This window comes from Callorhinchus milii, unplaced genomic scaffold (genome assembly GCF_018977255.1).
Source record: "Callorhinchus milii isolate IMCB2004 unplaced genomic scaffold, IMCB_Cmil_1.0 Scaffold3, whole genome shotgun sequence".
Taxonomy (NCBI): Eukaryota; Metazoa; Chordata; class Chondrichthyes; order Chimaeriformes; family Callorhinchidae; genus Callorhinchus; species Callorhinchus milii.
Genome location: NW_024704744.1, coordinates 69973257 through 70029420, shown reverse-complemented (window position 1 = coordinate 70029420; position 56164 = coordinate 69973257). Strand labels below are relative to the sequence as shown.

At 43.2% G+C, this 56164-nt stretch overlaps 1 non-coding gene and 1 pseudogene across 1 annotated transcript; both read right to left on the bottom strand.

The window, feature by feature from the left end:
• Positions 1 to 12327: 12327 nt before the first annotated feature.
• On the bottom strand, positions 12328 to 32563 carry LOC103179309 (annotated as a pseudogene).
• trnav-uac lies at positions 22405 to 22476 on the bottom strand. Its single transcript has one exon. It is a non-coding gene; the product is annotated as a tRNA-Val (tRNA).
• Positions 32564 to 56164: the final 23601 nt, after the last annotated feature.

Sequence of the window (56164 nt, the reverse complement as noted above, 5' to 3'; positions counted from 1 at the left end):
AACAGAATAACGTGATGTTCAGCATCATTCCTGCTTGGACACCCGCTTTGGGGTTTCAAACATTCAGTAACACCATTGGAACCATGTCCGTCAGTGAAATAGGGGTCAGTGGCAATGAGATGTCCTGGATATCAATTTGGAGATACCTGCAAGTTGGAAATTCAGTCCACTCTGACCTTGTCAACACTACTTGCTGGACTGCCAGTTGACGGCTATTTATTGCATCCATGGAAGAGAGTGAATACACAACTGTCCTTTAGACAAGACTTTAATCTAAGGCCCTGTTCTACTTGTTCAGATAAACTTTTAAAGATCCCACAACACTATTCCAAAAGACAGTTTCCCTGTGTCCGGATCACCCTGATAAAATTGGTCATACATTTCATTGCTTTTTGTGGGACATTTCTATGTGCAAATCCAGTGTCACATTTACCTACAAAATACGTAGTCAATATTTACCTACATAAATTACAGTAACTTCTGAGAAAAGCTTTGAGACATTTCAACAATTTGATAAGGTGCTATGATCAAACACAAGGATTATTATGATATTAGTATGTGCAATAGTTTGAGACAGGTAACGTGGGCACTTTCTGGAGGTAATTGACGACAAAGATGTGTGAATGTGAGATAGTATTTGAAAATGAAATTGGACAAATGGACTGTAATGGCCTTTTCTGGTTCTGTACATTCTACTGTTCCTAAGGAGCTTCGTTGCTATATTATCCAAAGATTTGTCTTCACATAAATATATGGTGTTCTGAATCATTGTATCTTTTATTCACAGCGTCCTGTTTACTTCAGCATTGGCAATTGCACTAATGAAGGGTACAACCTTGCCACAATGTAAGAGTCTGACGAGTGGCATTGCGGCCTCCTGTTTCTCGCGGCACACTTCACCCAGTACGTGACCAGCAAACGCTGAAACAGGCTGAAAAAAAAACCAGAAAAGCGAAAAAAGATTCTTACCTTGGTTTCAAGCAGCCCATCACTCATTATGCAAGAAAGAATGGGAGAAGCCACGTGAATAAAATCAGTAGAGATGCTGCAGCGCGACATGTCAGGAGTTAGTGACACACACACACACACACGGGGTTGTGGCATCACTGTCAATCGCCAGCTCTACTACATTCCAGTTTTTTTTGCCCAACCAGGGATTGCCTCACGCAGATCCCAGACCTAGATCCTAGAGAGAATCACGGCCTCAGTTGGCTGGCTTGGCAGAGAACTGGGTGCATGTGTTGGTGCTCGATACAATGAAAGGGAAAACTAAGAAGAAGATCAATATCTAAAACAAAACAGTGACCAATAAGCACAGTATTCTGTCTGTGGCTTGTAATTAAAGAAGGCACTACTTGGCAGTGAACAGTGACGAGCTTCTTTCCTGGACACACGTGTGCCGTTACTAGGATGTCAACAGAAGAGGGCAGCAGCACATCGCAGCACTGCACAACAATAACACAGTTTGCATTAAGCCACTTACTCTGTAAAAAAATTAAAATTACGAAAAAATCTGTTTCTTGAGTAAAAACTAAATGCTCCAGCATTGCAATCTGAAACCGTTTCAATTTCTGTAAATATAAATAACCTATAAAAGGATAAAACAAACCACAAGAACACTTTATTGGCCATCGGGATCTGAAATGTCCACCTGAACAGGCAGTCAGGGACCTAAGTTTAACAACTCACCCAAAGGATGGCACCTCTGTACGTTTTATTCTCATCAAAGCTACACGTTAGTTGGTGGCATTCTTGCCTCGGACTCAGAGGTGGTGAGTTTATGGCCGACGGCAGGATTTTGAACTCACAATCTAGGCTGAGACTCCACAGTCAGTACACTTACAATAAATCCTGTAAAGCACTTTGAGACATCTGCCGTTCATGAAAGGCACAATATTCAATACAAGGACCATTATTAGAATTAAACAGACATAGTTCTCACACACAAATATGCACAGGGTACCCATCTTTCCTCAGCTCCCTCTCTCTCTAACATCTCATCTCGAAGGAAAGCACCTTCTAGAGCGCTCTCCAGAATGGTATTTGAGTGTCAGCCACCCTCTCTCCCCTCAATCACTCTTTCCCTTTCCCTCTTTCTCACTCTCTCCCTCCTCCTTAATCACTCTCTCCCTTTCCCTCATTCTCGCTCCTTCTCCCTCTTCCCACCCCATCCCCTTCCCATCCCCATGGAGTCCTGTAGCTCAGTGGTTAGAGCACTCACTTTGCAAGCAAGAGACCTGAGTTTGATTCCTGGCAGGGCAAAACCTTGGGCAAGTTTCTTTACTCCACTCGCTTGTTAATAATCCCTCAAAAAAAAACAATAATAGATTGGTCATTTCAATCCACGACTGTTTGTGGGACACTGCTGTGTGCAATTAGCTGGTATGTTTTGCCCACAAATATACAGTCAATTCAATTTACAGTCTATTCTGTGAAGCGCTTTGAGACGTCTCAATGACATGATAAGGCTCTTTATCAAATGTAAAGATTATATTTATTATTATAAACAGCGAGGAGGATAGTAGCGGACTGCAGGAGGACATAGGCAGACTGGTGAAATGGGCAAACACATGGCAGATCTAATTTAATGCGGGGAAGTGAGAAGTGATGCATTTTGAGAGGAGGAATGAGGAGAGGCAATATAAGATAAATTATTCAGATACAAAAATCTTTGAAGGTGGCAGGACAAGTTGACAAAGCTTTTAAGAAAAAGCCAATGAAATCCTTGGCTGTTATCAATAGAGGCATACAGTATAAGAGCAAGGAAGTTATGTTGAACCTTTACAAATCCCTGGTTAGGCCTCAGCTGGAGTATTACATCCAAATTTTAGGAAGGATGTCAGGGCCTTGGAGAGGGTGCAGAAAAGATTTCCAAGAATGATACCAGAGATGAGGGAATACAATTATTTGGAGAGATTAGAGGGCTGGGAGTATTCTCCTTAGCAGAGAAGGTTGATGGGGAGATTTAATTGAAGTGTTCAAAATTATGAGAGGTTTTGATAGAGTAGATAGGGAGAAACTGTTTCCTCTGGTGGGTGGGTCGGTAACCAGAGGATACAGATTTAAAATAACTGGTAAAAGAACTAGAGGGGAGACAAGGAGAATTTGTTTTAACCAAGAGAGTTGTTACAGTCTGGAATGCATTGCCTGAAAGGATGGTGGAAGCATATTCAACAATAGCTTTCAAAAGGGAATTAGATAGGTACTAAAAGGAAAAAAAATGCAAGCTATGGGGTAAGAGTGAGGGAATGGGACTAGTTGGTAGCTCTTTCAGAGAGCCAGCACAGGCATGATGGGCCAAATGGCCTCCTTCTGTGCTATAAAATTCTATGATAATTTCAAATCACAAATAGACAGAGCGAGTCCCACATCATGGTCAGAAATCGAATGTTACTTGACTATGTGAGGCAGTGAGCTCAGATACACAGCCCGGAACAAGTATCCCAAATGGTTGATGTGATCAGGGAAGTCGACACATTGGAGTGAGGATGGTTCAAGGGAATCAAATCAGTTTAGTTTTACAACCATTACAACATGAGAGGGTGCTGTAGAGGGACCCGAAATATGAAAATTAGGTTCCCATACACCTCTGACTGCAACCTCAGCACCGGGATACCAAAAGTGCTTGACGTGGAAATTTATAATCACAATCTAGGTGTACTGGGGAATTATAACAACAGTCCGGGATGTACTGACACTTGAGTGTGCTGGATTTAAACCAGCAGGGTCCTGCTCTGTAAACTGTAGCTCTATCCACTACATCATCAGGGCTACCACTTCCCATCTGGACCACCTAATCTCGTCCCACTCCTCTGCTCACTCCCCACGCTCCTCAATATTCCTCTTTAAGCATCTGATTACATTTTTAAATAATTTATGGTCGAAGTCCTGCTCCTTGTTACAAACTGTCACTAGCAAAACTAAATCAGAATTAACACGAGACTCCTGAGAAAGGAGCCTGAACCTCGAATTTCATTTTGTACCGGCAAGCTTTTTAATAAAACAATGTGCATATTTTTCTACACTTTTAGAAATAACTTAAAGAAAGAACAGAAGAACTATGAGTGATGTTACCTTCGTTCATCCACAAAATCAATTCACTTTATGGCACATCTTCTTTAGCGCTTTGAGACGTCTCGACTATGTGATAAGGTGCTATATCAAATGCAAGTACTATTATTATCAAAGCAGCTCTTCTTATTTAAATGATTGAATGTAAGGGTCATGGGTGGGTTACAGAGGACTGGCATTTCACCATTGAAACCTGGATTTGCAAAGCATAAATATTTCCTCTATCAATTGTAAGGAACTCAACCCAATGTGAAATTGCTGAATCTCCCATACTAACATATTATCTGGTCAATACCTCCATAACACAAACTACAACAACAACAACAAGATTCCATTTATAAAGCGCCTTTCACGTCAGGAGGACGTCCCAAGGCGCTGCACACTGAAACTACACACTGAAATTAGATTTATTATTTATTATTCTTTATTATTCTGTTACTTGGTAACAAAAATCCTTTTTGCCCCTCTTATTTCCTTTTTCAAACCTCTTCTGCGCTTCCTATATTCTATTTGGTTGTCTTCTGTATCTTGGGTTTGACATTTGGCATACGCCTCCTTTTTCTGCTTCATTCTAGATACAATTACCTTCATGATTCAGGGAGGTTTGGAAGCCCTACTTTTCCCTTTTGTGGGAATGTATTTATTCTGTCCCTGAGCTATCTCATCCTTTAAGACTTCCCACTGCTCTTTAGTTGTTTTACCTGCCAATCTTTCTTTCCAGTCCACCTTGGCTAGGTCCCTTTTTAACTCATTGAAATTTGTTCTCTTCCAGTTGAATATCTTCACCTTAGATGATTCCTTGTCTCTTTCCAGATGCACTTTGAATCTAATGATGTTATAATCACTATTGCCCAGATGCTCTCCCACTGAAACCTACTCCACTTGCCCGACTTCATTCCCCAGAACTAGATCTAGCACTGTTGGGCTGGAAATGTACTGATCAAGAAAGTTGTCCTGTATGCATTTTAGGAATATTTCCCCCTCCTTGCCCTTTGTGCTGTTGTTTTGCCAGTCTATGTTGGGATAAATGTTTAGGTGCAACCCATCCACATGATACAGGTCCCACCTGCCCCAGAACTGGTCCCAATGATCCAGAAACCTGAAGCCCTCTTTTCTGGACCATTTTTCCAGCCAAGCATTCATATGCTTGATCCTGCCATTATGGTACTTATTTGCCCGAGGCACAAGGAGTAATCCAGAGATCACCACCTTGGATGTTCGATTCTTTAGTATCTTCACCAGCTTTTGATATTGACCCTGTAGAGTCTCAGCCCTTTTTTTTACCAATATCATGGATCCTCACCTGGACCACCACTTCTGGATGTTCTCCTTCCCCCTGAAGAATTTTATCCACCCTTTCTGCGATGTCTAAGACTGTTGCACCAGGGAGGCAACATACCATCCTTGACTCCCGTCTTCTGTTACAGAAATGTCGGTCTATACCTCTCACTGTTGTATCCCCTATGACAAAGCATTGCTCCTGTTACCTATGTCCCCCTGTTCAACCAATCGGTTTATACTGTCCTCCCTGGAGATATCAACACTCTCAATGTTCAGTACAGAGTACCGGTTTGAGAGAGCTACACTATTGGGGGCATTCTGCCCAGCCTGTCCCCTCTTCCTACCATGCCGGACAGTCACCCAGTCATTTTCCGTCTGAACCCTCGGTGTATGGGGTGGGGTGACCACCTCTTGAGGTGTCTGGTCCATCAAATACTCACATCCGTTGAATAAGTTTGAAGTCCAAGGCTCCATCACCCCTCTCACAGGGGTCCCATTATCTGCAGGACTGATGAAACCATCCTGTCCCTGAGCATTAACCAGATGCAAGCATCTCCCGAGCCTCAGGGGAGTGATGGTTTCCTCCATCATAATGTCAAGGAACCTCTCACTGTCCCTGATGGAGCGCAGTGTCTGCACCTCGGCTTCCAGCTCAGCTACTCTCAGCTGGAGCTTCCTGAGTTGCAGACACTTGCTGCAGATGAAGTCGCCCGGGCTCAGGGGGCCCTCCATTAACTCCCACATGTCACAGTTCTCACATTTCACTTGCCACATCATCTTCTCACACAGTGATTTTCCATATCTTTTTTTTTTATTTTTTTAAATTTTAATTTGCTGTCAGTGTTGTAGTTTCTGACAGTTTGTCGATGTTTGTCCTTGGTTCTGCTGTTGAAAAATGACGTCACACCAACATCACATTTTCTTTTTTTCGTTGCTCCGACTGTAGTGAAAAACACGACATAAATGTAAATTATATTCAATCATAAAACGTCTCAAAGCACTTCACAGGTAATTGCTGTCAAGGGTAGTGACTTTTTTTTCCACAGGCAAACATGCCCGTCATTTACACCAGCAAGATCCCAAAGACTGGCATGGGATAAATAGCTAATCTACGTGGGATGGCTGGTAAAACACAACAACAAGCAGTTTTGGGCCCAACATTTTCACAAAATCAGGGGAGGGAGGAGGGGGAGTTTACCTAATGAGCTAATCCACTGGGATATTTCCAGGAGCAGAATATCTGCCAATGTAATAATAATAACCCTTCTAATTACGACACTGAAAATCACATTCCCTCCATATTTCTATTTCTCTTGATTCTTCATACAAAGACACCCCACTCATTAAAAGATCATCTACTTTATTCACTCTGTGGTTGTCTGGGACATTGCTTTGTATAAAATTGTCTGCCCTGTTCACCGACAAAACAGTCACTTTACAGTATATTCTGCAAAGCGCTTTAGGATGTCCTCCCGACTTTAAAGGCGCTAGACCATTTGTAAGGATTAATATTATCTATGTTAGTTAGGATTAACATACTTTAATCCCAATTGAATCTCCAAATTTTTGGTTGTTGGAAGACCTCTATCATGAAATGGTTAAGGCTTATGTTGAGGCAATGGAAAAGATCCAAAAACGATGCCCAGATCCCGCTTCTATTGAAGCCTGTTCTCACCTAAAAACAGAAAATTACCTCCTGTGATGGCACACAACTTTCAATGAAAAAAGTAGACTGTATACATTGCATTATAGCATCCTGTGAAAAGTATAACGCCTTTCACATAAAGCACATCTCGAAATGTTGACAGATATAATGGTGAGCATCAATAATAATAAAAAATAATCCCTGCGTTTGATTTAATATCTATAATGTCAAACTGTAGAAAAAGTGTTTTACAGTAATTAAGTGTAGTGACTGTATATTTGTAGACAGCCACTATCTCCTCCGTGACCCCCCTCAGGCCTCCTCAATCTTCATATCAAATGCCAAGTGCAAGGAGGTCATGGACTTCTTCTCTTCTAAAACACTTAACAACTGCGAGGCACCCTCATCCACCTGCCTCTTGTCACGCCCGAGATAGGGCCCGAGATGGGGCCCGAGTTCGGGCCTGAGATCGCGCCCGAGATTGCTCCCCAAGATTTTTTTGTGGGGGGGTAGTTTAAGGCTAAAATTAGGACTTTGATTTTATAAACTAGGGAGGGATGGCCCCCAAGATGGCCCCCACTGAGGGAGCTCTACTGCATTGCCGGAGGTTCCATCCTTTGGATGGGTTATTAAACCAATGCCCTGCCTGCCAGTTCTGGTGGACGTTAAAAGATCCCATGACACTATTCGAAAGAGAGGGAAATTTTTCCTGAAGTCCTGGCCAACAGTCCCCCAAATAAAATTGGCCTCTTACTTCATGGCCATTATGTATAAATTAGCTGCTGCTTTGCTTACAAATAGAGTCACCAAAAATTCAATTAAATCCTGCAAAGCACGTTGAGCTGTCTCAATGACATGGTAATGCGCTATATCATGTGTAAGGATTATTATAATTATATCTCAGCCAGGGTAGCAGCACTGAAAGCTAAGCAAGGGTTCTTGCACTTGATTGCTTTCTAGTGACTCCTGAAAACGTCTCCCCAAAATCAAGTGATCAAACCTCACAACTATCCTATTCTTTGAAATCAATGTGTTGTTCAAAAGGGTCCCTCTATTGAAATCAGCTGAGAGAAACATTCAAGCTCAATTTTGCTGTGGATCCTTCCCACCCCAGATCAAAAGCCTTTCGAAACACAGTTTCTGAGACATTCAGAATAGCCACCTGGGTAAGGTATTTGAGGGGAATCAGCAGTTATCCAGCAAAGAGTAGTCACAGCTTCAGGAGAGGAGGCCAGAAAATTGGAGGAGTCAAAAAGTACAGCCAAAAGTGCCTCTATTATGTTGTTTGAGGTCCCATTTGCCTGTTCAGGTGGATGTTATAGATCCCATGGCATCACTTGTAAAGAGAAGGGAGTTTTTCTGGGTGTCCTGGCCTACAGAAAAAATAGGACATTTGTGTTTGCAAATTGATTGCTGTATTCGTCTACAAATACATTCAACACACTTCACAATAAAATCCAGTGAAACTCTTTGAGATCTCTTGGCATCATGATAAGGTGCTGTATAAAATACAAGGAATATTACTTTTATTCTTTATTTTGAAGGGCAATTACTGATTTTATGCCGCATATACATACTTTAATATTTATCTTTGAAAGGTCATATGTTCCTGGAATTCTAGTAAGTTTCAACTCCATCACTTCACCATCACTTCCGCATGCCACCAGGTCTGACTTATGTCTTTTTGTTGGCTAGTTTGGTATCTGACATATCTGGAAACCCATCACTGTGCTTAAGAGTATTCAAACCAAACTGAGAGTTCCACATTGGTATGCCACCAACACATCGACAATTCCCTCTGTATAGAATGGAATACATATTCACTCTCTGGAGGGACACACTCTGTGTATCTAATTCTGGGTAGAAGTAGGCTTGGATCCCCAGAGTGTATGTTCAGATACTGCTGGAGTTTAATCAACTTAAGCCACACAGCTTGTCATCAAGAGAACTTTTGGGCGTCTCGTTGCTTACACAACTAGGATCACTGTATTTAGCAAGGCTTTGACTTTCAGGGTCAACAGGAGACGATTGGGAAGGATCTCTGCTCCCAGTGACTGTTCTACCCCTCCAACTCCTGCTCATTATCCAGGCTGGTTGGTCTGTCATCAGCAATACCCTGGAGAGTAGCCACTTCAATCTTAACAGGAGCCACTGGGAAGAATCCCTTTTCCGCTCTTCCAAGCCCTGTCAACAAGCCAGTGTATCAACAGTGACAAGAATACTGCAGACTTGCCTGGTTGAGGAATTGGACTGTCAAGACCACCGCAGAGAATTGACTTGATTCCAATATTGCATTGTCAGGCATGTTACCCTGGAGCCAGCTCAGCCCCAAAGCATGTCTGACTCACAGGAAGCCAGCATTGCTGTGGTCTAAAAAGCATACAGTTTGCCTCTTTAGAGTAATGAGATCTTATTGTTTGATCTAATTGAGATGGCTTATATGTGCTGTGTTTGCACTTGACTTGAGAAATCTGTTTGTTTAACTTCCAGATCACTCCATGGTCAACTCCCAGGAAGTGCACTTTTAACAGATTGAACCAACTATGTCATTTCTTCCTTTACCATAGGGTGGAGCAGTGTTGATGAGCACAGCATCGGGCTCAGCTGTAATGTCTCTTGCAGTTGAATAATCTGCTAACAATCGCTATCTGCAGCCACAAATGAAGCCTAGCCATTTGGATGAGATAATGGAATATGGTCAACACTTATTGAATTATGTTGCTCAATAAGTCAGTCCCATTAGACAAGGGGCCAGAAATAAGAGGGAGAATCAAAGAAAGTCACATAAAAATACAAACATCAGAACAGGACGAGGTCATTCAGCTGCACTGGTGGAGGTAATGGAGTGCAGAGGGGACCTACCCCTCTAGTGGTCTTTAGGTGTATGTATAGCCCCTTTATCTCCCCTCCGCCTCTCTTCCCGTCACTTGCTTGGCCAAGAAACTGGTCATACCACCCATTTCGCCCACAAAATGTATAGTCAATTCACTTTACAGTATATTCTGTGAAGCTCTTTGAGACGTCTTGAAGATGTGATAAGGCATTAGATCAAATGCAAGGAATATTATTATTCCAGCTCTCCAGAGCTTTTCCCTTCGCTCTCCATGCTGCCTCATGGAGGAAGCATGGAGAGGAACAGGAAGGTGCACCACTAATAGCCCAAACCCCCAGGTTGCAAAAAAAAGCCTTTCACGCCTGTGCTGCCATTTTATTATATTATGGCTCCTTTTTTCACAGAGGCAACTCTGTAAAGTGGCTTGAGACATTTCAACTTGATAAGGTACTATTATCAAATGCAAAGATTATTTTCATTACAGATTATCTCAAACTCTTGCAATAGCCCATCTTCTAATGCCACTTCCCTACATTTGCTCCATACTCTGCCTGTTCAAGTGGATATTGAAGAACCCATGGCACTGTTTGAAAAGAGAGTTTCTCCGTTTCCTGGCCAAAAATCCTGCAGATAACAGTGGTCGTTCACAACATGGCTGTTTGTAAGACATTTCTCTGCACAATTTGGCTGTTGCATTCCCCTACAAATACACATTTGCCACATTTTACAAAATTTCCCAGTGAAGCAGTTTGAGCGATAGGGGAATGGGATAAGGTTCAATGGCTATGATTGGGGAGTAAAGGGTTTAGAGTCAGTGCACAGATGACATTTTCTCATCCTTGATCTTTCGTACATTCTTACGTCCATTTCACAACAAAATGTCCCAAGCATGTTTCAATCTGTTGACGATTAGGACAGAAGTATTTAATAATCACAAGCGAGCTCTTGCAGAAGAGCAAAACAACAAGTCTCATCTTGAGCAGCTTCTGGCTGGGGTGAACATTCGCATGATACCAATTGATAAGAATCTGCTGCAGGGCAGTAAACAGGGTTGAGACAAAGCAGTCTGATTGTTTCTCTTAAAGCTTCACTGCCTGCCTTTATTATACACTGTACGTCATCCTGAGGGCAGTGCCCTTTTAAGCGAGAGGTTTTCTTTGGCCTATTTCTCTACCGTTCTAAAAAAACAAGTGATCAAGTAGTAACAGCGCAATCCACGTGATGTAATGGTGCTCTGTATACTGTATTCACAACATGCATTTGATAACATCAGCCAGCAGCCTCTCTTTATGTGTCGTGAACTTTGAAGTCCACCTGGCAAACCAGCTTGCCTGGTCTCTAACATTACGCTGGGAGACTCGATGCATCCTTTCTGCTTTGTGAGCAGCACAAATGCAGCTAGTTGCCCCACATTAAATAAGAGTGACATGCCTGTTTTCTGCATCAACTAGTCCACAGGAGTGATTGAGGCAAACCTGACAAAACCAGTCAAACCCTTTCATGCAGAAGGAAGGGGTGACTGGCTGCCTTGGAAACTGCTCAAAGCATTCAGCTATTTATTCCCCTAAAAACACTTGAGCGTTACTGGGGTGTGGTTCCACAAACACGAGGAGTCCTCCACTGCCTCATTCAGGGGTCTATTCCTCACATTAAAGTTCCGGCACGCTTCCCCTGGTGAATAGCGCTATATAAATGCAAGTTGTTTTTGTTGTTTGATCAGGACTGGGGTGTGGCTGGCTTCACAAGAAGAAGGCTCTTCGATTATCCCTCAAGAACACCCACCCTGCCATTTCCTCATCACTGCATCAAGCTGCTTTTGAAATGAGTCCAGTGTCCTCGTTTCTACCACATTTCCTGGCAACCTGTTCCAGTTGTTGATTACCTTCTGCATAAAGAAAAACTTCCTTGGATCTATAAATAATAATAGTAATCCTTAATTTTGATATAGCGACTTATCACGTCTTCAAGACTTCTCAAAGTGCTTCACAAAATATACTGTAAAGTGAATTCACTATTTTTTGTGGGTGAAACGTAGCAGCCAATTGCACACAGCAGTGTCCCACAAACAGTCGTGGATTGAGTGATCAAATTATTATTTTTTGTATTTTTTTAAGGGATTACTACCCTCTATTTATCTTGTGGGATCTGTTTTTCATAGAACTTACAGCTGTCAGTCAGGGTGAAAACAATCTCTGAATGCAGTCGTTTTAAAAGAGTGAAAATAATAGCTTTTGTCTTTGAACTGTTAACATCAGCGTAACTATTTACTCATATCTCCCATCATATCAAGAGAGCTTCTAGACTGACCCAAGCTCGAACGCCACAATATATTCTTCCTGGGTGACTATCAGAAGACAAATTAACAAATCCCCTCCTTCAATTCACTAAAGAATTCTCAGTTAACAATTGTAACGTGGTCCCAGTATAATTCAAAGATGAGTGACTGAGATTCCGGTTTGGTGGTGACATTCTCTGGAGCAGCAGTAGCAGTAGGGATTTATATCAGTTTCTTCACCTCGAAAAAGCTCTTCCAAGTGTTTCATTGCCACATACTTGTCAGGATGACAATAATCGTCTGGGATATCGACCACCAAAGCACTCGCTGGTTGGTGCTCTCTCTGGTCAAGCGGAATCGCTCCTCTTTATACCGTCTGTTCTTTCTGAATCTGCTCCACCTGATCCAGGAGCTGCCAGATGAGCAGCTGAAGTTCAGTCAACTTGTCCTTGGCTGTGATTTGGGGATAGTTGTTGCCATGTTCTCCACCTGGATATTGAGGTGCACTCGCAGTTTTACCACCTACAAAAAGAGACAAAGTTGAAGTGCAGGCAGATCTGGTGTTCACCTGGAGTGTGCGATGTGAAGATAAAGCACTCTTCAGAGCCATATTTTCAAGATAAAATAATCTTTGTGTCAGGGTACCGGAATTCCACATGCATCCCTAACCCGAGCGAGGAGGGGAGAACTGTCTGTGACTTTTTATGCCATAGCTGAGTCCTGTAATTACCGATCACCACGGATTCATCCGAGATCTCCTCTGTGAAGTACTTCTTCTTGGTTTCGCTGATATGGAAGTAAAGCGGGCACACTCAGCCCCATTCCCCACTGCCACCAGCTCGCAGTGTCCTTCCCCACACCTAAATTTTCCTCTGTCCTGAAACTCTAAACCTAGGTCCTCTTGTTCTACTTGTTCCTAATACATCCTAAAGTAATGATCTGTGTTTACTTTTTCAATCCCATTTAAAATTTTGTACACCTCTCTGAGGTCCTCTCTGAGACTTCTTCTCTCAAGAATGAAGAGCCCTAGCTTGTCCTATTATTGCTCATAGCTCATTCCCCTAAAAGTGGAGCCAGTTGAGCAGAGGGAGGGGATAGTAGTGGAGCCAGTTGAGCAGAGGGAGTGTAGGTAGAGAGCAGGTTGGAGAGATAGGGCTTGCCAGGGTGTGAAGGCATTTAAGTACATGAGTGAGGATCTTGAAATCAATCCTCTCTGTGACAGGGAGCTTTGACAGTGACTAGAGTAATGGAGGTATGGAGTTTAGTGTGGGTGAGAATGTGGACAGCAGAGTTTTGAATTAGTTGAATTTTGTGAATAATGGAGCAGGGGTGACCAGCAAGGAGGGCGTTTGAGTAGTCGAAGCGGAAGGTGACAAAGGTGTGGACAAGGATTTCGACAGCTTTTGGAGTGAGGTTACGGACGGAAGCGAACAATGTGGTGGAAGAAAGCGGTCCTGGCCAGTGACCGGATGTGGGGTACAAAAGATAATAATAATCCTTGCATTTGATTTTTCACGTCGGGAGGATGTCCCAAATCGCTTCACAGAACACACTGTAAAGTGAATTGATTGTATATTTGTGGGTGAACGTGGCAGCCAATTGCGCACAGCAATGTCCCACAAACAGTCGTAGATTGAAAATGACCAATTTATTATTGTTTTTGGTTTTGGAGGGATTATTATTAGGCGTGTGGAGTAAGGAAACTTGCCCAGGGTTTCGCTCTGCCGGGAATTGAACTCAGGTCTCTCACTTGCAAAGCGAGTGCTCTAACCACTGAGCTACAGGACTCCACAATTGCTGGGGAATGAACTTAATGCCTAAGTTCGATGAGTCTCAGGGAGAGATTGGGTAGGGTGAGGAGGTCTGAACTGCAGGAGAGAAGACGTTGACAGGAGCCAAACAGTATGGCTTCCATCTTTCAATGTTCAGCTGTAGAAGATTGCGCTCATCCAGGCCTTGACGTCTGTCAGACAAGCTGACAGATCATCAGAGGACTGGGAGTTGCAGATGGAGGAAGAGAAGGAAATTTGCGTATCGTCCACGTATATGGACGATACGTCTGCCGATGACATCGCTGAGAGGGAGTAATATAGATGAGGAAAAAAAGGGGGCCAAGGATGGAGCCTTGGAGTACCCCGCAGGTTACCAGGCGTGGGCGAGAGGAAAAACTGTTGGCCGAGATGACGTGGTGGCAGTTGGATATTAAAGATCCCACGATACTACTCAAAAAGGAAGTTTCTCATGGTATCCTGACAAATAATCATCCGGATAACTTGGTCATTGACCTCACAGCCTTTGTGGCACCTTGCCGTGTGGAAAACTGGCTGTTGCATTTGCCTACAAATCACTACAATTGACAGTAGGGTACTTAAGGAAAATCCAGTATCTATATATTTTCCTAAATATATATATATATTCCTATTATATATTTTTTCCTATTATATATTGCTTTATCAAAAGCAAGTATTATTAAATTATTGAATGTATTACTATAATAATCCTTGCATTTGATGCAGCATCTTTCATGTCAGGGGGATGTCTCAAAGCACTTCACAGGATTTTACTGTAGAGGTTAGTAACGAGGAGAATTTTGTTGGGAAATATGCACTACGGTCGTTAACTAGAGAAGTGGAGAGGATTGAACAGTTGCTTGTTTTTCCTCAGATCTGAATGTTCTTTCTGTACAATTGAGCTTGAGGATCCTCCTTGTATCTGGCTGCAAGTATTTGCATTTCTGTTTCAGTGAATTCTTCCCTCGTGACTGTATTTCCTGCAAGGCAACCACTGAACCCATCCGGCTACAGGAAGTGACGGTCTGAGGTTTCTGCTTGCTGCTCACTGTCATTTTAGTAACATTTTCAGGAAGGAGGGAGGGAGGGGGGAGGGGTGGGTGGAGATAGAAAAGGTCATATTGATCGTTTTTCAACTGTGAGATTTAAGTCATGCCTCAGTTATCAACCTGAAAAGATAAAGAGTGAACTATGTGATGCGACCTCCTAACCCCCTACCATCCTGCTCGCTCCCTCCACTCAGCGGGCTCCGGCCTGCTTCACGTCCCCCGCCTCACTATTGGCGGGTGGGTCTGTCGCTACTCTGCCCCCACCCTCTGGAACTCCATCCCACAGTCCCTCCACCTCACACCCTCCTTCGCCACCTTCAAGACCTATCTCAAGACCCTCCTCTTTGACCATGCTTTCGATCTCCCAGCTTTCCCCCGCCCTTCACTCTCCCCCGCCCTTCACTCTCCCCCACCCCGACCCCCAGCTCGGGTCTGTAATTCTTTCTGTCCAGCACCTTGGGACATCCTCCCGACGTGAAAGGCGCTTTACAAATGTAATTTCGTTATGTTGTAATTGCAGAACAAGTCTATTTAGTCATTCACAGAGAACTGACTTGTGCCTGCAGTGTACAGAGAATGTCTTTCAGGCAACCATATATAGTCATAGCATGCAGGCATAGATGATAGAACAGCATACATTATACAAGAGAGACTTCTAAGAAATCGTAACAAAAAGTATGCTGGAAAGTTTTATTCCATTGATTATTGTTACTAATTTCCGGATTGTGCTATTAGTTTTAGGTTCCATCTGGTTTGTGATTCAGGTGCATGTGAAGGGATCTCCCTGGTGTTGCTGTTTCAAACCAACGTGCTTTATTTTTTTCAGGTTACCCTGCTTTATATTGGCTTCCTCATCCAAATTTATTCCATATTCAAATTGATTAGCTTCTCATCTTATTGTCTGTGAGATGTTGCTGACACAGATTAGCTGCTGCGTTTGCCAACATAACAGCATGCAATTCATTTCTAAGCAATTATATTTTCTAAAGGACTTGAAGAGTGTTAATTTTTTCCATATAAGGCCCTATATAAGTGCAAATCACCATTATTAGTTTCTAACTCTTCAGGCATTTTACAGCAAACATGTGATCATAAGGTCATAGGCAGAACGATTCTGTTTACACAATGTTCGTACAAGTGGTGCTTTGTTCAAAAAAAGGTGGCTGTCAAATATTACATTAATGTATTTTTTCTATTAAAAAAAAGGCAGAATATTATTTCAAGCTAAACTGGGAAAATGTGTTAACTTATTTTGTCTTTCCTTCACACAGTTTTTACGGAGGAAAAGAATCTTTCACCCCTGGTGGGTCAGCATCAAATGGAATATTCTTACTTTGATCAGCCACCAGAGGACTCTGTCACAGTGGGTTTGTGTGGGTGTTCAAGGCTTTGAGCTGTAAATGTAACTGGGTCCTGTTGAGAGATTGCTCAAAGTTGAAATCAGAAACAGATCAATATAATTCTACAAAGGCTTTGCAATGATTTACTGTTGACGGGCTTGCACTACAATAATAATAATATTCCTTGCATTTGGAACAAAACATCTCAAAGTGTTTTGTAGGAAATTTCTTGACGACACTTGATAGCATTAGAAGGCAAATGCAGCAGTCAACTAGGCCCAACCATCCCACCATCAGCATGATGTGAATCAACAATCTATCTGGAGGACTCTATCTGGCCAGGACACCAGGAAAATACCTATTTCTTTTCAAAAACTTCCATGAGATCTTTAACATCCACCTGAAAAACCAGACAGGACCTGGGTTTAGTGTCTCATCCAAAAGACAGAACTTCCCACAGTGCAGGGCTTCCACCAACACTGCACTGAGACCATTTATAGATTATAAGATGGGCTAATAGATGTGTGCAGCCGCAATTTGTACACACTCCGCTATAAACCCGCTAAAAATGAATTCTCTGGCCCCAGGCCTCTCCCGCTGTTTATCTGCTGCTACTGTGGGCAGAGCTGCTCCAGATGCGCGGTGCTGTGCAAGTGGGAAATGGACTTTGCTCCACTCAGAGGCCCCACTGTTGAGATTGTCTATGTGTGTGTCTCTCTCTGTGTGAGTATCTATGTGAATGTGTATATGGATCTCCCTCCTCTGTCTGTGTGTCCATGACTGTGTATGTGTCTCTCTGTGTCTGTGTTTGTGACTCTCTCTGTGTCTGTGAGAATGTGGGTCTCTCTGTGTCTGTCAGTGTGTGTGTCTCACTGTGTCTGAGTGTGCGTCTCTCTTTGGCTCTATGTATGGTGCTGTGCCCTGAGAGACAGGAGATGGTGAGCTCCTATAGCCCTGTATTCAGGACACTTGTCCTGAGTGTTTTTTTGGCATATCCCCCGTCAAATAAGCAGATAAACAATCCTAAGTTTCTCCTTAGGAGGAGGAAGTTAAGATTGTTTTTGCAACAACCGTGTGAAATGTGTTATTTCCTCATGATTAGTCATTATTAGTAAAGTGGAAAAGTATAGGTTGGCAGTAAAATGTATCTCAATAGCAACTATCACCCCCACTATTTTCCACAAAATTCAACAGATTTCCCTGCAATTTGTTGCAAATATTTCCGCAATTTTCAATTGGCCCTGGTTATGAGCGCAAAGTCCCCAACTTGGGATAACCTTCTGAATCAGAGGTACAAGTGCTACCACCTGTTTCAAACTGACACAACAACATACTCCATATGGAAGAATAATAAGGGCTCGTCATTGAAGCAGAGCATTCTAACATATCAATACAGCGCATCTCTAAAGGAGTCTAAAAATTTTACCTTGGGAAGGTTCAGTGAGTTCAGTTTTATTACATTGAAATATCTCAAAGAGGTTTTTGTAAAGTCTGATGACTGATTAATTGTAGATGAAAGCAGCAGCAATGTTCCATTAACAGCCATCTTACATTTTAAGACAATGGCACCACAGGGTGGAATTTCAAACCTATTGTGTGTGGAGATGTCAGCCCGATGCAGTCCATATAGCAGTCTCTGCTGTGGGTCAGAAGTTTGTGTGTTTCCGCCTCAAATTGGGACTTTAAATTCACAGTCGAGGTTGATGAGGTGCCCCTCAGAAGAGAGAATAAATCGAGGTCCTATCTGCTTATTTGGGTAGATGTTAAAAGATCACAAGAATTCTTATATGATAGATGGCAGATGCCATTTATCTTAAACGGCAGAATGAGGCCTGTCATAAAGTTGTTTTCCTCTCAAAATTAGTGACAGCGCAAACATATCTCCCTCAAGTGAATGACTATCAACAACAACAACAACAAGATTACATTTGTGTTGTGCCTTTCACGTCGGGAGGACGTTCCAAGACCAATGTTATCTTGGGGATTGTTGGCAGGACTCCAGAAGAATCTCCCACCTCGTTTTTTTAAATTGTGCCATGGAATCTTTAAATTCCACCTGAACAGGCACAGATGGGACCTCGGTTTAATAATGATATTAATCCTTGCATTTGATATAGCACCTTATCACATTGTTTCAAAGCACTTCACAGAATATAATAATAATCCTTGCATTTGATATAGCGCTTTTCACGTCTTCTCAACGTCTCAAAGCGCATCACAGAATAGACTGTAAAGTGAATTGACCATATATTTGTGGGCGAATCGCGGCAGCCAATTGTGCACAGCAGTTTCCCACAAACAGTCGTGGATTGAAAATGACTAATTTATTATCGTTTTATTTTGGAGGGATTATTGTTAGGCGTGTGGAGTAAGGAAATTTGCCCAAGGTTTCGCCCTGCCTGGAATTGAACCCAGGTATCTGCCAATTGTGCACACCAGTGTCCCACAAACAGCTGTGGATTAAATGACCAATTTTTTTTAATGGAATTATTACCACCAGAAAAATAATCTGCCAATCGACTAACAACCTGGTTCCTATTTACTGCTAGGTAAACAGAGGCATGCGGAGTAAGGGACCTTGCCCAACGTTTCGCCCTGCCAGGAATCAAACTCAGGTCTTTCGCTTGCGAGGCGAGTGCTCTAATCATTGATGCGTCATCCGAAGGATGGTACCTATGACAATGGAATTAGAGTGTCATCTTAGACTATGAGTTCAAAGTCCCAATGTGGGACTTGCACACACATCTTTCTGACTTAGCGGTGAGATTGCTGTCAACTTCTAGGAACAGCAATCACCCACAAATATATGGTCAATTCACTTTACGGCATATTCTGTGAAGCGCTTTGAGACGTCGAGAAGACGTGAAAAGCGCTATATCAAATGCAAGGATTATTATTGTTATTATAACAGGAAAGCTGCCAAAAGAGATTAGGTTTGTTGAAACTAATGACCTTTCCCCTGTGGGTGTGTCTCAGTTATAGTGAACTGCTACAGCTTCAGCCCATTGTTTCCTTCCAGAATCTCTACAGTGGGCTGTATGAATCTGTTAATCACTCATGCCCGATCATGTATGTACGTCTTTGATCATACATTTGGTCATCTTTCCATTCGTCACCTACTCACCACCCATCCTCAGCTGGAGTGGCCAGCTAGCACTGTGTAGCATTTTGAGACATCCTCCCAACGTGAAAGGAGCTATATAAATTGTGTTGTCTCTGGCACGGGTTAGCTGCTGTGTTAGCTTTTATAACAACACACAATTTATTTCTAATTAATTATATTGTGTAAAGCACTTTGAAATTTTTTTTATATGAAAGACATTGTATAAAAGCAAGTTATTAGTATTATTACAGCCACCTACTCAGAAAGTCTGTTTATCTCAAAAGGAAAGGATTTATTCAGTGAAAATGTAGATTCCCAATGCCGTCAATGACCATTACTTACACACCTCAAATTAACCCGGCCATAACATTGAACTCTCTCGATCTGTAGTCGGAATGTTTTCAGCCAGATAATAAATAGATGATAGATAGCAATCGGAAGATTAAGGCTGCAGAATTAAATTGTGCCTCATGACTCCAGCATAAGATTCACAAATTCCTTCAGAACCAAGGTATAATGAGGCACATAAAGCCATGGTTCCAGTGACTGAAATGTTGCTTGGAATGCTTTTTGTTCGCTTCCATTATTTGGACGGATTAGAAATCATTCTCCAGTGCCTATCACAAAAGGTCCTGCAAAAATCTTCACAGAATGCTGCTTACTGCATAATGTGGCCTTCCAGGATGACATCACTGGGGCTCAAATGGAGGAGAGGTCTCTTTGAGATGTCTTCCCAACATGAAAGGTGCTGCATAAGTGTGTATTGCATTGGACTTTTGGAGAATGTAAGGCTGCAAAAAGACAGTTTCTGGTTAACAGGATAGTGTCATTTTAGTCGATGAAAACCTCAAGAATGCCAGTATTCTGCTAACCAGCAGCTGAAGGCCGTGATCCGTGATCCTAAGCCAAAGGTTCAAAGCTGTGGGCCCGAATTACTCAGCTTCATTGATTGAGACCAGCTTTAGGGAACCCACCCTAGGCTATGTCTCTGATAGATATCACATGTATTCCAAATGTGAGCTCAACATTATTAGAAAAGGCACTTAATGTTAGACCAAGACACGATAAGCATTCCAAAAATGATTTCAGTTACTGAACGCATGGCTTTATCTGCCTCATTGTACCCTTGTTCTGAAATTATATTCTGGAGCCAAATTAAATAAAATTTTGTAGTTTTGAAGCTCCCCCAGTAATCTAGTGGGTAAAGGTTCCATCGCAGTAGTGCTGCATGACACAGAGCAGTAAACTGCTGGCTCAAATCCAGGCTATTCTGTACTGAGTTAGATAATTTCAGCCAGGGCAAGAGGTGAGTTTCTGCAAAGATCCCATAGCAACAGGCCTAGGTTGCAGAGAGTTTGGACTGATGCTTAGTCAAATGACCCTCACTGGAAAGTGAATGTGTGAGAAGAGCAGGTGAGAACAACAACAAATTACATTTGTATAGTGCCTTTCATGTCAGGAAGACAACCCAAGGACAGGATCAGGCTTGGCTCCATGGTTGAATAGCCTACCCAACACTCATTGAACAGCCTCAATCAAACGTGAAGAATGAAGATTCAGATGAAGCGCCAGAAGAAAATCGGTGCCCCAGGAAAGGACCACATGGCTGTGTGTCAGCCTGATTCAGCAGATAGCACTCTTGTTTCTGAGGCAGAAGGATGTGCATTCAGGCCCCAGGTATTTGAATTCACAGTCTTGGCTGACACTCCAATCCAGTGCTAGAGGTGCCATCCTTCAAATGAGATGTTAAATCAAGGTCTCATCTGTCTGTTCAGGTGGATGTTAAAGATCCCCTGGCACTATTTAAAAAGAGAAGGGAGTTTTTCCTTGTGTCTTGGCCAACAATCCTCCAAAATAAAATTGGTCATTCACTTCATTCCTGTTTGAAGGATATTGTCATGTGCAAATTTGCTATCGAGTTCACTACACAGTTATTACACTTTACGGTAAATCCTATGAAGCACTTAGAGACATCGCACTGATGGGAAAAGTCTCTATTTGAAATGTAAGGGTTATTAGTATAATTGCAGTAAGACAGTACCTTGAGCAAAGGAAGAAAATTTGCAGGAAAAATGACATATTAGCACTCAGGAGGTAACCATCTGTTCAATTAGACATCCAGTTACCCTGAAGGACAATTTTTATATATTGCTTCTTGCTGATGGTCTACTAAAGCAAGTCTAAAGCAAGTCTACTCAGGCTGCAATGTGTGAACAAGTTTCAACTTCCCAAACAAGGATTCCAGGATCCCTGCTCCTTGCGCAATGTTTGTCATTCCATTTCTTCCACTTGGCAGCAGCTTGTGAATCTGATGCCAGTTCTTTGCCAACAGTGTTTGATGCATACCCTGATGTATAATTATCAGCTTATTTCTGGTATGCGCTGTTCAGACTTGATGACAGCTTCACAGCACAGTGAATGTGAGATAGTTGACAGTGGTCTCTTGTTCCACTCTATCCTTTGACTAAAACAATTGTGAGCGTAGATTGAACGAACACATTTTCTGCTGACCATTTTGTCAGTTCTTTCATCATAGGAATTTCCTTTTCCTTTTCAACATGTACTGTAATTTTTAATCTTTAGTCTGACTGTAACCTTATAAAATACTGGACTAATCAGCCCCCGCAATTCAAAACTGTGTGAAGCAACAATAAACAAGTCAAACAGGATGCCGGGGTATGGTACCAAATTAGTTGGGTTCAGATCCCCAAAAGTCATGCTTAAGCTGTACAATGCCCTGGTCATCATATAGCTCTGGTCACCTGATGTAAATGTAATAATAGAAAAAATCCTTGCATTTGATATAATGGTTTTCACGTCTTCTAGACGTCTCAAAGCGCTTCACAGAATATACTGTAAAGTGAATTGACTGTATATTTGTGGGTGAAACACGGCAGCCAATTGCGCAGAGCAGTGTCCCACAAACAGTCGTGGATTGAAGTAACCAATTTATTATTGTTTTTTCTTCTTGAGGGAATATTATCAGGTGTGTGGAGTAAGGAAACTTGCCCAACGTTTCGCCTTGCTGGGAATCGAACCCAGGTCTCTTGCTTGTAAGGCGAGTGCCCTAACCACTGAGCTACAGGACTCCAAGGAACAGGACTACAGGCCAAATGTATTGTAAAATCACTGAGCTACAGGAGTACAGGACAAATGTATTGTAAAAGTTTATCACCTCGTGGGTCTAAACCCCACCATTGCCTTCATTACCACAATCAGGCGTAGAGAGCTTTCCCTCCCATCCACACCTCGCCTTTTTTATATCTCAGATTCCTCTGAGATAATCACCCCTTGTAAAATTCATCAGTCCCATCATTTGTCCCTGACCATATCAGCACCACCCCTCTATTTCTATAAGGCACTCTCACAGTTGTAATTGTATTTTGTAAGCAAAAGTGGCAGCAAATTTGTATATAGTAATGTCCCACAAACAGCCATGAATGTTCAATTTTTTTATCTGGGGGATTAAGGGGCAGAGCACTGGGAGAAATTCCCTTCTGTTTGCCCTTCTGCTACGGGAACTTTAACGTCCACCTGAACAGGCAGAAGGGCCCTTAGTTTATCTCATTTGAAAGTTGACATCTCTGACAATGCAGCGCACACCTGGAGTTTCAGACTGAAGTCAGACTATGATTTCAAATTATCTGAAGGGCCATCTTTACCCAAAACTAATCTTGTGATCTTGCGAATTCCATCTCTGGTCCACTCTGACAGAACCTCATGTTTCTCTTTAAACATTTTGAACCTCTAGTTTTCCTAGTGCTTCACATTTGGAATCCCTCCACAGGACACATGACACAAGATACACTTGCAGTATTTTTGCAATATTTGCAGACCCATCTAAAGGTTTAGATTTTACACAATGGTTAAAGATTATAGGTGGATTAGAAATATTTTTCCAAGGTGAATCATTTCGGTATCATGCAAGTCAGGACACACCCTGGTTGCAAATATGTGCTGTAAATTAGCTGCCAGAGTCTTTGCACAGCCTGACATCAAAACTCCAGTAAACCAGCAAGCGTGATGGTTTCAATTGAACTGACAGTGGCAATGATACAGACTTGTTAACATTTCTTCAATGCTTTATATTATAGACTGAGTGATTCTGCAGTTATTTTCTCATGTGATTTTCCTGACTATTTAGAGCTGTGTATACGTCTCGATTTTCATTTTTCAGTGTTTTGGTTTATTGTGCTTCTCGACTGGTTTTCTCCCCTCCTCCTCCCTTGAAGGCATTTGTCTAATTCAACCTTCCAATGGGTTACAATTCCACAGCCATAGGTCACAAACCATACCTCACCCAAGCGATTATTATTAATGTGTGAGCCCTGACAGTAAATGTTAGACACTGGGCTCCTCCTGACATGAAAGGTGTTATATAAATGCAGCCCAAGATTCAGGCCTGTACCCCGTTGTCTACTTGACCTTGTAGTTCACTGTACCAGAAGTGCCTTTATCCACTGGGCTAAGTGGGGGGGATATTTTCAGGACTTGTAATTTTATGTCCTTATGTTCTGTTTATTTTGTAAGTTCGTTTCTCCATACTCTGTAGTTTGTCTCATAATAACATGTGTTTTGGAGAAAGCACAGGGTATGTGAAAAAGCCTACAAGCTACTCTGAAGAGTCAGAGATGGACACAAGCCAGAAGACCGTTGACCATAACAGGAGAAAGTAAAGAAATCTTAAATTTCAAGGACGAAAAGGTATCTCTCATTTTATGAAGAAACCAATTTTGGGCAGAGATACATATTTACAACAACAACAACTTGCATTTATATAGCACCCTTCACGCAGGGCAGCGTCCGGAGCGCTTGAAATATTTAAAGAAGTATACCTATCTGCAGAGGCATATAAAAGCTGCATTAAAACAAATAAAAAAGATTTTCCATGACATTAATAAAGCTTCATGGTAAATGCAGTAACTGTGTCATTCTCTGCTGTTCAAAATGTTGAATGGCTGATCTTAGCAGGTTATCAGGAGATGGAGAGGGGGTGAAGTACCGTAGAGTTGAGGTGCTGTTAGTCAATCTAATCCTAAATAATAATACTTGCATTTGACATCTCAAAACATTACACAGTTAATTGCTGTTTAGTCCAGATTTACCCCATTCACCAACTCAGGTGTTCAGTCAGCTGTGTAAAGCGCTTTGAGACATCATCCCAATGTGAAAGGTGTTATATAAATTGTATTGTGTATTTGTGACAAAGTAACAGATGTCAATGTGACACTGAGGACCCACAAACATCCAGGAAGTGAATGACTTATCTGGAAGAATGTTGGCCAGGACATCAGGACAAACTCCATGTACTTTTTGGTACTTCATGGGATTATTGGCACCCACGTGATTGGGAGACGGGACAGTGCTCCCCCAATATTGCACCATTCTGCTCTGCTGGCGAAAGTCAGCACATTACTCTGTGCACGTATACTTAACTGTAATATGATTTTAGATGCATAATTGAATTTTACAATTCAAGTGTAATGGTATTTAAAATCGCATTAGTGATTTATGCGCACATGAGGACAAATTCGCTAAACTAAGCACATGGAGCGGAATAGTGATTAATCCATACACTCCCACCGTGCCTAAAACATGGATTCAGAAGAGATTTGTTCCAGGACCTATGTTCCCTCTGGGTGAGATTACCAACTACGTTAGTCACATTAGTCTCAAACAAAGGGCGGGGCAAACAAGATTGTTCTTAACTCATTTCACCTGAGATTTAAAACCAGCAGGAAGAGGACATTTTTTAAACGCAATTGAATGTTGTTTTAATGAATTAGTAGTAGTGCAGAAGTTAGGGTACCCCAGTCATGTTTGTTGTTTAACCAACCAAATAAATCATAGAAAAATAAAGCACTCATAATTCTACTATTCTCATTTTTAATTATTAGTTCTATTATTTCTCATTCCTGGTTCAACACAGCTAATTTGACATCAACAACAGAAAGGTGCATACACCTTCATAATGTCAGTGAAAGGGCAGGAGAGAATCTTACTGTCAAATCATCAAATAGTAAGTGAAATAGCCAAAATGATAGTGTACTGTTGAGTTTTGGGACCAAATGGAGCAATTAAGAGAAATTATAATTGGTGTTTCTGATGTATTTGTTTTGTTGCTGTTAGTTTTGTTTTCACATTCCCCTTAAAACTACCTCTTCAACCTTACTATGGTCAACAGATTTCACAGATTATCTAGATTTTCATCATGTTTGATAAGGGTTAAAACGGCGAAAGGAGATCTTAAAAATACCTGCAGTTCAAACTGCCATTTTATCATGCAAAATGTAGCATATTTGATGTGTGATAACACTTGTTAAAATCTTGCTAAGACGTTGCTGTTCAAAGTAAGCAGTTACAGATAAATACAGTACCCTGAAATATTGCTTATCAAATGTAACAACACTTTTCAGTTCTGAAAAGCAGACGAGAGGATATGGCAAATAAAGGGGTAATGTTTGTAGAATCCTCCCCACTCCCCCCCAAACCCCCAACCCTCTATCCCAGGGCCTTAACACAAGGTAAAATCCCAACTTTAAACTATGTTTTGATGCCGACTGAATTTTAAGTCGGTTTCTTTTACTCCTGTTGTGAGAATCTGCCTCAAGGTCAGCAGATACGAGCAGAGCAGAAGGAAGGAGAATTAGAGATGGCTGGGAATGAGTGGGGATGACCCCGCTGCCAATCAATCACTGACCAAAGCCTGTGCCTAACAAAGTCGCACAGAAATTTCTGCACACAAGTTCACGCAAGGAACAAATTGTGAAATGCTCCAAACTTTACCCCAGAACGTCAGGTTATGGATCTTGAGGCTTCAGCTCTGCTTAGCTGACAATGGTCAGCCAACCACACAAAACGGCTGATGTGAGCCGGAGCTCCCAGCACTAAATGAGAGCTAACATTTTGATTCACAGTGAAGTGTCAGCATCTTCATGATGACCTTCAAACTCCAGTTGTTTGCCCCTCTTCCCAATGTCACTATGTCTAGTCTAACTGACTGGCTGACTGACTCACGGTTGTAACTGAGAAACAGTTGGAGTTGTCACTGCACTGTGTGTGAGCTCTCTGGAGCAGGCCATGTGTTTCTGTAAACAATGGAAGATTTGAGACAGAGAGCAGAATCAAATGATATCTTCAAACTGACGTCTGGCCTCTGCGGTGTAGCTCCAAAAGGCCCTTCAGATGAAAGAAATGACTCAGAGTTTCTTACAGTGACCACTTCTGCTTTTGCATACCAGCATCTGTGTTCTCTGGGTGTAGGCAAATCGGGTGTCTCTTCCTCTCCAGCGCCCACCCCCCCACCCCCCACCCCACACTTCAGAACTGATAGCGAGAATTGGACACGCTTAAACACAACAGTAGCTGATGTGAAGTGGCTACATGAGCTTCAGCTCATAACCCTCTGATTCAGGGGTGAGTGTGCTACCAACAGAGCCATGCTGACACCAATTGAATCAATATTCTAATATATGTTAGTACAGTACCCTGCAATAAGGATTATTCCTTTTATCGTTTATGTAGTACTACCTTCCCACCCCCCAAAAAAAAGAATACTAGGTATTGTACAGTGAGATTAGTTGAGGCTAAAACAACATTCCCCTCTGAGTGAACATTACCTTCCAGCAAAAAGATTTGATGGGCTGAATGGCCAACTCCGGTTCCTACGCTTCTATGTACTCATTTAGCACATCAAGTGCTAACTTGATGTGCTAAATTATTAACTTGATAATAAAGTGCTAACCTCCAAGCTCTGCATAGTTATTCTGCAAGTTCAAACACAACGGAAAGCAGAGCTCACTGAGATGCTCACTGAGATCAAAGACTCACAGCAGAGCCTGAGACGTTCAATTAGGACGGAACAAAACTGCTGCTAGGTTTTCTCTGGCTTTTTGTTCTTCTTAGAATGATTGAAGTGCTCAATGGAAAGAAAATCAGTTGCTCAATATAATATATCAATCCTATTGTCTCGTTATATGAAATTTCTTTCTGGAGAATATCTCTTTCCTTTCACTGAGCTGCAGTGTTGTAAAACTGCAGTCTTGCCATTGTAACAAATATGTTCACTATATTTAACAGTAAATCCCTGAAGCTGTTTGAGGTGTTTGAATGACTTTATAAAATGCTACACCAAATGCAGGATTATTATTATATATCATTATCATCATCATTATTATTTTCAGATATGTGATTTTACATCTCATTTAATCAAAAACACAGTTAGCAGTAAGTTATTAAGAAGCATCTGTGAATTTTCACTTGGACAGCATTAATTTCCCCTTTTTTGATATAGGACATTATGGATGCTATGCTGGTTGCTATGAAAAGAAGAAACAGTGCATTAAGTATTTCAAGTATAGAATATCAACAGAGTGACCTGGCCCAATGGGATCCAAAATTCATAGAAAGTGCAGAAACTTCAGAAACTAGAGAGTAATCTTTGTCACTCTCTGTCATCTCATGTACTTTGATGCATTTTGGTATAATTTTATGTGCAAATTGGCTGCCAAGTTTAACTATAATATACAATCACCGCATTTTACAGTTAATCCTCTGAAGAGCTTTGAGATATCCTCCTGAAGGTGTTACATTACATATTATTATTCTTATCACATTTTCTATATCCTGTTCATATTAAATCAGACATTTGATGACAACCACAGTTCTAGTAAAATGTAAGTATTTGGTCAAATGTCCATCAATTGGCATCAAAGGGGGGTGGGGGACCATAGGCGCAGTCCAAGAGGTAGGTCTTAAGGTCGTATTTAAAGACAGATAGAGAGGGGTGAGTCAGAGGGATAGAGGCAGGGAATTTCAGAAGTTAGGGTGTTGTGACTCAAGGCACAGCCACCGATGCTGGCTCAGGGAGGGCACAACAAGACTGTGTTGGCTGAAATGAATGGGCAAGAAAAGAATGAGGTACAAGCAGGACAGAGATCTAGGGAAGGCATGGAAAAATTGAAACAGGGAGAGAGGTATTGGGAAGTTACTCAGGGAGCACTTTTTCAAGGACACATTAGATAGATTTGTGTTTGGAAATAATATCACAGAATAGAATACATATTTTGGAACGCGACATGTAGATGCATCTGCCAGGATGGTGGAAGGTGGATGGTCCTTGATCTTCTTTTGCCTAGCAAATTCTTATTCTGTGAAGCACTTTGAGATGTGGAGTCCTGTAGCTCAGTGGTAAGAGCACTCGCTTTGCAAGTGAGAGACCTGGGTTCAATTCCAGGCAGAGCGAAACGTTGGGCAAGTTTCCTTACTCCACACGCCTAATAATAATCCCTCCAAAAACAAAACATAATAAATTGGTCATTTTCAATCCATGACTGTTTGTGGGACATTGCTGTGCTCAATTGGCTGCCACGTCCGTCCACAAATATACAGTCAATTCACTTTACAGTATGTTCTGTGAAGCGCTTTGGGACGTCCTCCCGACGTGAAAAGCGCTATATCAAATGCAAGGATTATTATGTCTTGAGGACGTGATAAGGCTCTATATCAAATGCAAGGATTGCTATTATTATAAAAGGGTTATTGTTTTTTCAAGCCAAAGACTCCAGGAAGTAAGGCATAAGTGGACAGTGACCAATGTGTTATACGTTTCTATCACTCGCATCACCTACATGTCAACTGTGCAGTGTGACTGTTTTTGTAAGATATTTTGTAAGCACAGTTAAAAAAAACCTGTGATCTTGTGATCTTGTTCATTGTCTCCAAGAGTCTGAGGAGCTGGGTGAGGAGCTGTTTCAAAGTGGTTTGGTGGAAAATGATGATCACCTTACTTATCTCTGGAGAATTTAATTGTATTGCCAGCACTGCTTCACTTCTGCCACTAAATTGACCTATCTAGTCTATTTAGTGTTGTTCTCTCGTCTTCTCTGTTTTAGAAAATGCATTTAGAGAATGTTACTTAACCTTCTTATCCCTGGGCACTTGGCCACTTGCCATAGGCACATATTGTGCCACTCAGGAACTATAATGTAGATCACTGATCTGTTGGATCAATATTTGGCCTGATTTTAAATGTTTCTTTGGATATTTGGGGGTTTACCCTACACCTATTGAATCCAGTCCCCTTCTCATTGATTTCTATCATTTCCTGTAGATAACTTTGGGTGTACCTACCTCTAAGAATCAGCTTGGTGAAAAAAATGGGAAGACAGTAGAGAGGGTATTCTGAAAGGATGAAATCAAATGGCTATAACAACCACAACTTGCACTTACACATTGCCCTCCATGCAGGGTAGCGTCTTAGAGCTCTTAACAGTAGCGGAACCTGACTCCGAGCCCTGGTGGGGCGATGAAGAGAGGAGCATAGGGATGTAAGTGTGGGTAAAGTGGGAGTGAAAGTGGGAGGCTGGAGACTGATGAGAGTGGGAGTGAAAAGGGGACACAGGTGAGAGTGAGAGTCAAAGGAGCAGAGGGGTGTCAATGTGAGTAAAGGGACAGAGTTGTTTGAAGTGTTTTGAGATATTTCAATGTTAATGCAAAATTCTTTGTTTTTGTAAATATTAGCAGTTATGTCAATGTGAAACAGCTGAGTATGCAGAACCATCCTGTGCTACTGAAATGACTGTAGAATGTAAAACATCCTGTAATGCTTTAGATATTAGTTTGTTGGGACGATAGATAACTTTAAGATGATGATTGGCCGTGTTTCAGGGTGAGTTGCTTAGAATTACTTTTGGCACAAAGTGAACTCTTGTCGACAGTCAGCAGACCACACATCACTTTAAAGGTGACTGCTTTATCTCTGGAGGCAGCTAATAATGTACAATACATGGTTTTCCCAGTTCCAAATCTAACAAGACCTGGCACAGAGTCGGATTAGCTATTTGCACAGGAGTAATTGCTGAAGGCTGGTCCTCTGGAGGCAACTGCTGGCCACATCTTTGTATGACTGAGCCCTGCAGGAAAACAATTTAGGAGGAAGGAAGGCCACAGACTTGGAGCTCTGAAATGCAGTGCTGCGTTCTCCTTTACACTTCATTCTGAACTCCGGAATGGTAATATGAAATGCCATAAACTTATAAAACATAATATAAAAGGCCACAGGCCAGACCTTGAGTGAAATAGATTTTAAAACTCTCAAAACTATTAGGTTTCAATTTATGGTGTTTCTTAACCAATTCTTGCTAACAAATTTACAATTATCAAATTCCTAAAACACAAGGCACCGAAGCACATTTGATGTCTTAGATGTGTGATATATTTCTTACAAAAAATTTGTTAGGTAAGATAAGAAATTATTAGAAATTCAATAATTATACATTTCTAATTAAGAATTTTGTTAAATAATCTCTCAAATTAGTCAAAAAAAGGCAACTCTGGTCTGTTTCATGTCCTCCATCACCTCCATTCCATCATCTGCGGGCAAGCTTTCACCCGCCTCAACCCATCTCTCTGGAACACTCTTCTCGAATCACTCCACCTTCCCCCTATGCTTTCAAAACCTTTCTAAAATAACTACCTGTTTAACTGCGCCGTCATGAACCACAACAACAACAAAATTACATTTATATAGCGCCTTTCACATCGGGAGGACGTCCCAAGTCGCTGGACAGACAGAGTTACGGATCTGAGCTGAGGGTGGGGGATGGGGGATGGGGGAGGGCAGGGGAGGAAGCAGAGAGATCGAAAGCATGGTCGAAGAGGAGGGTTTTGAGGTGGGTCTTGAAGGCGGTGAGGGAGGGGGCGATACGGAGGGACCGTGGGATGGAGGTCCAGAGGTTGGGCACAGAGTGGCGAAAGGCCTGCCCGCTGATAGTGAGGCAAGCAAGGCGGAGGACGTGAAGCAGGCCAGAGCCCGCTGAGCAGAGGGAGCGAACAGGATGGTAGGGGGTTAGGAGGTCGGAGAGTTAGGGGGGAGCAAGACCATGGAGGGCTTTGAAGGTGAGGACCAGGATCTTGAACTGTATCCTCTGTGTGATGGGAAGCCAGTGGAATCGGGCGAGGAAGGGAGTGATAGGGTCATGGAGCCTCGTGCGGGAGAGGACACGGACTGCAGAGTTCTGGATGATCTGCAGCCTGTGGAGGGAGGAGTTGGGGAGGCCAACAAGCAGTGAGTTTGAATAGTTGAGCCTGGATAATGAAGGCGTGTATGAGGGTTTCGGTGGCCTGCGGTATGAGACAGTATCGGAGCCAGTCGACGTTGCGGAGGTGGTCCAAGGCAGAGTGGGTCATGGCACAAATGTGGGGTAGAAAGTTGAGGGTCAAACAAGACCCCGAGGTTGAGTGTGCAACCATGAATGGTGATGTTGTCAGCGCCTGAGATGAGGAGACGCTGATGGGAGCCAATCTGGAGAGCCTCGGTCTTGTTGACTTTCAACTGAAGAAAGTTAGCTCTCATCCAGGACTTGATGTCTGACAGACATTCTGTCAGTACTGCAGTGGTCCTGGAGTCAAGGGTGAAGGCAGAGAGGTAGAGTTGGGTGTCATCCGCTTACATGTGGAAGTTGACCCCATGTCTGTGACTGATGTCACCAAGGGGGAACATATAGATGTTAAAGAGGAGGGGATAAAGGACAGAGCCATGAGGAACACCACACAAGATGGTCCGGGGGCTAGAGGAGAAGCCATTTGGAGGAGATGAAGTGCAGGGGGTGTGAGAGGTACGATCTGAACCAATCAAGGACACAGCCGTGCAGGTTGAGGTGAGAGAGAGGTGGTGGATGAGGATAGAGTGGTCGACGGTCAAGGAGGACGATGAGGCAGAGGGAGCCCTGGTCGCAGATGGACAGAATGTCATTTGTCACTTTGACCATCTCCTTCATCTCCTTCCTTGTTTTGGAGAACTTGAGCTCTCCTCCCATCTGTCTAAAATGTCAGGAGCCTGGAGTTACAAGATTTTACTTTGAATCCAACCCCCTGGTTTTAAACGCAGATCAACAATGTGCATTTATATAGTCCTTTCATGTGGGAAGGCTGTCTCAAAGCACTTCACATAACTGACTGGGAGTCTGACCTAGGTGAGAAGGGGGATGAGCTGAGGGAGAGATGAGTGAGTTTTAAGGCAGAGAGGGAGGGAGCAAGGAAGAGGAACTGGAGTTGGGTGGAGTTCCAGACTGCGGGGTCGAAAAAGACAAAAACTGAAGGCACGGTTTGTACTGAGAAGCATGTGTCAAATATAATTCTTTCTTACTCACCTGCGGTTAAACTATGTACCGCCATCTTCATAAACCTCTGATTTACAGCTGTTGTTACTAAATTGACCCTATTACATACACAAAAAGAAATGTTTTACGTGCATAACACAGAAAAGGTTATTTAGACAATATTTTGTATCAAATCAAAGCAATAACAGCTTAAATTTATCATCTGGCCCCAGTAATTTTCTTACATCTTTACAATACTTTTAAACAAATGACTGGGTGGGTGGATGAGAATGAATTAATGGGGTCAGCTTCTAGTTGAGAAGATAACAGCTATCAGGACAATGTCAGGGCATAATGGAGACTAAATCTAGTTCCAGCCAGATTATATGGTGGCCAACTAGACTAATTTTATGGTATTGAGAATGGGAGTGCTTTTGTCAACAAATTGCTTTGTGCAGGTGCAGCAGTCATTCAACAGATAGAAATCAGTGTCAGGTAAGAGCTTCAGAGTAATGTTACTGCTTTTATTGTGTTTTCTGACTCTGGCCTTTGCTCAACCCCACTCACTGTCTGAGACACTGACCCCAGCCTCCACTCACTGTTTGAGATACTGACTCCAGCCTCCATTCACTGTCTCAAATCTTGAAATCTGACCCTAGTCCCTATTTGCTGCCTCTGACCCTGGCGCTAGCCCGCACTCACTAACTGTCTTTAAATCCTACCTTAAAACCTACCTCTTTGACCGTGCCTATGGTCACCTCCCCTTCCGCCTCTCCCCTGGTTGCATCTGACCCAGGCTCCATAAAGCCCTCCGAAATATTATGCTATGTGAAGGGCACTATGTAAATACAAGTTGTTGTTACTGTTGTACTGTAAAACTCTGACAGTGCGGTCTGCATAGTTTAATACAGTACCTTTCACCAAGCTGTTGGAAAAGCATTTCTATAAGCTGCTAACAAAATGTAGAGTCCCTGGAAATATTGTACAGTGTGCATCGAGGACTCAAGCACTGAATTATACAGAAACCAGTTTTGCTTAATTTCAGTAATTACCCAGTGATAACAGTGAATGGGGTCAGCCCTATGCTATACTTGGATCAAGGATGTGTTTATGTGGAATTGACTGTATATGTTTAATTTCACCAACTGGTTGCTAGACAACAGAAGCTGATTTGCAGCCAACTCTCAGTGTCGGCACAAAGATTTGACGAGTGGGCTTTGAATACATACATGGGTAGAAATTCCACCTGGGTCCGTATTTACTCTTTTAACATAGCATTTCAGGGTGTGTAGAAATTGGCAAATTGATGTTCTCAGTCTTAACTTTGAAGCCAATTTTTCTTAAAAAAAAGTTACAGCAAATTGGCTTCAAAGCCAGAACCTGGATTTAATCATTTGACAAATCCCGAACTCTTCTAAAATGCTGCATTAATAGAGTAAATCTAGGCCCAACAATATATTCTCAACACTAGTGGTAATTGCACAGGGAGTAACATGCGATGAACTGTGAAGAGATTGTAACTGGGAGATTTAGGGGAGAAGGTAGGATGGAAATCCGAAATAAAACCAAGCTGAAATTAAAACTCACTTCACTCACATTCTAGCACCTGAAACATTAACCCCTCTTTCCCTTTGCTATGCATTTACAGAGATTTCTGTTTTCATTTTAAAAGCGATATGAGACCTCAACGTGAGACATTGAGAAAAGGAATGGGGTGAATATTGCGACAAGCATGTCCAAATGATTGAGCCTAAGGAGGAGCATCTCAGCAGCAATTTCCACGATCTGCAATATGTATCGTCTGAGTATACCGCCTTGATACGTCAAAGATCCCACAGAACTATTCACAAAGAGAAGTGAGTTTCTACCAGTGTCCTTGCCAACAATTGTTTAAATAGAATTGGTCATTCATTCCATGGGTTGGTTGTGGGACATCGCTGTGCACAAATTCACTGCCACATTTCCTGACAAAATACATCTAGTCACATGACTTTACAGTATATCATATGAAGTGCTTTGAGACATCTCGACAATGTGATAAGACACCACTTGAAACGCAAGGACTATTACCAGTGATTCACCAACTCCAGGATTTTATTGAATTTCTAAATTCAGAAGTTAAGTTTTTTAAAAAATATGTATTTTGTCAAAACTTTTATATGCATATAAAGTCTTGCTTCCAAGTCTTCCCACTAATGTTTCCAAGCTGCTTCTCAGAATTTGCAGTCAATGTTAGCTCTGGAGTCTTTCCCATTTCCTTGTTTTCAATGATAAGCTTATTTCCGAACTCTCCTTCAATTCACTTTACATGGATCCAAGGTCTGCCTTTTGCACACCGTATGGAAAGGCAGCAGAAAATCCTGTGCAGGACGTATCTTGCTTGTTAACTACTGTGTAACTGGCAACCAGAACTCCCTGGTCCTCCTGCCGGTGTTGTGGGCTTTGACCAGTCGTTCTCACATAACCAGATGGTCTTAAGAACTTTCCACAATTCTGCTTGCTGTTAAATTTTACCACAAAACTAAATGGTTACAGGCTGAAACGCAGTGGAATTTCATATCTTATGTCACTGATGGGAAGACTGCAGACCATTTATTAGTGATTGTATTAAGCGTCCTGGGACGCTATTCTGCGCAAGGGGAGCTATGTAAATGCAAGTTGTTGGTGTTGTTATACTAAAATCTCTTCCTCAGGTACTCTGTGTTAGGCTCCTTACTAGTGTGTGGACATAGTAAAAATAATAATATTAACAATAACAACAACACAATTACATTTGTATAGCGCCTTTCACATCAGGAGGACATCCCAAGGTCCTGGATAATCAGTGTTTCAGACCTGAGCTGGGGGTCGGGATCAGGGAGGACAGGGGGTAAAGGAGGGTGATCAATGGCACAATCAAGAGGAGAGTCTTGAGATGGGTCTTGAAGGAAGGAAGGGGGAAGGACTGTGGGATAGAGTTCCAGAGTTTGGGGGCAGAGTGGCTGAAGGCCCACCCGCCATTAGTGGGGCGAGCGAGGTGAGGGACGTGAAGAAGGCTGGAACCCGCTGAACGGAGGGAGTGGGCAGGTTGGTAGGGGGTTAGGAGGTCGCAGAGGTAGGGGGGAGTAAGGCCATGAAGGGCTTTAAAGGTGAGGACCAGGATCTTTAACTATTCTCTGTGTGATGGGAAGCCAGTAGAGTCGGGCGAGGATGGGGGTGATTGGGGCACAAAGCCTGGTGCGGGAGAGGATACAGGCTGCAGAGTTCTGGATGATCTGCAACCTATGGAGGGAGGACTTGGGGAAGGCAACAAGCAGGGAGTTTGAAAGTCAAGCCTGATGTTATGAATATGCGTATTAAGGTTTCGGCAGCCTTTGGTCTGAGACAATAGTGGAGCCAGGCAATGTTGCGGAGGTGGGGGAGGGCAGAGTAGGTCATGGCATGGATGCAGGGTAAAAAGGATATTTGAGGGTCAAACAAGATACCAAGGTTCCGGACTGGCTTAGTAAGGTGGAGTGTGCATCCTTGGATGGTGATGGTGTTAGCGTCTGAGTTGTGGAGGCGCTGACGAGGGCCAATCAGAAGAGCCTCAGCCTTGTTGATGTTCAACTGAAGAAAGTTAGCTTTCATCTAGGACTTGAGCGGGTGGTGGGTTTCATGCGGGTTATAGTGGTATAAGAGAGGAGTGGGAGACGGGTTTGAAGGTGTGGAGGGAGGGATGGGTAGGGACCAGGGTGTGAGAGGCAGATGGGGAGAGTGTAGTAGATGGAAGGGCAGAGACAGCTGAGCTGATTCCCTTGACTTTGGTTTCGAGGAAGTCCAGCATCACTAGAGCCGGCTGAGTAGAGGGAACGGGCCGGTTGGTAGAGGATTAGGAGGTCGCACAGGTAGGGTGGGGCAAGGCCGTGGAGGGCTTTGTAGGTGAGCATCAGGATCTTGAACTGGATCCTCTGAAGGATAGGGAGCCAGTGGAGTCAGGCGAGAGTAGGGGAGATGGGGTCACGGAGTTTGGTGCGGGAGAGGACACGGACTGCAGAGTTCTGGATTATCTGCAGCCTGTGGAGGGAGGAGTTGGGAAGGCCATCAAGCAGGGCGTTTGCATAGTCGAGCCTGGAGGTGAGCATCCATTCCCACTCAAAATAACGGTGAAGACAGGTAGAGAAGGAGCAAATTGGAGGGGTGGAGCGGTAGAGGGGGAGTTCCAAAGGTTAGGGGTGTGGAATCTGAAGACTTGGTCATCAATGGGGCATGGAGAGTTGCAGCGATGCGCAACAAGCTCGAGTTTGCTGAGTGGAGAAAAGCAGAGGAGTGGGTAGGAAAAGGTCAGGGAGATAAAGAGGTGCTGGGGCATGTGAGTGATTTATAGACAAGGGTGAGGATCTTGAAGTCAATCTGTTGGAAGATTGGCAGCCAGTGGAGCTTGGCTAGGATTGGGGTGATGGGCATGCACAGTTTGGTGTGGGTTAGGATATAGATGTTGGTGTTTTGTACTACCAGTATTTCATAAATGAGTATCAATGAGGTTGATAGGACCACAAAATATGATGCAGCTATCTGATATCATTTCTGTCTAAAAACATGAATCCACTTGACAGTAATTTGTGTATCAAACAGTTTGAGATGTTTTGATATAAGGCGCTATGAATACACAAATATTATTTTTAGCTTCAGCTGCCAAGACAGCCCCCCCCCTCTCTCTCTCTCCTCCCCCATTCCACTCCCCTGCCCCATTCCTTTCCGCAGCTAGGCAGTGGCTAGTAGCGATGAGATTGAATGCAGTGGATCGGTGGGTTAAGAAATAAATTTGCATGTTGCATGTTTGAGAAGTACAGACATGTTTAATGGAATACTTGGAATGCAGAAAGAAGCTGGAATCATATTTCACAATGTGTCTCAGCTAGTCAATCAGTAGCATAAAGCCCTTGAGTAAAGTAACAGCTGGAACTAGTTGTTAGAAAGTATGCTTAAGGCCAGGACACTAGGCTCATTTAAAAAGAATAGCATAAACACAGAAGTCACTGAGAAAACACAGCAGGTCAGGCAGCATCCATGGAAAGAGGAAAATTAGTTAACATTTCTGGTCAATGACCTTTCGTCAGAACTATTTAAAAAACAGGTTGATGCTGGGATGGGAGGCTCATAGGATGGGTTCTTGAAGGAGGGGCCGAAGGGCCTTCTTTAAACCCATCTTGTGATCTTGTGAGTTAACACATTTTGTCTTCTTCCCTTGGATTTTCAGGGATACAAAAACACAATGGGAGCTAAACCTCTCTGTTCATTACTGATGGAGGTCCATTGCCAGAGGGGTTGTCCCTTGGATGAGATGTTAAACCAAGAAGCCGTCTGCATGGACAGGTGGAAGTTAAAGATCCCATGGAACTATTCAAAAAGAAAAGGGACTGTTTGTGGCACACTGCTGTGTGCAAATTGACAACAATAATAATAACAACAACAAAATGACATTTGTATAGTGCCTTTCACGTCGGGAGGACATCCCAAGGCCCTGGACAGACAGAGTTTCGGACCCAAGCTGAGGGTCGGGGTCTGGGAGTGTGGAGGGCAGGGGGAAGCAAGGAGATCAAAACATGATCAAATGATAAGGCGCTATATCAAATAAAGTGATTATTATTACAATTGACCTTATCTGCCCTGGGCTGGGGGGAGGGTGGGAATCAACTGGGCTTTTCTTATTTCTAATCTCTATACAGCATTAGCCAGTGCCTTCTGGAGAGGAGCAAAGGAAAGTATCTGAGTGTGTGGGGGGTGGGGGGGAGGGGATGAATTTAAGAGTGACAAAGAAATAAAAAGCAGCCAGGAAATACAAAGAAATAGGGTGCGTTATCTAGAAATGATTACAGTGTAAAGGGAAAATAAATGAACAATGATGCTTCAGTTTTGTTTAGCTTTTGCAGAGAAGTTAAGCAAATTCATAAATAGAATATCATATTTTATGTTTGCATAGCCTCCCTGCAGCCAGACACAGTTCAAAGTGCCTTTCATTACAGAGCTGCAGCAAATTGTACTGCGATATGTGGCACCTGGCCTTAAAGGCAATATTCTCTAGTCTGCTTGGTTGGATAAGTAAAGCAGAATATGTATCCTGGGTGCAATGCTTTGGCTGTTGTGAAAATGAAGCTGCCATTTAAGGAACAATACATTTCCTCATTTCGTCCAGTCCTATCTGGTTTATGAAGGCACCATCTTATCTCCTAATTATCTTGAAAAAACTGTGCAGTGCTAGTCTGTGCTGTCGATTTTTGCCAGTGAGATTAAAGGGGCAGTGCCATCCCAGAAAAATTGCTTGGCAAACCTTTTAATTTAAATTTTTGAATGGATAAGAGCTATGTGTCATTTTATCAAAATGTGACAGAGGTAAGACAAGCAACACTGTAATAATTCCTGCATTTGATACAGAATCTTATCACATCAAAACAGCTTTCAAACAGCTTTCTGTAAGGTATAGTGACTGTATTTGTAGGCAAACATGGCAGCCAATTGGGCCACATAAATATCCCACAAATAGCAATGAAGTGAATGACAATTTTATTATCAACAACAACAAGATTACATTTGTATAGCGCCTTTCTCGTTGGGAGGACGTCCCAAGGCACTGGACAGAGTACAGAATTTTAGACCCGAGCTGGGGTCACGGTGGGAGAGGGGAGGGGAGGGGATGCAGAGTGGCCGATGGCATGGTCGAAGAGGAGGATCTTGAGATGGGACTTCAAGGAGGCTAAGGAGGGGTCGAGGCGGAGTGACTGGGGAATGGAATTCCAGAGGTTGGGGGCAGAGTGGCTGAAGGCTCTCCTGCCAATGGTGGGGTGGGTGGGTCGGGGGACGTGGAGCAGACCAGAGCCGGCTGAGTGGAGGGAGTGGGTGGGTTAGTAGGGTGTAAGGAGGTCACAGAGGTAGGGTGGGGCGAGGCCATGGAGGGCTTTGTAGATGAGGACCAGGATCTTGAACTGGATCCTCTGAAGGATAGGGAGCCAATGGAGTCGGGCGAGAATGGGGGAGATGGAGTCACGGAGTTTGGTGCGGGAGAGGACATGGGCTGCAGAGTTCTGGATTATCTGCAGCCTGTGGAGGGAGGAGTTGGGAAGGCTGACAAGCAGGGCGTTTGCATAGTCAAGCCTGGAGGTAATGAAGGCATGAACAAAAGTTTCAGCGGCCTGAGGGAAGAGGGAGTGGCGGAGTCAGGTGATGTTTCAGAGGTGAGGGAAAGCAGAGCAGGTCATGGCTTGAATGTGGGGGAGAAAAGACAGTTGAGGGTCGAACAAGACACGTGGGTTCCTGACTGGCTCGGTGAGTTGTAGTGTGCAACCATGGAGGTTGATGCTGCCAGAGCCTGAGGTGCTGAGGCGCTGGCGCGAGCCAATTGGGAGGGCTTCAGTCTTGTTCACATTCAACTGCAGAAAATTTGCCCTCATCCAGGACTTGATGTCCGACAGACAGTCTGTCAGGACAGCAGTGGTCCTGGAGTTGAGGGTGGAGACAGAAAGATAGAGTTGGGTGCCATCCGCATACATGTGGAAGTTGACTCCATGTCTGCGGATGATGTCACCAAGTGGGAGCATGTAGATATTAAAGAGGAGAGGGCCAAGGACAGAGCCCTGGGGGACACCAGACATGACAGCGCGGGGGCTGGAGGAGAAACCATTAGAGGCAGCAAAGTGGAGATGGTGAGAGAGATAGGAATCGCACCAGGCAAGGACAGATCTGTGAAGATTAAGTAAAGCGGAGAGGCGGTGTATGAAGATGGAGTGGTTAACAGTGTCGAAGGCGGCAGAGAGCTCAAGGAGGACAAGGAGGCAGAGGGAACCCTGATCACAGATGTTCAGAATGTCATTAGTAACTTTCACCAGGGCTGTTTCCGTGCTGTGGGCAGCGCGGAAGCTGGATTGGAGGGGTTCAAAGAGGGAATGGTGAGAGAGAAAGGAGTGGAGCTGGGACGCGACGACTCATTCCAGGACCTTGGGGAGCAATGGGAGGTTAAAGATGGGACAGTAGCTGGAGAGGAGGGATGGATCCAGGGAAGATTTTTTCAAGATGGGGGTGATGACGGCTGTTTTTAGGGGGGTGGGAACTGAACCGGTGGACAAGGAGAGATTGATGAGATCAGACAGGAGAGGGGCCAGAAGGTGGAGCTGGGAGATGAGGAGAGAGGTGGGGATGGGATCGAGGGAGCAGGTGGTGGGTTTGAGTTCGTGGTGAGGGAGGAGGGAGAGATAGGGTCGAAGGAGTATAGGGGGAATGGGTGGGGAGTGGGTCATGAGGGAGAGGTGATGTGGTGGCTGTGGACGGGGCTGAGGTGGCTGAATGTATCCCCTCGATTTTAGATTCAAGGAAGTCCAGCATCTCCTCACAGTTGGAGTTTGAGGAGAGAATGGGCGAGGTATGGGAAGGTGGACGGAGGAGACAGTTTGTGGTGGAAAAGAGAAGCCTGGGGTTGTCCTTTATCTGAGGGATTGTTGACCAGGAAACGAGAAGAAAGTCGCTTCTATTTTCTAAAAATGCCATGGGATCTTTAACATCTACCACTGAAACACAGGGTGGACCTAGGTTCAACATCTCTTTCAAAGGACAGCACAGTTTCCCTCAGCATTGCACTGTAATGTCAGCCGAGACAATAAAATTGAAGTCCCGAACTAGGGCCTCAGAGTCAACCTCTGACTCAGAGCAGAGTGCTTCATACTGAGTCGGGTTAATGTGTGTCTGCAGACACTACAATCTTTTAAACAATGGCGTGCCATGAGAGGCTCTGTGGGACTAAACATTTGGCTGGCAATGTCTCTTCGGCTGCTTCCAGCCATGAAAAAAGCAGAGATCAAAGTTTCCTTATATGCAAGCACATCTGCCAGCCTTTGCTGCCATTATGTGGATGGCAGAGATCATAAAAGAAATTTCGAATGGCATTTCCCGCATGCATCTGATGGCTTTGTGTGATCCTCTAGGCGATGAAATCAGCTGTCAGCACATGGGCTCACAGTGCAGCAGCCCCTCCAGTTTGACAACGCATTTACAGTTTCTGAAGCCGTTGTATAATAGATAATAAAAATAATTTGTGCATTTGTTATAGCATCTTTCATGTCAGGAGGACATCCCAACATACCCTGTGAACACATATGTTGTAAAGTGGAGTGTGTGTTTTATGGACGGTAAAAGCAGCATAGAACACAGTCAAAAAAAACCTTCATTTTCTGAGAAGATCTGATACCACAGACATTAACCTTTCTTTCTCTATTCAGATGCCGATCAGCCTGCTATACGTTTCCAGAGTCTCTATTTTTATTTCAGATTTCCAGCAGTCGTCTTTATTCTCTCGCACTTTGATTGGGAGCTTACCTCAGAGCTGTGCTCCCTGCCAATGCACTCATAACAGGCAGTAAATGAGTAAAGAGAGTGCCAGTCCTTTACCAAAGAAATGGCCTTTAATTGTGGAAGACAAGAATGTAAAGTGTCATATGAATGTTGGAGAATAATCAGAGGCATTGTTGTTTATTAAAATGCCATCTTTTGTCAAAGAGAAATCTAAACGCGTCGAACAAAGGATGTGGAGAGTTGTAAAGAATGTTGATTAGACTTTGAAAGAAGTTCAGAAACAATTCCGCAGTGTTGGGAACTCTGAATGCATCTGTTTATTGGCTGTTTTGAACAGAGCACTGCCCAGATCTCTTTGTTTGTTCTGAATTCGAGGTGTAAGTGCTCCACTCATTTTGTTGCATTCACTATTCAGACCTTTTTCCTCCAATTAACTCCCCCGTCCTCTTTCAAAAAAAAAGCTTGACTTCTTTTTCTTCTACCGAGATACCACTCAGTTAGTAACATTCGCATCTCTCTGGGTTAGAAGGGTGAGGGTTCAAGATCTATTTGGAACATGAGTCTCCTTGTGTTTGCTGACACTCCAGTGCATTGTTGTAGGAGCGCTGCATTGTTGGGGAAGTGCTGCATTGTTGAGGGAGCGTTTCCTTGTTGGGGGAGTGCTGCATTGTTGGGGAAGTGCTGCATTGTTGAGGGAGCGTTTCCTTGTTGGGGGAGTGCTGCATTGTTGGGGGTGCTGCATTGTTGAGGGAGCATTTCCTTGTTGGGGGAGTGCTGCATTGTCGGGGGAGTGCTTCATTGTTGGAGAGTGCTGCATTGTTGGGGGAGTGCTGCATTGCTGGAGCGTGCCGCACTGTTGGGGGAGTGCTGCATTGTTGGGGGAGTGCTGCATTGTTGAGGGAGCGTTTCCTTGTTGGGGGAGTGCTGCATTGTTGGAGAGTGCTGCACTGTGGGGGAGTGCTGCATTGTTGGGGGTTGCTGCATTGTTGGAGAAGCACTGCATTGTTTGGGGAGTGCTGTATTGTTTGGGGAGTGCTGTTTTCAAAGGTGGCATCTTTCTGATGAGATATTAAAGTTTCTAACCCTATTAATCCTAATTTTTTGAACCAGGAAGTTTAAGTTTTTGAAAGGGTCATTTGAAAATGTCTAAAATCTAAACAGAATAGCAAAGAGCTGAAGTTCATGTAAGAATTAAGAGTAGCAACTTTGCCTATGTTGGTTTGTAAATTTCCCTGTTCTAAACGTACATTGTCACAGTCACTATCCCAAACACACACAGAAATCTTAACCTTCAAAAGTCTCGTGATTAGGTGTCAGCCTGGCTCAGTTTGCAGAAGGTTGTGGATTTAAGCGACTCATCACGACTTTAAAACGTAAAATAATCCTTGCAGTGACATAGCAACTTTCATGCCAGGAGGACACCTCAAAGTGCTTCACGGAATTTATTTTAAGTGTGGTGACTGTGTGTTTCATATGCAAATGCAGTAGCTAATTTGTGGCACAGCAATGCCCGGGGTAGTTACCATAGTTTCAGGGAACTGAGCTGATTTTCCAAAAACTCTGAAACATCTTTGCAAAATAGGTGTACTGATAAGAGTTCTCTCTTTTGTTTTGTGGGCCATTTCCCCCAGTGCAGGGATCTCACAGTAAGGCTGCCTGAGGGGCATTTCCCTGCACTAAGCCTAAGCTCACATGGTTCAGTAGTTACTGTGACACTTTTCTATCAGATATTATAAAAAGTGGGAGGGTGGTCTTTCCTCTATACCTCCACCACTGGCTGCTCTAATTGGGATCTCTACAGAGATAAAGAGTGCTTTCAAGGCAAGGAATGAGATGAACCTCTGATCCAGCATACTCCAGCATAGGGGAAAAGAGAAAAAAAATACAGTACTGCATTCTGGAGCAGACAACCTTTCTAGAAATTATCTGTTCATCATATTTTCTGTGAATCACCTGAACCATTTCTTTATAATGATTTACCATCTCTCTATTTAACCATTTAGATCTTCGCATTTTTAAATTCTACCTTCCTCCCACTCCCTCTCACAAGCATTCCCCATTACCTCAGCAAAATCCCATTCTTCAGGTGTGAGTCTAGGCACTGAGTGTCAGCAGATTTGATAACTGCCATGGAGCTCAGCTGACATGATCCTATGCTTAACCAATATCCACACCCATCCAGTTTCCTGGTGGGAGGTGGTAAAATCAGGAGCTGGCATTCTGACTAATGTTTCCCCTTGCTAACACCAGGAAACCTCACATCTTCCTGTCTTGTATCCCTCGGTTACACAGTGGGAAGTGGCTTTTACCAACTGAGTCATTTGGGTAGCTTGGCAACCGGGATTTGTTATTGATTCCCTGTGTCTATGGTGCTATCCTCTGTCATTTCACCCAGGTAGCCATTCTTCATGTGTGAATCATCACAGTGAGGAATAAAATGTTATACAGCAATATGGAACAGGGGGATACCCACAGCTGTACCCAATCTTGTCTGTAACCCACATCCACATCAAAGCACACTCCAGTACAAGTCACTGAATAACAACAGGGGTGCCAACCCAAGCTGATCTATTCCAATAACACTAAGACTGATTGCAGATTCCATACTGCCACCCAACTAAGATCAGCTGACAGCACAGTTCAGGGAGTAAACGTGGCACTTGGCTAGTCTGCATGGCTCCATTCCAGATTGCATGTCTACACTCAACAATTAGATGCCTGGTCAAACTTACATCCAAATGTTTTTTTAGTGTGCAAACACACCAGTGTCACTGGCTGCACTATGATCAGCTATCTCGGAGTGACTCAGAATCAAAGAAACCAGCCCACTAGGTTTATAGTGGCAATTGCAAAAATAACTGATACCATAGGCAATTTCAAATCTTGGAGTTGAGATGATGGTTGTAGATCTTTACTTTTGGAGTTCACAATGCAAACTAGCACCACCCCTCACCACCATGCCTACAATGCCACTTCATTGGAATCTCTTTGAGTTTTCTACACTTCGATGGTAACAGTGCTGTTGCCATGCCATTTCACTGCTTTCACCATATTTTAGAGAAAGTCCTTAAACTTTGATCACCATCTGCAGTAAATGTGTTCTTACATTTCCATTTACAGTCCTTTGGTCCAAGTAAAATAAATATAATCATATCCTCTTGGACGCCGAATTTGTAATATTCTTAAAGGGCTAGGAAAAACTAACTATGATGCCTAAAGCTGCCAAAAAAATGCGAAAAGGCCAGAGAGTGAAATAGCCTCACTTCATTTCACTCTCCGAATATTTTTCCACACTTTGGCAGCTTTCGGAAATCATGATTGGCACTTCTGTGAACAACGCAAAATATTGGGAATCGCAATTAACTATCCCACTGATTTTAGGAGTGTCTCAAATTACTCTCTCCCCCACCCCATCCTAGAATCTAGGCTGGCAATTCAGTGTAGTGCTGGGGGAACACTGCATTGTGAGAGTTGCTGTCCTTCAAGGTAGACATTAAACCAAAGACCTGTCTGCCTATTCATGTTGAGGTTAAAGATCCCATGGCACTACTTAAAAAGGGAGTTTTTCCTATGCCCTGGCCAACATTCCCCCAGATAAATTGATCATTTACATGGCTGTTTGTGGGAAATTACTGTGAGCAAATTGTCCGCTGAGTTCATTTAACAGTAATTACAGTCATGTTTTGACAACAACAAAATTACATTTAGAGCGCCTTTCACGTCGAGAGGACGTCCCAAAGCACTGGTGCTATAACAAATGGAAGGGTTAATGTGCAAATGTTTGAAGTCTCTGACGAGGAAAGGAGAAGGGCTGGTATGCTCACACATTATTTTCCCATGGATAACTTTACCCACAAACAACATGATGTCATTTATTGCACTACAATGACTGGATTTATAGCATTGCCACAAGTCCTTTCCCCACTTTGTTGTTTCTTAACAGACACTTTTAACAGAAGACTGCCACCTCTTTAAAGGAAATTCCTTTTACTATTCAAATGCTGCACAGATTTTCCATTAGTTTTAGAAGGACAGAAGTCAAAAAATAGCAGGAGGCCAGTCGACTCATTATAATAGTGATGTGGTTTACTCTTCTAATGATGCTATCCATCCTCTTTCCTTGAACCCTGTAAATAGCTATTTGATATCTTTTGACATGCCCCGTGTTTTCAGTCTCCCAGTTTCACTGGGAAGCACACAGTGGGGAAAGGAGAGCGTGCCTCTTAATTAAGCAATATCACAAGATTTTTAGTTGAATAGTAAGTCAACAAATTAGCTGTGACCTTTGCTGCTTTGTCTTTAGCATTATCATTTTATACAAATAATGATGATATCATCAGAAGGCATTAAATGGAAAAAGGTGCATTCAGCCTATTAAACCCACTTCCTGAACAGACTATCATAGAATCATAGAATTATACAGCACAGAAAGAGGTAATTTGGCCCATCGTGTCTGTGCTGGCCCTTTGAAAAGAGCTATCCAAATCAATCCCACTTCCCCGCTCTCTCCCCATAGCCCTGCAAACTTGTCCTCCCCAAATAATTATCTGCTTCTCTTTTAAAAGTTGTTATTGAATCAGCTTCCACCACCCTTTCAGGCAATGCATTCCAGAACCAAACAACTCGCTGTGTGAAAACATTTCTCCTATGGACTCTAATCTAACCACGTAACCTCCTGAGATGTCGCTCTGTAATAAATACTCATGGGTCTAATGTGTACTTGATATATGTTAAACGTACCCTCCCTTAGGGATTAAAGTCTGCAGTCAATGACATGGTATAATAGGTATAATGTGTATCAGGGAATGATCAGTGAGTGTAACCTCATATCACAGGCACAATGGGCTAAATGGCCTCCTACTGTGCTGTAATATTCTACGATTCTATCAGGGAACGGGCCTTAGGTGTGTTATATGCTGTGCGAGAGAAAGACAGGACTTTTAGGATCATATTCTCTGCCATGGCAACAACTATCTTGAACATTTTCTATCACCACTGTTATCAGATAACAGATATATTCACCTAAAATGAAGTATTTTTGAGAATGTTTGAAGGGTTTAAAGCCATGCATCCAACTACACACACCTGCCATTTTTGATTTCACCATTGAGTCCAGTGTTGGGGTTGGGATGGAGATTGTGGTGACCAGGCTTCAGCCCATTTCCAAATAAATATCATATCCACCGCAAGTTAGAGACCTACTTGTGAAGAACTCCCCTTCCTGTAACATCACAAAGTTGCTCTGCAGTGACATTGTAAATGGACAGTGGATTGTGGGTGGTTTTCTCCACACACAATGTCACAGCACAAGGGGTTGTGACTCCTTCATCACATCCCCAATCTTCTCTCCTTTTTTGAAGACATTTGACACTCTTTTCCCCTTTCTGTCTATTGAGGTGCTGTTCAATGAGCACCAGTCAACATCTGAGTACCTCACCCATTCCAATAGCCCCCCAACCATTGATAAGGAATAGTACAATGCAGTCCTATCTTCACCCAAAACAAAGAGACTGACTGCAGCAGAACAGAGTTACTGGAATGCAAACAGGAGCAGGAACTATTTCACAATTGACGTATTACTGGTCCTTCCCCAGTATGGGGACAGTTCTCTTTTGAGGCAATATTAGGGTGGAAGCATTGTCCCAAATGAGCAAAGATGTATGTTGACTGGAAAAACAGATAAGCTCACATTATCAGAGAAGTACAAGCTGTTAGGAATTACTCCTCAGGGCCTAAATGCACAGAATTCATTATAACAAACACTGAACCCCATGCCTCTTGTTATACAGTATAATAAACCAATCCTCATTGTAATAATCTTTCCATTTGTTATGGCGTCTTATCACGTCATCCGGCTGTCTCAAAGCGATTCACAGGATGAACTGTTCAGTAGTGCGACTGTGTATTTTGTGGGTGAATGCAGCAGTACATTTCCTCACAGCAATGTCCCATAAACAACCATGGAGGGTCATGCAGTCCTTCAATCTGAACATTCCAAGTGGAAAAGTATTTGTTTAACCAAGACTGCATATTCTACTTCACAAAAATTAACCAGAAGACATTGTGTCCATTGAATGACGGTCACTATAAATAGCGAATATTTCCCCCCATTACACTTTTAGAAAGGCTTATTCCATTGTATAATAGACCCCAGTAATTGACATATTCAAAACCGTGATATGAAATCCATGAGAAAATCAATTGTTTGTATGTAAGAAGTTGACAGCAGAGCTCAAAGCATTCTTGAATAAAACAGCCAGTCGGATTTAGAAAGATAACTCACTCAACCTGCAGGTGTGAGTACCTCAATTCATGAGAAATTTAGCTTTCAGTAACCCATTCAGCGAGCCACACCTCTGGGGTGAGATTAGGGAAGAGAAATAATAATAATAATAATAATCCTTGCATTTAATATAGCACTTTTCACATCTTCTAGACGTCTCAAAGCGCTTCACAGAATAGACTGTAAAGTGATTTGACTGTATATTTGTGGGCGAAATGCGGCAGCCAATTGCGCACAGCAGCGTCCCACAAACAGTCATGGATTGAAATTACCAATTTATTATTTTTTTTATCTTGAAGGATTATTATCAGGTGTGTGGAGTAAGGAAACTTGCCCAAGGTTTCGCTCTGCCGGAATCAAACCCAGGTCTCTCGCTTGCAAAGCGAGCGCTCTAACCAATGAGCGACTGGACTTAATTCTAATAGAATGACGGAACAGACTCGAGGGGCTGAATGGCCTCCTCCTGTTCCTTTGTTCAGGAGGGTAATTGGAGGAAATCTCCATGTTTTACCAGCTCCCTTCTGCATAGCAAATTTCGATGGGTTCTGCAAACACTGCTTGTTACTCTGTGCAGAATTGCTGCATTAGATGTGCCTGCATTTAATTGCTCACCACTACAGTGAACATAAAGCTGTGCAATTCAGTGAGAGTGCGGGCATGAAAAAAAAATTGGCAAGCGAGACAAAATGAAAACATTTTTTTCCAAACATTTTCCAGGAGGCAATTCAAGAAACATTGCTGAGTGCCTTGTTTTGTGCTCCCTGCCTGCTGAACAGGCCCAGTGTTACTTTTTTTTCTGCCTTGCGAACAAACAGAATTTTCCATTAGTCAACACCACTACATAAAGACTAAACACTTTCAGAGCACAAACATTCCGAACGTGTACCACGAGTCTTTGCTGTTTCCCTGTTAACAAACTTCCAAAGCCACAAACAATCTATTCTGATGCATTCAGCCATGGGCCATGTTTCCATTGTTTTCTTCAGTTTCAAATAACACACAGCCTCCCCATCCCCTCTTGAATACTGTGAATACTGTAGGCAAGAAAGCCCCATGTAATCCCAGTACCTTTTTAGTTATAATAGCAATAACAATCCTTGCATTTGATATAGCTCCGAAACATTGCAAAACACTCAACAGGATTTTAAAGTGTAGCAACCGTGTACTTGTAGGAAGAACATGGGTTTAGAGTTGCAAAGAAGAAATTTAGGTTAGACACCAGAGGTAATTGACGACGGGTATAGTTTTCCAGGAAGGGGGGGTTTAGACTAGGTCGCTGGACTCATTGAATAAACAGATTGATTCTGTGGTGGGAGGATGTGAGGGTGGGTGTTCTGAAAGAGTGAGATAAAGTTGGGCAAAACACCTTCTTCATCCAAACCAATCTTGTGAATTTGCAAATGCAGCAGCCAGTTGACAGACAAGAATATCCCATAAATAGCCATGAAGTAAATGATTAATTTTATCTGGAAAATTATTGACCATACCACTGGGAGAAATTCCCTTCTCTTCCCAAATAGTGCCATCTGATATTTAACATCCACCTGAACGGGTAGATGGGATGTCAGGTTCAGGTCTCATCCAAAGTACCGAAGCTCCTTTCAGGTGGCCATTAAAAATCCCATGGAACAGTGTCCTGGCCAAAAATGCCCCAAATAAAATAGATCATTCACTTCAGAGCTGTTTGTGGGGCATTGCTATGCACAAATTGACTGTCCTGTTCACCTACAAATACAGAGTCACTACACTTCGCAGTAAAATTCAGTGAGGCACTTTGAGACACCTCAATGATGTAATAAGGCGCTAACTCAAATGCCAGGATTATTATTATCACACTGCACACTGTAGACTCCACACTGCACACTGCCTGGTAGTGTAATAACCTGTGTGTCAACACACACAGGAAAAAGGAAGTTCCAAAGGAACTTGTCCCAGGTGATTGTCTTAGATAGCAGCTGCCAGACACAACAGAGAGCAGTGATGTACACAGTCGAGGCTTTTATCACTGTCACACTTCGCTGCATAAAGTTCAAACAGTTTCTACAACGTTTGAAACTGAAATTTCGTATACGTGTGTGGGTGATTTTACAAAGTATAAGTCAAGATATATGGAAATTATAGAAATCTGTGGGATCTGATTACATGCCTCAGATTGCCCCAATCCATAGAATTACATAATAATAATAATAATCTTTGTTTTAATAATTTTTAATTTTATATAGCGCCTTATCACATTTTCGTGACGTCTCAAAGCGCTTCACAGAATATACTGTAAAGTGAATTGACTGTACATTTGTGGGTGAAACGTGCCAATTGTGAACAGCAGTGTCCCACAAACAGTCATGGATTGAGTGACCAAATTATTATTTTTTTAATTTTGAAGGGAAAAGCAATCCACCAATCGACTAACCACCGGGTTCCTACTTACTGCTAGGTAAACAGAGGCAAGTGAAGTGAGGGAACTTGCCCAACATTTTGCCCTAATCAGGAGTAGAACCCAGGTCCTCTCGCTTTCAAGGAGAGTTCTCTAACCATTAAGCTATAGGACTTCTGACTCCATAAACTGTAAATAGAATGGGAAGGGGGTGTTCTAAAATGCTGTGTTTGCTGCTACTGTTGTGTATTTATCCTTCCCTTTTGACCGTGCCTTCAGCCGTACCCCTACTTCTCTATCCTCCTATCTCTCTGCCCTCCCTCATCCCAACCCTGCCCCTACCCGCACGCTCGGGTCCTGATTCCCGACTGTTCAGCGCCTTGGGACATCTTCCCAACATGAAAGGCGCTTTACAAATGCGATTTTGTTGTTGTTATGCAGAAATCTCTCTTTAATCTCCTTTAGGACTTTATGTTTAGGTGAGTAACATCTTTTTTTTGTTGTAGGGTGGGGTGGGGGTAAGGAGTGGGGGTGTGGGGAGATGAAGCTTGTCCAGAATATATTCAAAGCAGATTTTTTCTCATTCTGATATGAGGTATTTGGTCCTTGTTTCAGAATGTTCTATCATCTGAGGAGTGCCAGGTAAATATGAGTATTCTGGAAATGTTCTATGAGGGCAAACTTCAGAGAGGCCTTGGAGTGGTATATTGATGACTGGGGGCAGGGATTCTTCCTATTGACCTCCTGTTAAACCTACACCAAAGCCCTAATGGGCAGGGTGGTCTGACCTGGACAGACAGTGGGAAGCTGCTTTGAAACCAATCAGGCAAGAGACTGTGCACTTCTCGTAGCACCTTCCTACGACTTCAGGTTCCATCTTCTGTTAATCTAAAACTTAAGGTCATGAAAAAAGGCAGGAAAGGGCCTGGGTTAGGAGGTTTCCTGTGCTGCTGATGTATGCGGATGACACACAACTCTATTTTTCCACCTCACTTTGCGACACACTGATGTTCTGTCAGCCTGCCTGTCAGACCTTCAGCTGAACTTTGACAAGACGGAAGCCCTACTCTTTGGCTCTCGTCAACGTCTAAAATCACATGGTTCTCACTTCCTCCACCTACCCGACCTCCCCCTAACACTCTACGAACCCGTACGCAACCTAGGCATCAGGTTCGACCCCCAATTCTCCTTCCTCCCCACATCCGGTCCATCATCAGCACTGACTTTTCCACCTCAGAGCATCACCCGTCTCTGCCAATACCTCACTCCAAAAGGCACTGAAATCCTGGTTATTGTCTTTGTCACCTCTTGGCTGGACTATTCAAATGCCCTCCTTGCTGTTCTCCCCTCCACTACCATTCGTAAAATCTAGGTCATATAAAACTCTGCCGCCCGCATTCTCACCCGCACCAAACTCCGCTCCCCGATTACCCCAGTCCTTGCCACACTACACTGGCTGCCTCTCCCAGAGAGGATCAACTTCAAGATCCTTACCCTTGTCTTCAAATCCCTGCACTCCTCTGCACCCCCTACCTCTCTGACCTCCTCTCTCCTCACAGCAGTGCCCATTGCCTTCGTTCCACTGGGTCTGGCCTCCTCCTTGTCCCCTGAGTCCTCCGCTCCACCATCGGTGACCGTGCCTACACCCCGAAGCTCTGGAATTCCCTTCCTCACTCCCTTCGCCCGCCCCCTCTCTTCCCACTTTAAGGGCTCGGCTGAAGACCTCTCTTTTCGACCGCGCCTTTGGTCACCTTCCTCCCTCTCCCCTTGGCTCAGCCCCAGGATCCGTTACTATAAAGCGCTCTGAGACGCCGTCCGGCATGGAGGGCGCTATATGAATCCAAGTTGTTGTTGTTATAAAGCCTCTACAGTGTAAGACCCAGAAGTGAAGTAACAACCTGATCCAGATCAGTGGAGAGATAGCAACCCAGTCCAGACCCAGGGAGAGATGAGAACCCGATAATAGAGCCCTAGTCCAGCACTGAATTAGATTATCAGTCTAGACCAGCTTCTCCTGTGTTAAAGGCACCACCATCACCAGGCTGAATTTGAGGTCCCAGAATGTTACAGATTCAGTTCCCAGTCTGTGCTGAGTCTGGCTCAGCAGATGAAGCAATGAGGTAAAACTCCATCTGGGTCTAGATTTTAAATTAGTAGCACTTTAGAGCATGCAGAATTTGGATAATTATTGTGTTCAGCTTTAACTCTGAAATCAGTTCGCAGTTGTTCAAGAATTTACAAAAAAACGATTTAAAAATTCAGGCTTTAAGGAGAGTTGAAGGTCAAACTAAATGCTAAGGTTCCATATAGACTCTGTAAGTTGGAGTGAGCAACTGAGGCGCTGACAGCAACTGAACAGGATAGACTTGGCTCTGTCAATGTTGAGTTGGAGAAAGTTGGAGAAAGATCATAAGGTCTGCCAAGATGCCTGCAGGAGAGTAGGGGAAGAAAAAAAAGAAAAATGAATTGAAAATTGTAACTCAGGCTGTACTTCCTAAAAATATAACTCTGTTTTACAAAATATAAAGCACATCAGAAAATACAGTGCTGTAAAGTCTTCATTTATGGCACAAGTGGACACAGCTTCAAAGTTGAGAAGTGCAAACTTAGGACAGACCCCAAGAAGTATGTTGTTATATAGAGATTAATGAACAACTGGAATGGGTTACCAAGAAGGATGGTAGAGGTGGGGATACCGGACTTATTTAAGACCCTGTAATGAGACCATGGTGGTTTCTATCTTGGGAGGATGAGATCAATGAGCCGAAGAACTTCCTTCATCTGAACTTCTCTTACAGTCTTGTGACATCTGTTTAAATAAGTGGTTGATTTCCTCTAACCATCGAATGGAGCAAGTAAACCTTACAGCAGCTCTGGGGCCCTGAGCCTTTCAACATCACAGATTGGTCCCACAATGTAGATCAGTAATCACAGCTACTATCACAGTGCAATGCAAGGTTAGGCATCAATCAAAATCACCTTTTTCATATATACAATAGATAGCACTGATCACTCAAACCAGTGAGTCAAAATGATTATTAGTTTGTGTGATTTCTGAAAATGTACTCACACTATCAGAACAAAAATCAATGCAGCACTGTAATGCTTCAGTGTTAAATTAAACTATATTACAACAACAACATTACATTTGTATAGCACCTTTCACGTCAGGAGAATGTCCCAAGGCGTTGTACAATCAGTGTTTCAGACACAAACTGGGGGTCAGAATCGGGGAGGATGACGGACAGGAGGGGAAGGAGGGTGATTAAAGGCACTGTTGAAGAGGAGGGTCTTGAGATGGATGAGGCGGGGGACGTGAAGCAGGCTGGAGCCTGCTGAGCGAAGCGAGCAGGCAGTTTGGTTGGGAGGAGGTCGTAGAAGTAGGGGGAGCAAAGCCATGGAGGGCTTTGAAGGTGAGGACCAGGATCTTAAACTATATCCTCTGTGTGATGGGAATCCAGTGGAGTTGGGTGAGGATGGGGTTGATAGGGTCACGGAGCCTGGTGTGGGAGAGGGTATGGGCTGCAGAGTTCTGGACGATCTGCAGCTTATGGAGGGAGGAGTTGGGGAACAACAACAACAACAAGATTCCATTTATAGAGCGCCTTTCACGTCGGAAGGACGTCCCAAGGCGCTGTACAGCTGGGTCAGGGCACGAGCAGGGGGGAAATGGTCAGGGTGAGGGGAGGGAAGGGAGGAAGCGAGGAGGGGGTAGAGAGTCGAGAGGGGAGCTGAAGGCTCGGTCAAAGAGAAAGGTCTTGAGATCGGCCTTGAAGGAGGAAAGGGAGGAGGCGGCGAAGGCACTGGGGGATAGAGTTCCAGAGCCTAGGGGCTGAGAGGCTGAAGGCCCGGCCACCGATGGTAGGGCAGTTGGGGCGGGGGATGTGGAGCAGACCGGAGCCAGAGGAACGGAGGGTATGGGCAGCTAAGTAAGGGGATAGTAGGTCAGAGAGGTAGGAGGGAGCAAGGCCGTGAATGGCCTTGTAGGTGAGGATGAGGATAATAATAATCCTTGCATTTGATATAGCGCTTTTCACGTCGGGAGGACGTCCCAAAGCGCTTCACAGAACACACTGTAAAGTGAATTGACTGTATATTTGTGGGCGAAAGCAGCAGCCAATTGCGCACAGCAATGTCCCACAAACAGTCGTAGATTGAAAATGACCAATTTATTATTGTTTTTGGTTTTGGAGGGATTATTATTAGGTGTGTGGAGTAAGGAAACTTGCCCAAGGTTTCGCTCAGCCTGGAATTGAATTCAGGTCTCTCGCTTGCAAAGCGAGTACTCTAACCACTGAGCTACAGGACTCCACGGATCTTGTATTCGATCCTCTGGGGGATGGGGAGCCAGTGGAGGCGAGCGAGGGTGGGAGTGATGTGGTCGTGAAGCCTGGTGCGGGACAGTACACGAGCTGCAGAGTTCTGAATGACCTGCAGCTTGTGGAGGGAGGTGCCGGGAAGGCCGGCGAGGAGAGAGTTCCCATAGTCCAGCCTTGAGGTGATAAAGGCGTGGATCAGAGTTTCAGCAGCGTTGACTATGCAAACTCCCTGCTTGTTGAAGCCAACAAGCAGGGAGTTTGTATAGTCAAGCATGGATGTTTTGGCTGTGGAGGAGGATAGAGTGGTCAATGGTGTCGAAGGCAGCAGAGAGGTCAAGGAGGATGAGGAGGCAGAGGGAGCCCTGGTCACCATGAACAAAATGTCATTTGTCACCTTGAGCAGAGCTGTTTCTGTGCTGTGGTCGGCATGGAAACCCAATTGGATAGGGTTTTATGAAGGGAGTGGCGGGAGAGGAAGGAGCGAAGCTGGGAAACAACGACTTGTTCCAGGACCTTGGAAAAGAAAGGGAGATTGGAGATGGGGCGGCAATTTGAGAGCAGGGATGGTTCCAGGGAGGGTTTTTTAAGGATAAGAGTGATGATGGCCATTTATAAAGGGGTGGGAACGGCCGTCATATTACAATATTATCATATTGAATACATATTACTGTAATCAATTAGATTTGTCCTTACATCTTGGATACTTGGAATGCAAATATATTACATTTCTTAATTTCTATTTATACCCGAGCACCTCCCTATCTCTCTGACTTCCTCCTACCAAGCTTCCATTCTCACCCTCTCCAATATGCGAACTCACATTTCCTGCATGTCCACTGCTATCATTGGTGGCCAAGCTTTCCAATTCTACACCCCTAACCTCTGGAACACTCTCCCTCAACCCCTCCATCTCATTGGCATACTTTTGTTCGAGGATCTCCTATCGTTGATGAGTATATTTAAAAAATGCTTTAATTAAGCCCCAAAATAATAGGTATGCATGCAACTAAGTAGCAACAGAGGAAATCTCACACCGTTCTAGAGAAATACATCTGTACTAATATATTCTGCAACAAAGTAGTAACAAAGGAAACCATTGGCATATTTTTGGGGGGTCTCCTATCAATATATAAAGTATAATAACAACACAACAAAATTACATTTGTAAAGCGCCTTTCACATCGGGAGGACATCCCAAGGCACTGATAATCTAATATAAATTATAATAATCTAATATAAAGTATTATATAATATAAAGTATAATAAAGTACAATAATCTATACTAATAAAGCAACAATGTCTGCTGCAATTCAAGAAGAATCTCAATAACCGATTGACGTAGAGACATGATTTATACCTCACGGAAAGGTCTTGAACCTGAGAGTGTTATGGGCTTATCTCTTT